At 31.5% G+C, this 72,089-nt stretch overlaps 1 protein-coding gene across 1 annotated transcript; it reads left to right on the top strand.

Annotated features, from left to right (window-relative positions):
* The first annotated feature begins 47,516 nt into the window (after positions 1-47,516).
* LOC134690067 (uncharacterized) lies at positions 47,517-68,477 on the top strand. Its single transcript, XM_063550042.1, has 6 exons — positions 47,517-47,603; positions 58,282-58,476; positions 59,570-59,679; positions 67,013-67,100; positions 67,600-67,722; positions 68,263-68,477. Exons 1-6 carry the CDS (start codon positions 47,549-47,551, stop codon positions 68,475-68,477), a joined length of 786 nt encoding a protein of 261 aa, XP_063406112.1. The 5' UTR covers positions 47,517-47,548.
* The last annotated feature ends 3,612 nt before the right edge of the window (positions 68,478-72,089 follow it).

Genomic DNA, 72,089 nt, shown 5'->3' with positions numbered 1-72,089 from the left:
CAACTCGTCATGACGTAGGAATTATTTCAACAGCACAATTTTGAACTCTTGGTTTAATAGCTTCCTTGTGAGTAACAATCCTTTATCAGGAAAATCATGATAGGAAATACAAGCTTGGTTATATCGTTTCAATTGGGATACACATACTTCATATGCAGACGCTGCTGGAATGTTGCTACATAGAAATGGAAAGTTCACAATTGGGAAGCTGCAATGATCTCTTTTGTCAAAAAGTTTTGTTTTCAACCGACCAAATTGTCAATTTCTAAATGTAAGTCAAGATATGAATCAGACTTAGCTGTATCTATAGTATCCTTTATCTCTAGTTTGATGGGATAGATTCGTTCAACATAGTCACCAAATGTATAAGCTTAGAGAATATCAGGAAACATAACATACTGTTCGTAATTCTGAAAAAATAGAAAATTTACTGTACTTTAGAGTTGAATTAAAGCTGTATTGCTGCCTTAAAATCTTTTAGCTATCTATTATGTATTTCTAATGCCTCGGTATAAAGTGAGAACAGACGAAATATGCGTAGTGTAGCTAAAAAACGGTCGTCTTTCCCGAACTTTGCTATTTACACTCACTATTTATAAACAACAATTGAACATCATCTATAACAGCTAAGAAATATGTACAAAACGACAATGATATATATCTTACAGGTGGTAATATTCATGAAGACGATACCATACTGAATAACGAGAGTAAAGGTCAAAGCGTTGCAGGTACTTTTTATGTCTTTATTTAAATTATATCAGTCCCTTTCAATTATATAAAATGCTTTGTTTAATTAGTTGCATTTATTCAATTTGTTTACAAGAAAAATTCGGTCATTCGTCCAGTATCATTATTTACACTATTTTATTCCAGAAAAAATCTTTAATAATCAAAACGACACCTTAAGAACACTTTCTGTTTTATCGTTAATCCATTTTAGACGGTACTGCTTAGAACTTTATTTCAACAGTTCTACTCAAGAGTTACATGAGTTCAATAGTTCTATATAAAAGAGATAATGTTGACTGTTTTCGACTCAGAAATAAAAAGAGACAGTTGATACGTTTAACAAAATATTGGTTCAACTGCAATGTAATTTAAAACATGACAATCTACGGCTGTATACATATTACTAAACCGAACCCCACACGACACAATTATTTTGTGAACAATTTATCAACATTCATATTTTTTTTTGTTTTTATTCTGTACTGGTTTGTCTTTGCTCTAAACAGATGGGTCTTAATTCGGTGATCTGATTTATTACTAAAAGAAACTTTATTTTATCACGTAACATAATTTACAATGTGTTTGTCTGGTCTGTTTTTAAGGAGAATAATTAAACAAAATATAGTTGAACTTAATTCCAAGTTTAGCATACACGCTGTCGATAATAATTTATGAAGGCATAACTGATAAAAATGACTTTTATGTAACAAAGACATAAACATAATGGATCATCATACAACTTTCAAAGACGAGCATTTATAACACAGTTTAAGTCACAGAATGCCACGGTATTACAAATGGAACTAAATAGAAAAAAAGAACGAAAAGGAAAATATTATTAAGATTAACAGTGTTTTATCAACTTTTGAAATGCAGTTAAGACGGTTCATTACTTAGGTTAGTCATAAAAGGGGGGAAACAGATACCAGAGGGACAGAAAAAACTGTGATTCATAACAGCTCAAGTACAAGTATATCACAAAGGAGTCATAATTGGTGCCAAAGAGAATACAAACAACCTATCGATAAACTTTATTGTCAAAACTTGCATAAATATTATCAAAGAGACAATAAACATCCAAATTGTAAATACTCTCTAGGATGTTTATCTTTCTTGTTAGAGAACGATGCTTTTAAATGAGAAGAAGCTAATATATTGGCATTCATATTTACCAATCGATCCTTTTTTTTAAATTGTTTAAATGGGACACTTTTTGTTTGATAAGGTTTGTGTGAAAATGTAGTTGAATTAGCAGTAAGATCGAAATTGTCAACAGAATAAAAAGACCACCAAAAGAACGTCAATTATATAAAACATCCAAAGATTTGTATTCATTAACAAACATATATATACTTCTATATTTTCTTATGTTTTATTACAAAAATTAATGAACAGTTACTAGATACAAGGTAAAAGCAGTGGTAGATCTTTTTGAGGCCAACATGAAACGGAATTGTTCTGTTTTGTGTGTAGTTTAAAAAAAACGATACAGAGTAAGAATCTCCGCATGTTCAGAGAATGTATAATCTTTTGACATTCTTTTTGTTTATGTTTTATATGCTCTTTTCTTTATTTCTGAATTATTTTAAAATGTGATATTCGAATATTCACAATATTCATGCATTTATGTAAACAAGATCTTAGATATTTTTAACAGTTGTTTCCCGTTTACACATATTAACCATACCATGTAGTGCGTATTTTTATTTAACCAAGTTAACGACACTGTTTCCAGTCTATTTTAGATGGACGACGAATTTTTCTCTTTTATCAAACAGTGTTTAACTTCTCCTTCTTGAACGAAGTTGAGGTCCCCAATAATAACATGACCATAGAGATCATATATGTAATATATAATTCAACGATTCCCAATTTTAAGTTTGCGGAGAATAAGACTTATGTTTGGTTTGTTCTATGCATACGAAATAACAGCAGTTTCCGTTTTATCAAAATACGGAGGTATGACGATTTGATTGGTAAAGTCATTAAACATAATCGATACATTGATTAAATTTTTGCATTTGACAATATTTGTTACTTTTTAAAAAGTCTATCAATGATGTTCAGGTTTATCGATACGCAGGATCATCCTTTGTTGTATAAAGCTGCAATTATTCGCTAAAATTCACAATAAGGACTAAAGAACGATCTGGTGTAATAACAATTGGCTACTATAGTTTTATAGTACATGTATACATTGCTGATCATCAAGTGTATAATTTATATGAGTTATATCTCGATTGATACGTTTGTCATGAGATATATTATTCCGTTGTCTTTTTTTTAAACAATATTAATGATATCAATACAAAAAGTTTCAGACATGATGAACATATATATTATAACTTCCACTGTCCCAGTATATTGCTGCCTGTTCGATGACTTTATGTGAATATTAAAAGTAAGTCCGTGTTGTTTCTGGATCGTATGTGATAGTTGGAATCGTATAATTTAATACTGTGATAGCATTTTTGTGTTTACCTAAATATTGGTAAATTATACTTTAGCAATTCGGAAGCTATGTAGAATGTCATCTGTTCGTGTAAAAAACATATCGTCTGTATGTTAACCACACTAATGAGGATTTTGTAAGGACCATACAAATTAAGCTTTGAATTTTCATACATATTATCATTTATGATTTGGCTGCAAAATTCTTTTGACAAAAGAAAACATTCTGTTAATCGACAGTCTTACACACAGTTCATTCGTGTGTTTGGGATCTATATTGTATTTTTAACTAACATATAATGATAGCAACTAGTTAAGGCTATACATAAAACCTGTTCTACATAAGTTTTCAATTCAATCAAATTGATGAAACATATCTAGTATCTTTGGTATCCCTTGCCTTATCATGGTAAATGAGATAAAAAAAAATATCTGCTAGCATATTCAAGATTCAATTGAAAACAACGTATAAACTTATGATTGCCTTGGATAAAAGCCGCATTTTTTATACGTGTGCATGCAAACCAATTTTCTTTGTAGAAGGGTCTAAATACTGCACAAACAACATTTTCCAAAAGACCAAAAAAAACATAAAAAACATATATTTCAACAAAACGCATTCGACTATCATGGTGAACAATTGATGTTCTAATAATATACATATTTTGTTCTAACATACCCCATCTGTCTATTAAAGTCCGAATATTTCACACCCGTAGACAAGTAAAGGTATTACCAGTTCTTTCCACTTGTATGTAATTAATTATGTTCTAATACAGGTGCAATTGGTGGAACGATATCTGCTGTTGTGATTATTACGATTGTTAGTGTTACTGCTATATTCTTTTTCAAGAGAAGGTAATAATCTTCATTTTATGATATCATAATGTATCTGATTTATGAATTTAAAGACAGTTATGCGTTGTAACACTATAATGGATTATGTGATTCACAATTAGCTTAAAGAATTGGACAACGGTCAACAAGAATAAAGAACAATTTGTGTCCCCTGTTTTTGAAAATCAAGTATTTTTTTGTATACATCCATCCAATTATTTTATTTCGATGTTCACCAATCATACTGTCAATTTTCGGTATTCAATTTTTTTTTTAATAATTTTTCGGAGTTATTGACAAACAAGCCTCGTTCTGATAAAGATGAATATAATACACGCATTGTATCAAAATGTTATTTTGCTGATGATATATTTAAATGTGTGATCCTGTGTAAAAATATATCTCTCAGCATTAGGGTATAGTTCATCCTTTTTTTACTTATCTTTACTCATAGCTACATTGTTACAACAACGTAATTTTATTTTGCAGAAATGACAATACAATGTACTTCGTTTGTCTGTAAATTTATCAAAAACGTAAATAATATTATATTGTTAAAAGCGCAGTTAAAATGAATGGTTGAACAAGATAGTGTGGTATTCATTTTTACCATGTGTTATCTCTTTTCTCAATGTTCTGGATTCTATTATATTGTTTGCATTACTGAAACTGATACGTCTGAAGTTTATCTCTGCCTCAACAATAGAATAGCAAATTTAAATCAAATGCCTATTAAAAACTAAACTCATATCAAGTTTAAATGCTGGTGATATCACTTTTACATGTTTGCGTTATGTTCATTTATAACGTAATATGCCATTAAGTTATCCCACGAGGACGCGGTGTGTCAGTATAATATCACCCCGATGGTCAGAAGCCAGAGGGTGATCTAACACTGACGCATCAAGTCCGAATGGGATGACTAGTTTATATCCCAGCTGCTCTCGATTAGACCAAAAACCATTTACACTTTATAAAATCTAGTTTAGAACGCCACACAACCATTATAAAATACTGTATATATTACTATATAGTGTATACTCTTAAAGACCCCCGAACACGATGAGCAGATATAAAACAATGTTAACTCGTCCAACTGGCCAATCAATCACCACTTTATATAAAAAAAAAAAAGCCCCACTCTTGCTTACTGACTCGTCCCACTATTGCTTACCGACTCGCCCCACTTTTTAAAAAAGTGTAAAAACAAATTGAACAATCAATCTTACATTCATTTATGAGGAAAAGGGTTTAAAAACAACTGAATACAGGTCTGTCAACTCGCCCCACTTATATAAATATCTTGTTTCTTTTAAATATGTTAAATAACTGACAGTTGGTATCCTGTTTTGTATTTGGCACAACTTTTTGGAATTTTGGATCCTCAATGCTCTACAGCTTTGTACATGTTTGGGTTTATAAATATTTTTGATTTGAGCGTCACTGATCAGTCTTATGTAGACGAAACGCGCGTATGGCGTAATAAATTATAATCCTGGTACCTTTGATAACTATTTGTGTAGTGGTATGTCTCATGGGTTGATATGCTAAACGTCTTTAGTTCGAATCCCAGCATATACCCTAGACTTTTTCTTCGTCATTTTTGATAGAAAGTCTTTTCCGAATAATTAATTATAAGTTTCATAGCGGATTTGAGATTCCCGCCAAAATGTTTCAGAACAAGGGGAAGCATGCAAAACAATGAAACTCATGCGGGGGTGATCTGGTAGGGCTGATCCTTCTCCGATCACCCCTGTTTGAACAAAGAAGCTGGGATGTAATTAAAACAAATTTTTATTATTATAAACCCTTTGTTGAAAGGGCATATTATAACATACACATGAACAAGCAAGACAAGACGAAAAAAACAGAAATAAACAAACATACCAAACCTTAGTCGAACATATATGTTAACACAAGACATGTGCAAAGAATATCTCTGTTTAGGAGGTTTGTTTTTTCAATCACGTTTTTTATTGTAGAAAAATATCAAAACAACCACACATGAGACAAATTTTAAATCAAGATTGTTCAAATAAAGTGATGTCGTATACTAAAGAGAACAATTCAGATGGACAGTATCATGACATTGATATAGCAACAGTTGCCTATTCCGTAGCGAAACCGTTTGCAAGCAATCAGAAACCAACCAACCAGACCGAGGGAGACACCAATGAATATACTAAGATCGTGTCGTCCTCGTTTCCTATCCAAAATGAAGCAAGAAAAACGAACAATACAATTTCGAATCCGGAATATAATGATATGAACCCAAAAGATATACACAGTCGAGGGAATAACGCTAGCAATAAACGTACAAATCATGAGGCTGGTAAAATGGCCGATTATGAACTCGCGAAGCCAATCAGTGACACAGAAGAACTAGATCCATATACAGCAAATGCTGACTATGACCATTTGAATAATATTAGGAAGCCTGAAATATGTGACGTGAAAGTTTATGATCATTTGAACAATGCAACAGAAACTGATCCCACGTACGATCATTCTGGTGTTACTGTTCGGGAGGATACTGAGAATTATGAGCATTTTAATATTGAGAAGTAATAACATACATTTGATGTTAAGGTTTTTTTTAATTATCCAACTCGGATCATTTAAGGTTAAAAAGTAATACTTAACAAAACAGTAACATGAATTGTTAACAAACTCATTTCACTCATATTTTTATCCATAATTGGTTATACATTATATTAATCATTGGTTTATCTATCGTCAATGTTTACGATGTTTTGTGCATTTGACTTGCCTGATTTTTTTTAAAATGCTTTACACTAAAAATCGTCACATTGGATTGTAAATCAACCTAAGTTAGCTCTGTCTGTAGAATAATGATCACATGAAAGATTTTATCAATGAGTTGTTCTATGCTTTTTTGTTGTTTGTGTCCTGTTATTGAGAAGATATTTACTTTGAGCACGATTTGACAATGATTAGTTTTATGTTGTAGTTGTTGATTTGGTGTTTTTTTTCTTCATTCTAACACTTCATTCGATAGCTATATAGACACACTGTCTACATGTACATGCTTTTAATGAATAGATGCGATCGTATACAATGGTCAAGTACATCACATAGCAATATTAATAGTCTGTCTTTGGTCAAAGAGTATTTGCGGAATATAATTGTATTTTTACTTCATTTTAATAAAATGATTTTCTCTTTTGGTTTTGTCTATTTCTTAGTCTGTCTTTGGTCAAAGAGTATTTCCGGAATAGAATTGTATTTTTACTTCATTTTAATAAAATGATTTTCTCTTTTGGTTGTGTCTATTTCTTGCATGAGTACACAGTTATTGTATCACACTGCACAGAGTGTGATACATGTACGAAAAAGTAATATATATATTAATCCTGCAATTGCGTGTCCTTCTATACAGATACAGCCCTACAGATAGAGCTATGCTGTATCTGTATACTATACAGATATCGCTTTAAAGCACCACACACTGCCGGACTGAGTACTGTTTGAACCTGTGGGACCAAAGAAATTTGTATTCAAGTTGCATTCCAATTACAATGGCAATTGTCGATTTCAAATGATTGTGTTACAAAATCAACTATGTCAATTTCAGCATGCATTTTCAGTGAATGTCAAGTTTGAAGCGTAGGACAACTCGTACACTTTTGTTTCAAATTTGACCATGTTTTGCTATTTGTTTTTACTATTGAAATTAGTTGTTATGTTAAAAAAGATAATTATTCACCTTGAGCGATGTATTATTGTTGACCATTCGAAATTCATTTTTTGCGAACCCGTCTTCAGCGTAATGTGTGATTTTGATATTACTACGCGGGCCTCAAGAGATTACAAATCGAAAACAAATGCTAAATATGTTAGTTTTTGTGTCTTCAAAAACACAAACAATATACAGAATTAATTGCAGAATAAAGACAATAACTGTTTGGTGTCTTTAAATATCAGCTGTATTTGTACTCGGCTCGAAACAGGTGTCGGAGCTCGCTAAAAGCTCGCATACACCTTGTTTCCTAGACTCGTACAAATACAGCTGATATTTAAAGACTCTAAACAGTTATTGTCTATATATCTGTGTTAATGTTTTGGCTTGTTTAGTATCACAAGACGATAATACTGCATTTCAATTGGCTCTTCGTTGTGTCATTGGTGGCTTTCAATGGTTGAGACGATGTAAATTTCGTCCATAGCAACGGACATGTGTGATTTCTTCAATAATAGACACTAACATCATTTAAATGACAATCTTCTTATGCGGAATGTTTAATGTAAAACTTGTATCTCTCATGGCCGACCATGTCAGCACTGAATACATGGTAAATCTGTAAATGGAAAAAAAAACGCAAAATGTTGATCTAATTTACACATTTTTGAATCACAACACATATGTTCTTTTCTGCGGTAAAACCACAATATCAGGTACATGTATTTTGAAAACTTTTTGTACCCTTCAAAATGTAATAAAATTTGATAAATGAAGACGATACTAAATGTATTTAGATTATTGGTACTCTATCAGATGTATTAAATATTACTTCAGGATATACAAGAATATTTAGAGTATTTTTCGGGGAAGGACTTACATTTTGACAGCTGGCATTTGTTTCAGATTAATAATTATATATAATTGGTAATGCAGATAAACATGTTTGTTGTGCATAGTGATATACTATTTTAGTAATAATAAGATAAGATTAAAAAAAAACAGAAAAGATAACACTAGTGCATTATATTTTTCTTCCCCTAAGTCTTAGTTTTCTGTGATTTTTTTTTATTGTCTACAATGTATCATAATGTCTACCCTTTTGTATTATCCCCCGCGTTATTTGTGTGTTGTTCTATAAGTTTACTCCCAAATTCACTTCTTTTTTTTTTTTTTATCTCAATCAAAAGTTTCAACTGAATATGAATTCGTTTCACAAAAACACTGTGTGTCATTCACATTTGTACTAAATTATACTGTTCATGTGTAAAATTACTAAAGCTAGAAACAGGAAGAACGAATTAATAAGTATATATGGGCATTTATCCAAGGATAAATTAATGGACTGCGTTGTGGTTTCTAATTTTAATAAGAAGTGGGACGTTCTTCCGTGTGTTGTTAATTTAATTTCCCACGTTTTTTTTCTCACTTTAACAATCGACACTTATCAACGTCTATAAATTTTTATACAGTCAAGGGGTACATGTCTTCTAATTTATTATTGTTTATGACTGCTTTAAACTTTCAAATATGTTTAGTATTAATAAATTTGGTCGTGTTATATGCTACTCCAATTCTTGCAGCAAAAAGAGAATTTAAATACATTTAATGAAAAATTGTAACAGTCACGCTATGTTTGATGTATATGTTGACATAGCATGCTACAAAAAAAGAGTTATCCAATTGGATAATCCAAGTTGGACAATCATGATCAATCAGTGTATTTTTTGCATTACATTAGAACAATGGCAATAGCTGGACAACATTTGATTCATTGATCAATGTACATGTTAAAATTCAGAAAGGAAATGGGGAATGTGTCAAAGCGACAACAACCCGACCATAGAGCTGACAACAGCCGAAGGCCACAAATGGGTCTTCAATATAGCGAGATAATTTCGCGCCTGTAGGCGTCCTGCAGCTGGCCCCTTAAAAATATGTATACTAGTACAGTTATAATGGACGTCATTCTAAACTCCAAATTATACACAAGAAACTAAAATTAAAAAGCAAACAAGACTAACAAAGACCAGAGGCTCCTGAATTTGGACAGGCGCAAAATTGCGGCGGGGTTACACATGTTTATGAGATCTCAAGCCTCCTCTGTACCTCTAGTTAATGTAGAAAAGTAAACGAATAACAATACGCACATCAAAACCCAGCTCAAGAGAAGTCCCAGTTCAATGTCAGAAGATGTAACAAAAGAAAATAAATAAAATGACAATAATACATGAATAACAATAGGCTACTATCAACTAACTGATATTGCCAGCTCCAGACCTTAATTAAACTGATTGAAAGATTATGTCATCATCATATGAATATCAGTCCCTCCCGTAAGGGGTTTAGTATCATACTTTCATAAAATATATGAGAAGAGCATAACTAGTGTAACAACAACTGTTTTTTGTTAAATAAATATGTTTAGTTCCGATGCAAAGACCATATAAGTGAATCAATATTAAAAAAAAATATGCAATCTTTAATGACCTGACAACAGTATCGTTACTATATCCATTCTTAGTTTAAAACATATTTATTTACAGTGGATTTGGAAACACGTTTCAACTTATATTAATCCCTTTTCACTTTGAGAATGCGAGTGCTGCTTTGTAGCGGCATAAGCCTTCTCTTTTTTTTCGAAATCTACAAGGGTTTCTTTAACTTGCAAGAGACATGGCTCTCTCTTAACACGGGTCAGCCATTTATCGTCCCCTTCCGACGGACTATCATCGTTTCCTCAAGACCATACTCCCAAATGGTGTCTAGGGATAGCCAAAAGTTGAGTTCCTGAAATTTTCATCCCAAATGGGAATCGAACCAGGAACCTTTGTGTAAGTAGTCCGATGCACTAACCACTACATCACGGCTCTCTTAAATCCATTCTTAAGTCTGTTTAAAGGTTTTTTGAGCTTTTGAGGAGAATACTGACATTTTTTAAGCTTTATAAAGAATATTACCATAAAAGATTGGATGTGAAATATCTGAACGTATAAGATGTTTGCATGTTGAGCTATATTTACGAATTATTTCCTTATACCGATGATAAAATTTAGTAAATGTTTTGACTAGTTGGTGATATCGAAAACCCTGGTGTAATGATTTTTCAGCATTACATAAATTTCTTTCGTTAAAATCTAATACGTTGTTACATACACGAGCGGATCGTAGTTGAGATATATAAACACCATAAGATGGTGACAGGGGAATGTCACCATCTAAAAATGGATAATTAACGATAGGAAATAAAAAACCATTTCTTTTATGATAATGTATTGTATTAAGCTTCCCATTAATGATATAGACATCAAGATCGAGGAAAGGGCACTTATCATTGTTAGTATTAGCTTTATTTAAAGTAAGTTCAACAGGATACATTTCTTTAGTATACATACTGAAGTCCTCAATATTAAAAGCCAATATATCATCCAAATATTTAAAAGTATTGTTAAATTTTTGTATCCAATGATGTTTCGATGGGTCTTTGCTAATATTAATCATAAATTGTAACACATAAAAATACAAAAACACGTCCGCAATAATGTTAACATACCAAAATGAAAATAATATTGCATAGTTCGAAAGGAACGATTGTACAGTTGAAATTTAGAGACTGGAGAACTTTAAAATAGTTTAAAATGCAATATAAGAATGAACAGTGATGCAACGATGCCTCAATTGGACGACTATTTAGTTTTAGTTTAATTTTCAAGTGCAACACGTACTAGCATAGTAGCTCCTTAATTTTGAATATACATTATATATTTTCTTTACTTTTGATATTTATTTTCCAGTAAAAGATGAATGTTTCAACTTGGTAGTTTATTCTCGAAAAAAAAAGTATTAACCAAAAAAATATTAACTGATGGCAAACCAGTCTATAGGTATCTAGCGACTATCACTATGTATTTATGTTGCCTTATGCAACTAGATCATTGCGATCTAGCAAATTCTTAATAAAACATATATTTTCCTCTAGAAAATTTCGGAATAGTTTTGGACTTATTTTATAATTATTTTTTTTTGTTTATTTCATAATCTCCTCAATTCAGATTCTTTAATATTTTGTTCTCGCGCAATGTCAAAATGCGCTCTGTTTGTAGTTAATTTACTATATATGTTCATTGTCAGAAAATATGAAAGCTAGGCTCGAGAAGATTTTCTCCTATTTCGGAGCGAATACAAAAACAATTTATGTTTTCATGATTTTCTAGGTACTAAATGAATTTTCAAAATTGTTTAAAATTATTCAATATGCTTATCAAGTTACGTTTATGTTGTAACTAATGGGTTGAAATACACTATTTTTTTTAAATTTTTGGTATACAAAGTGTTTTTTGAAATCTCAAAAACAACTCACTGTAAATTTGGAAGCTTTCGGATGAGTTTTAAGATTGAAATTTTTTTTAAAATTCACCCTGAGGAAATTATTTGTTTACTGGTAACAACCTTAGAAACATGCTACAATCTTTCATTTTAATATCGGTTCAAAACAACAATCACCTGAAAAAAAATTCAAAACTATATTAGAGGCCGTCTTAAACACGCAATGAGTTTAGACTTGTGTGATCCGTGTTAAAGGCCCCATTGTGACTTTAAGATGAAAACAGCAAAATAATCGCTGTAAGTTTCTTTTCTTTGTGCGTGTTTTTGATGGTTGTTGCTGTGTATGAATTGATTTCCGGTCATAAATGGATACCCAATATTTTTTTTTATTTTTTAATGTTTTGTTTATATCAATAAACATTATTAATCATTAGCATACTTTGATATGTTTATATTTGATGTTGCGTTACAATTTTTGCATAAAACAAACTAAATTTTATGTAATATGTTGTAGTTAAAGAATATCTAGTGAGGTCAAGTTTGCAGTATTTTTCTCATTTGACCTTGATCCCAAAACCTCAAAATGAAATATTGCTTAAGGTTATATTTTAATCATGTGCTTCTATCTGCTAGTAAATAATTCAGGTTAAGTACATTGTTGTACACACGTCTTTTTTTCTATATTTGTACTATCTTGTCATAAATAGTTATTGTTTCAATTTAATGGTACTTGACATTTTATCAGTGTGGGACGTTTGGAAAATAAAACGTTCTTTCCAGAAGGAAGTCTATAAGGACTTTTGTCATATTGGAATATGGAGAAACTTCAGTTCTTGATTCACGTTTTTCTAATTTTATTGAAATTTAAAGGTATGGCATGTTACTCTTAGACTATATGTGTTTTGTTGTATAGCTCTGTATTTATGATTTATAATGTAAGGCTGATATAATATGTTGTCTCTTTGATACATTCCCCATTTCCATTCTCAATTTTATTAAAGCTATTTAAACACTGTACCTTGAAAGTTAAAAAACAAAACTAAACACATATCTTTATTAGTGTGAAAAATTCAGCTCTGAGAATCGGTCTAATACAATTCAGGCAGACCGCCACTATTAAGTCATTAAAACGGATATGCAACGTTCAAACCAAAATGTTTACCATCCACCAAAATATTATTGAAAAAACAACATGTTTGTGAACAATGTGAGATTGAACGATAGCCAAAATTCTGTCAAACAGTACTTTCTTAAGTTCTATGTACCTTTTTATACAACGTAGCAGATGTATGTGGTTTGATTTTCCAATACAATAACTGTATACTACAGACAAGAGACTACCAGAAAGAAAATGTCTCGTCTGCTTTACTTATGATTTATTAAACGTCTGTAATATTAAGGGTTTTACAAGAAGTGTCAATTACGCTTAAGATTGTAAATGGTTCAAAAAAGAGTGTCAAAGTTGGATGAACCATGTCATACAGATCTCAACAAACATCCAGTACACCAAATATACGTGTTCTGTTCTTTACAGTACCTTAGAAACTGACATATGTAAAAGTTATTTCTGGCCAATTAGTTCGGAACATAATACCTAAAGTATATGAACAAAATTCGTTGGACTGTCGAACGACGATCACAAATGTCACGGAATTTGACCAAATTTCATGTCGCGGCGCTACATACAGGTGTCGTGGGTTCGTTGTGACCAGGGCTTTACGATCCATTACCAGAGCTTTCACGATGGTCTCACAATACTTGAGCCCCGTTAGATGTTCTTTCATGATCATTTCCCTCTTTAAACCAAATGACACCTGAACATGCTGAAATGAATTTGGATATATTTGTTTTGCCAATTTCATGTCGTCGCGGAAATGAATTTCTACACAAGCTTACATTCCAGGGCACAAGTAATACTAATTGTGTAAATTCGGGGTTTAATCATCGTAAGTTTAATTTACAAAATCGCTTCTGGCGTATGAGATTCATTTAGTGCTATTTCATGTACACTTCTGGTTAAATATGTAGAATTAAAACAAGCAATATCTTTCTTTAAACAGTTCTTGTTATTTTAGTTAATTCTTTTAATCTTTTAGGATTGATAATGCAAAATGTAACCTTTTACAATGAAGAAAAATCCTGGATAGATGCTGCTAGTTTCTGTTCACAAAATGGTGGAGTACTGGAAAGTAACGTCACATTATTACTACAACACTTAGATGTTATTACACAAAGTGGAGAACATGAGGACATTTGGCTGGGCAAAAGCAAAATATTAACCAAGTGGACATATGTTCGAGGTTTGTAAATTTAACCCTTTCTTCAAAATGATGAAAAGTAAAACAAATATTGATACAGTGCTATTTATCAATAAATAGAGCTGACAGTTGAGGCTTTGGTAGTTTTAATTAATTTCTAAAGAAATGTGCTGCAACCTTTAAATGTTCTCGCAAGTATTAAACAATGATGAATTTTCATAAAACCTCAAATCTGTTATTTTTCAATCGAACAAATGTTGATGAGAAAATTATCTATACTAATATCCTTTGTCAGCTAAAATCTTTATAGTTCTACTTAATGCGTTTAACAGTCCCAATTCAAGGATGTTTTTAATCTAACTACATGTAGCTAATCAAAAGATAGCTATGAATTAAAATAAAATTGAGAATGGAAATGGGGAATGTGTCAAAGAAACAACAACCCTACCACAGCAAAAACAACAGCAGAAGGTCACCAACAGGTATTCAATGTAACCACAAATTACCGCACCCAGAGGCGTCCTTTAGCTGGCCCCTAAACAAATATATACTAGTTCAGTGATAATGAACGCCATACTGATTTCCTAATTGTACACAAGAAACTAAAATTGAAATAATACAAGACTAACAAAGGCCACAGGCTCCTGACTTGGGACAGGCGCAGAAATGCGGCGTGGTTAAACATGTTCATGAGATCTCAACCCTCCCCCTGTACCTCTAGCCCATGTAGAAAAGTAAACGCATAACAATACGCACATTTAAAATTCAATTCAAGCGAAGTCCGAGTCTGATGTCAGAAGATGAAAAGAAAATAAACAAAATGACGATTATACATAAATAACAACAGACTACTAGCAGTTAATTGACATGCCATCTCCAGACTTCAATTAAACTGATTGAAATATTATGATTTCGTCATATAAATATCAGGCACAATCCTTTCCGTTAAGGGTTAAGTATCATACCATCATAACCTATATGAGAAGAACATAACCCGTGTCATGCCAACAACTGTTTTTTGAATAAATGTGTTTAGTTCCGATGCAAAGACCCTATAAGTGAATCAATATTAACGCCAAAACATGCATTCTTTAATGACCTGACAACAGTATTGTAACTATATCCTTTCTTAATAAGTCTATTTAAAGGTTTTGTTAGTTTCTGCGGTGAATACCTACATTTTTTTGCTTTGTAAAAATATTTCCATAAAAAATTGTATGTGAAATACCTGAACGTATAAGAAGTCTGCATGTAGAGCTATATTTACGAATGATGTCCTTATACCGATGATAAAATTTAGAAAATGTTTTGACTAGTTTGTGATATCGAAAACCCTGGTGTAATATTTTTTCAGTAATACATAAATTTCTCTCGTTAAAATCTAAAACATTGTTACATACGCGAGCGAATCGTACAAGGTGAGATATATAAACACCGTAAGATGGAAACAAGGGAACGCCACCATCTAAGAATGGATAATTAACGATAGGAAATGAATAATCATCTCTTTTATCATAAATTTTAGTATTGAGCTTTCTGTTAGTGATATAAATATCTTGATCGAGGAAAGGACAGTGGTCATTTTAGTATTAGCTTTATTTAAAGTAAGTTCAACAGGATAAATTTATTTATTGTACATACTGAAGTCGTCATTATTGAGAGCCAAAATATCATCCAGATATCTAAAAGTAGTATTAAACTTGTTTATCAGATGTTGTTTCGATGGGTCTTTGCTTATTTTTGTCATAAATTGTAACTCATAGCAATACAAAAACAGGTCCGCAATAAGTGGTGCACAGTAAGTGCCCATTTGAATTCCGATAACCTGACGATTTACGGAATTTCTAATGCGAACAAAAATGTTATCTACTTAAAACTCAAGGGCATATATAGTATCAAAGCATGTCCAATTGACATCGTTTTTTTTTATTGCTACTAAAAAATGACCTAAAAGAGTTTGAACATGTATAGTCACATTCTGACTTTTTAAATGCCCATTTGATTAGGTGGGTGAATTTTTTCTTAAGATAATGTGAGGCAATGTGGTTCTTGACACTCCAAAAGTAATTAATTCCACTATTTTCGAAGATCTTATTTGAACAATTTATTATTAGGGTTATTATTGTACCAATTGTACTGGTAAGAAGAATAGACAATTTAGTTGTAGAACAATGGGTTGAAGACGAAATAAACCTATATTTGTAAGGTGTGTTGTGGAGCTCCGGAAGCCAATACATAGTTGGGACTTTCATTGTATTTGGTTCTGCTTGTAAAGCGGTAGCTAAAAGTTTATGTTTATTACAGATGTCGTTTTCTGAAAATGGAGTCAGTTGGAATGTTGGTGAATAGGTTATTTTTTTTTCAGAACCTCAATATAAAATTTACGTCAAACAATAATAATATTATTAGCAGCGTTATCGACCGGGACAAAAACAAATTCCTTGGTAGTTTATGTTTGATACGAGAAAACATTGTGGTTATTGTGAATAATAAAATGTTCTTTAAAAGTATATAAATAAAAGAACGAAAAAAGCAAAAAAATGAAAGTTATAATCGTGCTTGTTTTCGATCGATAGAAAAAATGGGATAAGCGGACAAACTTTGGCACTACTATAATAACACACAGAGGATTCAGAATATCTGGTAAAATTCAGAAACAAACAAAGCGCACTTTTTAAATCTTTATTGTATTGTATCCCTTATAGATTCATTTCATATATTGAAAGGTCAACTTTTGTACATAGTGAACATAGTGAAGTGAATGTATAACTTAAACTTTTATATCTTAACACTTTATGTTCTAGTTTTTTTTATTGTATACAGGGTGCTTTTACATTTATGGAGACTTCAGACACTTTGTGATTAAAACTACGGAGCTAGAATGCCAAATGTTGTGTAATGGTTACAAATTTTATAGTATAAAAGTAAGTTTGGCAAAGTCATATTGTCATTATTTTCGGTGATTCCTGTATATTTAATCTCGATGTGAGTGTTTACCATTTTGTCATTTCTTGCTTTTTAATAACTTACATGACAGCACCAGTTTGCTCATTGAATTACGTACAGGAACTTAAGTTGCGTTCATCCTTATCGTGATTGTTCATGCTTAATTGTTGAATCAACCACTTGTTTTTATTTCATCATTCTATTAGACATAGGTAATCCAATGATTAGAAAAACAAATTACTTTTTGTAGGGTTTATTTGATATTTGTTAGTTATTAATGTTGTTTTTTGGTAAATTTTTATAGCAAATTTCTTCGTCAAATATAGTCTATCAGTTTGTGAATCTAATGTTTTTTTTATTAATTATAAATAAGCACGTAATTTCATCGTAATGCCATCTTGTAAGGAAATCAGCGAAACCGACGGAAAAGGCAATGCATATCCAGTTCTTACGTTTTATAGTTCACTGTGACTTTTAGATGACAAAAGGTTTTGGTTATCACATATGATATATTGTATATAAAAAAAGAAGATGTAGTAAGATTGCTAATGAAACAACTCTTCACAAGAGACAAAAATGACACAGATGTATGTATATTTTAACTTCTCTGTAAACTTTGTTTGTGTGTGCAAATTAACTATATTTATATCGACATATAAATCTTTATCATTTGTGTTTGGTTATATAAAAAAGAAATTGAAATATCTATGTTAGCTAATACTACCTTGAATTATGTCTTCCAAAGTATAAAGAATGTTACTGTATTAAAGAAATACAGTCATTCCACAGTACTAAGAACTGTAATTGTATCGGCTGCTACAAAGTGTGGGAACGTGAGTACATGTTAACATTTAATAAACTCATCAAAGATACCAGGATTAAAAGTTATATTTACGCCAGTCGCGAGATTCTTCTACAAAAGACTCATCAGTGAAGCTCGACTGTGCCCATTTTGGTTTAATGTATCCTTGACCTTTTACAGTACGCAGCACGTAATACACACACATGATATAACGGTTCCGATATACTCTAATTGATGGCCATTCAAAATTTTACAATGAAGTAGATCATTAGTTAACTGTGAATAGTATTTATTTGGAAAGGAACAATTAATGTAAAAAAGATATGGTATGAATGCCATTGTGAAAACTCTCCACAAGACACCAAATGTTACGATAAATCAATAAACTGTACGGCATCCAACAATAAGGAAAAATACATAACGCAGTGTCAGCTATAAAATGACACTAAAAGACAATGTAAAACAATTCATTTGAGAAAAAAAAAGGTTAACCGTGCAAATAATTACCGAAAAACATCAATAACGACAACGAATGAATCAAAGTCTCTTGACTTGGGTCAAATAGAGAGATTATGGCGGAGGTAAATACTTTTTCCCAACCTTCTACTCTGAACTAGGACAGTAGTGTAACAGTACACCATAAGTAAGGGGATATCAACAACATAATATGTCATACATTTCTTTTATATAATGTCACTAACTAAATGAGTCATTATAATATTTTTTTCAGATGAGTTTTCCGTCTTTGACAGTGAGAATAAACAGGAACTTTGCATTGCTGTTAACTGTGAACGTGGAAACCTTGAACGTAGTTCTGAAAGATGTGAAAATAAACACTATATTTCCTGTGGTAAATAATATTGAGCATTTGTCTTTTTCTAATTTAAAGTGGATCTGAGGCAACAATGAGTCTTTGTAGACGTCTGGGATATATTAATCCAATTCTTGTATATATAATGAATTTGTATATATAATGTAAACATGATTTGCACATGATCTATTTACAACAAAAATTCGTACCATAAGTTTTGAAAAGTCTGCGTCTAGCAATATATTTCTGTTCATGGTTAAAACCATATTTCTACATTATCTTGTTCTCGAGACAAAAAAACTGAAAAAATGTATGTGAAACAATCACAACGAAAGGTCTTAACTCGGGTGTTGAATTTTGACTTGTCTTCTTGTCTTTTGTGAAAGAATATTATTTAATATTGAATAGTCAAGTAATTGCCTGTTGGAATTTTCCTTGTCATTGCATTATGGTTTCTAATGCACATGCCCCATGTAACCTGTCATAAACGTGAGGATAATTTTTAGATTCAATTAAACTTTTTCGTACGTTATTATCTACCTTTTTTAACTGTATTCCTTTTACGTTATATTGTCATTATTAATAGCGGTATTTAGATAAAATCTGTGTTTTTGTTGTTCCGTTGGTTTCCTCTTATTGACGTGTTTCCCATGGTTTTGAAAGGTAACCCGGATTTGTCTTCCCCTAATCAATTGATGACTATTTACCAGCGGTAGTCTTATGTTGCTATTATCTTGCAGATAATGGTTTAGAACTAACAGATAACTATACAGACTACCAGGTAGCAGCAGATGAATGTTCAAGACATGGTTCTTTTATTAAATGGTTTCCGAACAATTTTTGTGAAACACATGATTTACAACATGCATATTGGACAAGTGGAACACGTCACATTAAAACATTTAGTCTTCGAAAATCATGTAAGAATTAAAGTCATTCTAATTCACCTTGAATAGTATAATTACCTTACATGTATGTGCATGTATGAAAGAATGGTTTGGTTTTTGGTTTTGTTTCTTTATTCTTCTAAATATAAAAAACAATATTAGGTAGACAGTATATGCTGCACATTTTAACAACCACAGTAATTTCGAAATTTCTCGATATTTTTTTTACGTGCAAGTGAAATAGGCTAACAAGAAAGATATCACGAAAAATAAACTGAAAGCATCATACAATATGTTGTTTTGCATTGTTCATTTAATTACCTTGAAATCTTTGGGCAGTTCTTCAAAAGTCATAAACATATTTATAATTAATAAACAAGACAATTTTCAGTATGTCATTAAACAAAACTATTACTACGTTTTTGTTAATTAATTGAAAAATCTGGGTTTCTTTATTGCACTCTCTTCTATTGTGTATATTTTGAAATGTCATCATGCGAGGTCAATTTAACAATGGTTTAATGAGTTAATACAAAAATATTTTAAAGACATCACCGAAGACTTTACACTTGAAAAATGTTTCATGTTAGAGAATAATGGCGAGGAAGACGACGAACCATGTGGCGAAACATTGCCGTATTTCTGTACATTCAGTAAGTATAAAGTGCCGTATTTCTGTACATTCAGTAGGTATAAAGTCTACAAGAATTCAATTTTCTTGATGATGATGATGATGATGATGATGATGATGATGATGATGATGATGATGATGATGATGATGATGATGATGATGATGATGATGATGATGATGATGATGATGATGATGATGATGATGATGATGATGATGATGATGATGATGATGATGATGATGATGATGATGATGATGATGATGATGATGACTATTTTGAATATACTTACAGGAGGTAATGAGGACAAAGGAGACATAATTTCAATTCCAACTGTCGTGATGCCTCAACAAAAAAGTGTCAAATCAGAAAAAATTGGAAGTAAGTGTCACAGTTTTAACGATAAAACAGTTGATATATAAAGGCAACATCAGTATACTGCTGTTCAAAACTCACAAATCCGAGTTACAAACTAGTATCCGTACAGTGATTAATTAACTGTTATACGTACAGTAATTAATCATCTATTATACGTACCATAATTAATTTCAAAATACCGTGCTAAAGTATCAACTCCGTTTCTTCCAATACAATACAAAACTATACCGTATACAACTGCATATTATATATTATGAGTTTAAGTGTATTCCGATTTCATGTTAAAAAATTAGACAGATTTGGATTGCTTTTTTTCTTGTTTTATATCATGTATATCTTGACCTGTTACTCTTTACTGACATGGTTAATTTCTGACAATAACTATATGACACATGTTGTGGTTTTAATTTCAAAATAGTTTATTTAACATTGCTTAGCAGGAACACATTCTCTGTCCCGTCGTATAGATTTTCCTTAGTTAATACGATACGTATACGCTCATGCAATAATTTAACACTTGTTTCCATCCCAAACGTTGGCGAGCTCTCTTTATTGTGGTTTCGCTGACAGGTATGTGGAAATGTTCAGTGAGTAATTTAGCAACCTCTCATGCGGATATTTCTCGGACATTACGAATCGTTTCGTCAATAATTTCTAGATGTACTTCTTGTACCGTTTTCTGTCTAGTGTTTACTTTAAAGTCAGTAACAGATCCACTCTGACGGAAACGTCTTAGAAATGCACTTACCCCTGTCTAGAAACTTGAACATTATCTGATCGTATCAACCCATCTCTTACTTCAGTAATTTTTTGCCAGATCTTCTTAAACGTAATATCCTCTCACGAATGTAAACTGAAAGTCTTGTAGGTTTTTTCAGTTCCAGAACGAATTTCCATTTTGGTCTTATATGCAATGATTATTTTTCAATAAATTAATTACAGAGGAATCATTTCATTAAATGCAATCGTCAATATGTTGATCGAAAATGAACAAATTGATATTTTGATTTACCTTATCATGTGATATTATAGGTCAGTGTATCCAGGATACGATGACAACCTGCGTTAACGCGCGTTTACTACAAACAGTAAACTTTTTCCTACAAAAATAAAAAAACGCATTTTTTGCGGTATCGCGAATTAAACGCGAAAGTGAATGCCCGTTTACTCTTTACAAAATTAGAAGACGCGCAGTTTTCGTGTTAACGCGGAAGTCAACGCAAACGTAAACGCCCGTTGTCTACTGACATTTCGAAGTTAACGCAGAGTTATGCTTGGTCTGCACCCAAATGTACTTTATTATATATTTTATAAGAGGTGTAATTTCAACCTGGTGCAAGTAAAAGAAAATATGCAGAAGATTAACATCAATCTTTGTAGAGTTGTCTGATCTGCAATTTTACCGCATTTACGAGGAAGGCTTTTTCTCTGAGTGTTAATTCGAACAGCCGTTGCATTAACTTATGCTTAAATCGACAAAAGAAGATGTGGTATGAATGTAAATGAGAAAAATTTATTGGACGAAGTAAACCATTATAGATCACAGTAAAGCCTTCAACACAGGGCTTGAGTCACACCGAACTGCAAGCAGCTTTTAAGGGTCCAACAATATATATATATAATTTATATACAAAAAACAAAGACGAGAAACACGTATGAACTATATGTAAACCACATCAGTAAACGACATCAACTGAACAATTGGTTCCTGTTTTCGGATAGGTTCTAATAAATGCAGTAGCATTTTAGAGATACGGAACGATATTTCAACGATACTTGTATATCGATACGTGTATTTAACTCTGGTTGAGTTATATTTTAAATTGATGCTATATGTAATTATATCTATTTGACAGGCATAGCAGCAGGAACCGTTACTTCAATTGTTGCCGTAATTGCCGTGATGTTAGCTATCATTTTAATTCATCGAAAAAGGTACGTCATTGAGTTTGCCGATTAGTTTTAATGAAAGTCTAAGAACAAAGATAATAACATATTCAAATATTGGTTGTTACTGCTTTGTAAATAAATAGGAAAAGGAACAATTAATGTTAATGACATAACTCTCCACAATAGACCAAAATGTCAAACAATTAAAGGTCAGCGTATGGCATTCAACAATAATCATAGGCTAACCGTATAGTCACATATAAAAGACCCCAAAATGACAACTGCAAAACAATTCAAACAAGAAAACTAACGGCGTATGTATGTACACAAAATGCACCAAAAAAAATTTGTAACACATCAACAAATGACAACTGATAAATAACAGGCTCCTTGAAGGCATATGCATACATAATGAGCCGGGTTTAGTATGTTAACGGGATCCTCCTACACCGTTAACCTAGGAAAGTGGTATAACAGTAAAATATACATGATATAAGAACGAACAATAAAAATCAGTTACAAAAGGCTTCACTCATCAGATGGATACAAATATAAATATTACACAGAGAGGACGTGGTCGAGAACTTGTTTATTCCAACATCAAAACGACAGGTCTGGGAGTAATCACAGTTACTGATAGCTACATGTAGTTCAAAGCTACTAACAACTTATAAAAATTCATTCCTCTAAGACTCAGTTTACGTTTTATTATAATTCGTAATTTTAAATGGCTGGCAACAATTGCGAAGTACTCCAAAATGAAATATGATGCCAGAACTGCTCTTGCTATCAGTACTAGTCGGAAAATCTAGAACACTACATTTAAACAAATTTAAAGTGTGGTTTAACTCGTAAAAACTTGGTAATAGTATAATAGATTGTTTACTAAATCAAAATAATAGTTATCAAAGTAACCAGGATTAGATTATAATTTAGTACGCCAGACGCTCTTTTCGTCTACAAAAGACTCATCAGTGACGCTCATATCAAAATATATATTAAGCCAAACAATTACAACATTAAAGAGCATTAAGGATCCAAAATTCCCAAAAGGTCGCACCAAATACGGCTTAGGTAATTTATGCCTGGGATAAAAAATTCCTTTGTTTTATGAAAAAATGAAAAGTTTTGTAAACAGGAAATATATAACAATGACCACATTATTGATATTAATGTCAACACAGAGGTGTTGACTACGGACCTGGTGATACCCTCGGGGACAAAACGTCCACCGGCTGTGACAGTGTAAATAGTTGTCAAAGGTACAAGGATTATAATTTAGTACACCAGACGCGCGTTTCGTTTACATCAGACTCATCAGTGACGTTCATATCAAATGACACGCTATTTTGAAATAAGCAACACACATTTCAAGAGAAAACAATTTGTTTTTTTTAATTGTCTTGAGTAATCATTGTTTTGCAGGCTATCTAATAAGAAAATCAAATGTCAAGAGACGCCGGGTTCGGGAAGCGAGACAGTAGATAGACATATAAACTGCAGAACATCACAATCTGTGGTGTACAATGAAATTGAAGTCCAAAACCTCAGTCCGCATAATGGGAAGTTTAAATATCCTCAAACTGTTAACAATATTACATACGATTATCCACAGTCTAGCTCTACTCCGAAATGGCAGAATGTTAACCAAGTGGCAATCAACTCAATCCAATCACGCGTTCAATCCAATTTGTTAAACGATAAAGCTGGTCAAAAAGGATATACAATTGCGAAAATACAAAATGAAAGGGACTGTTCTGAAAGTGTACTGTCCAGTGATTATTGTTTGGCTAAACCAATTTCAAGTAACACAGAAGAAGAAGCCGATCAGTATGTCATTAATAGAGACTATGATCATCTAGATAACATTAAAAAGATAGAGCACCCAGTTACAAAAGTATACGACCACCTACCTACGATAATAACCGAGGACCCTACTTACGATCACTCTAATCTTAAGATTGTTTTAGACAATTAGGACTATTATGATCATTTTAAGATTGACGGAGCAAACGTGTTATTACAACGTTCATGAAGGAGGTCACGTTCTGAAACTACAAATTGCTTACACTTTAAATTTTGCATTTGAAATGATTGATCAACATAAACATGATAAACTATTTATTAATATTTTTGTTAATTATTTTAACTGTATAACGAAACAATATGTTATTTAAAAAAAAATTGACACGATAGCGAGGGGACTATAAAAAGTAAAACCACAAAAATACTGAACTCCGAGGAAATTCAAAACGGAATGTTCTTAATCATGACAAACTGCAGTAGGTTAAAAAAACTTAGGCTTGCTAGACAAAACGACAAATAATAATGAGACACTAAAAGTGAAGATAAAAAACCACGATCGTAAACTATAACTATAACCAGTGTGCCTGTTCTGAGAAACACACTTACAGTGTGTTTACTGCTAAGTGTTACCATGACAGGTCTTTTTTTTTAACCGGAGTGCACAAAAGACAAATTATATAAGACTTTGCTTAATGATTTTTTTACAGACCGAAAAAACCATTTGCAAAAATATTTTGATCTGTTTCTAAATTAAGGTTGTCAATAATGATCTAAACAATGAGAACAGAGAATGTGTGGCTATAGTGTTACCTTATAAAGTAAACTGTAAGCTCGAATTGCTGCTTTCTTCACAAGTTGTATTATAGAATTCCTGCTAGAATAAAATTTTGGCCCGATTAGGTGATGTTACATCTTACAAAGTCTTTCTAAATTATTTTTACAATGAATTTCGTTCAAGCCGATACAAGGGTCGTCTTAAACTTGCAGTGAAGTAAGATTTGTTTTGCTCCGTGTTGAATGCTTCATTTTGACTTTGAGAAGAAGAACAGTGCTGTTGCTGTGCTTTTGCGTAGTTTTATTTTTCTGTTGCTCTGCGTGTACTTATTTCATGTCATTGATTGATACGCCATATCCTTTGTATTAATGTAGTTTGTTTATCGTCTTGTGTGAGTGCCGTAGATACATCACCCTTGTTTTGATATGTACTCTATTCTGAATATAGTGGTGTATTTTTCCCTAAGGTATTTCTTTTACGTCGACCACATCATTCTCTCAATGTTTGCCGAGTTTATATGCTAAACTGAGACGAACACCAACTATTATTGGTCCGGAATCCTATATACGTTATCTAGTTTTCTTTACAAATGTTTTATGGAAGCAGGATCAATAAATCTGAATTTGTACACCAGACTGCACTGGTTACCAGAATTTGAATTTACCAAACCATGCACGTTATATTTTAGAAACAAGCTATGTGTGCCCTTAAAAGTTTAGAATTCATTCATATATTTTTTTATTATTCCAAACTATCAGTAAATTGATTGTTTCACAAGGATCGCTAGTTATTAAACTTTCATCTGATACGGTAAACATAATTGCTCAAATATGTGCTGCATAAGAATGACCCTTATGCGTAGGAACTATTTTATTTAAAATATGTACTACTTCCCAGTATATTTTTTATACGGGACCGATTATGTAGTATTATATCTAACAATAAAAGTATATCTAAATTATTTTTGCAAGAAGTACTCAAGCCGGTGCTAGGGGCCGTTTTCTAACTTGCAGTGAGGTGATTGTTTTGCTCTATGCTGAACAAAAATGGTTGAAGAACTCACTGTGACTTTGAGATGAAAACATAAAAAAAGCCTTTCCTTGGCTTTTTGTGTTTTTTAATTTCTGTGTTTCCCCGGATGAATTGTTTTATACTAGTAATGTGTTGAGTCCTGTATAGCTTGCTGTTCGGTGTGATCCAAGGCTCCGTATTGAAGACCACATTGACCTATACATAAATATTATACCGATATTCGAAACTCATAAATCGATAGAGAAAAACACAAATCATGGTAACAAACTAAAAATGAGGGAAATGCATCAAATATAAGAGGAAAACAACGACACAACAGAAACACAACATTAAAATGTAATACATACAGAAACGGTCTCTTAAAATGTCATGTACAAAGTCAGGAAAATGACCATTCTTATATTAGAGATCGTTTCTGTTAGTGCTACATTTTAATGTTGTGTTTCTGGTGTGCCTGCCATGTAAAATGGTGGGTTGAACCTGATTTTGTGGCATGTCAAATCTCCCGTATAATGGTTTACTTTTATGAATTGTGACTTATATGCAGAGTTATCTCATTGGCACTCATACCACATCTTCCTATATATATGTACTGAGTGTGTTTCATGGATGGATACCCTACATGTATATCATTTTTTTTTCTATTTTAAGTATAAAAAAAATGAAAGGTGTCTTATATTTATCAATCACAGTATCACGAATCAATTTCACTAATTTGATTTGTTCAAAACGAATAATAATTTCAACTTTTTCTTAATATCTGTTTTATGGTGTTTGTACGCCCCTGCTATAAATAACTTTTATTTATCATCAGTGAGAGTTGTTTTGGGCCAAATGCTTCATTCTTGCTGTGCAGTCATCCTGTATTGTTGAAGAATGCAAATATGAAGCAAATAAAAGTCATCGTTTCATTTTTTCTAGCTTTATGGCAATCTGAAGGTAAGAAATGATATGTATTTTTATAACATTTTGTTAAAATATTATCATAATTATTATTATAATCATAATTTGCCTCTCATTCAATTCATAAAATGTCAACGTACCATGTTTGATAAAACTCTACACAAGAGACCAAAATGACATAAAAATTAACAACATAGGTCACCGTACGTCCTTCAACAATGAGCAAAGCCCATACCGTATAGTTAGAAACAAAGGGCCCCGAAATAACCATGTGAAATAATCAAACGAGAAAACTACATTGTAACGGCCTAATTTCTAAACAAAAAAAGAACGAAATACAAATATGTATCACGTAAACAAATGACAGTTACTGACTTGGGACAGACACTTATATACAAACATAATAAGGAGGGGTTTAACTTTTCAGCGGGATCCAGACCTTCTCCTAAACTGGGACAGTAGTGTAACAGTACAACATCAGACGAAGTATGTTAAAATCAGTTGAACAAGGCTTAATGTTTAATAGTTACCGTCTGTTTAGGTATTTCATAAGTGTTTCTCGTTTTCCCGTTTGAATTTGGTTCCTTCATAGCTTGTTGTTCGATGTAAGCCACGGCTCCGTGTTGAAGGCCGTACCTTGATCTTTAACGATTTAACATCGTCCGGTCCTATATCTATTAAATCACCAGATGGATAAACACACAAATACTACAAATACAAGTGGGCGTAGTCTGGTGCTTGTACACGTACATGTCAACAACAAAAATACTATAATACAGATGACTGTTATATAATAGCAATAATGGAAGATCCTCGCCTGTTTTAAGATTGCTTGGCCTTTCTATTGATTCACTTTTTTTTTCACTAAAAGATGGTGAGAGATAAAAAGAAAAAAGTGAAACAAAAACTAAAAAAACACTTTTTGTCAGACAATAAAAAAAATTCTTCTTTATATTTCATGTATTTAGTTGAGTTTTTATTGTCTTTTATTCTAAGGGTCATGGTACTTTCATTCAAATTTGTTTTGAGGTTTTTTTAACAAAGGGAGGGGGTTGTTGTTTTTTTGTCTTTATTTTGTTATTACTATTTTTTTCTGGTGGTTGATTTTTTTTGGGGGATAGTTACGTTTGCGTAATTAAGGGACACTTCTTTACAATCTTACTACACATATTAGGAAACATCTTATTTATGTTTACGCATGTAAAAGGCTCGGGAAGAACCAATGAACATAGTGCTACACTTAATTGGTGGTATTATTATTGAATCAATTTTCGAAGCTTAGGTCTTCGTTCCAAATCTTTGCAAAACGTTTCAAAGACTAATAAGTGGGCACCATCTACGGAGTTGATGACATATTTTTAATGTAAGTTCCGTTGTTATTGCGCTCTCAACGGAGTTGGGGTTACATAATGTTACTCTACGTTTGTCTATTTACCTTTTTATCATATTTTCACAATTTTTTGTTCGCGCTAGTTCTCGTAATTTAAAAAACCAATGTTGATGGAACTCTACTACTACTTAGGAATAGTTCAAATCTGAGGGTTTAGTGAATTATTTTGGTTTACATGAACTTCAAAGCATCAATTTCCATACCATGTAGCTAGATATAGGAAGATGTGGTGTGAGTGCCAATGAGACAACTCTCCACCCAAATAACAATTTAAAAATTAAACCATTATATGTTAAAGTACGGCCTTCAACACGGAGCCTTGGCTCACACCGAACAACAAGCTATAAAGGGCCCCAAAATTACTAGTGTAAAACCATTCAAACGGGAAAACCAACGGTCTAATCTATATAAACAAAACGAGAAACGAGAAACACGTATATATTACATAAACAAACGACAACTACTGTACATCAGATTCCTGACTTAGGACAGGTGCAAACATTTGCAGCGGGATTAAACGTTTTAATGGGCCCAAACCTTCTCCCTTTTTCTGAAACAATAGCATAACATCACAACATATTAAAACATACGATAAAATATCAATTAGCAGACTTAACTCAATCAAAAAACGTATGAGTCCATTATACAGGTTTTGAATGAGTTTCACAATCAAATATTTGTTTAAACGTTATTGTTTATTGTGGATGGGGAAAAAAGTTTCGCAACTAATATTCATCCCGTTTTACTTTGCGGGTGCGAGTGCTGCCTTGTAGTGGCAGTACCCTGCTCTTTCTCGAAATCTACAAGGATGCCCTTCCGATGGACTATCTTCATTTTCCCAAAGACCATACTCGCAAATGGTGTGCAGAGAGAGCCGAAATTGCAGTCCAAGACATTTTCAAACCAGAGCAGGACTCGAATCAGAAACCTTTGTGTTAGTAGTCCGATGCACTAACCAATACACATTGGCTCTTGTTGCAATGGAAACTGCAGCAAAAATATAAAAAAAAATCTAGATGAAATTTCACAGTAATGATAAGCAACATGTGTAGATGTAGCATTTGAAGTTTGAATTTCCAAAAAAAAAACTACATGGAAACAATGCGAAAATGGTCAAAATTCTTCAAAACCTTAAAATAGCTCTTACTTTCTTAAAATGTTAGGTCGAATTCATTGAATTTGTGATGATTTGTTCTCTGTCATGTACCATTGTGGGATCTGTCATTAAATTTTGTGAATGGTCTGGATCCTGCAAAAATAAAAAAAAAATAAAAAATAAAAATGTTCCAAACTTACAAAATGTAATAAAATTGGAAATTGGCAAGTGTTGCTGAGATTTTTAACTTTTGAATTCCCGAAAAGGCCATCGTTGCCATGGAAACTGCTAAAATGTCAAAAAGTAGTCAACTTGCTCTCAATGTTCTGAAAATTTACAGAATGATTTAAAGCCATGCATTTATGTGAATTTATTACCAGCAAGTGCAGTATTGCATTCGGTGTATGGCATAAACAAGATGGCTGACGTTGCCATGGAAACAGCTTTAATTTGAAAAAAAAAAATCCAAATTTTTCATTATAAGACAATACTGTATGCACTTTATGGGAACATTGATATGGTTATATTTATGAACTATCTGTTAATCTTTAATTTGAATTTTCAAAAACTTAGTTTGTCTACCTCAGGAATATATAAGCTTAGCTGCATTTTGCAAAACGTTATGTTATTTTGGTCCTCTAAGCTCTTTAACTCCGTTTTTTTTTTTGGTCTTTTTAACTTTCTTGGATTCGAGTGTCACTGATGAGTCTTTTGTAGACATATATACAAAATGAAATCCTGTTAACTATGATTAATTTATTTGATATACAGTATTTAGAAATTCCAAAATGACCATCATTGTCATGGAAACTAGGAGAAAATTTAACATTGTCATTATACATGTAGTAACACACCTACCTTTAAACTGCATTTTTCTTCTTTCCTTATAAGGAATATAAGATTAAACCTAATAAAGCTTCATTGGTATAAAACATCGCATGTCTCAAGGTTGCATCAGTCTTTGGAATTTTGGAAATGGTCTCTTTAATCATGGGAAAAAAAGGCTCCAAACTACAAAATCTTCGGAAATAAGTATGTTTAATGTAATGTTTGAATGCGTCGTTTGATTTTCGAATTTTCAATTAGCTGTTATTCTGGCAATGGGGGAATGAAGGTGCCATCAGTGTGTGCTAGCAATTACAAATATAATTCATTTTTCATTTCGATTATTAACCGATTATTTATCAATCACAACATTCAAAAGACATGGAAATATGCTGGATGTTATACAGTCCTTCTTCGTTCAATCGGATATTCTTCCTTTTTACTGTAGTACGAAGTATATTTGTATATTATATTTTTCATATTTAACAGAATTGACCACACAAAATGTTACTTTTTATAACATAAAAAAATCATGGAAAGATGCTGTTTATCACTGTGCTCTTCAAGGTGGAGTACTGGAAAGTAACGTTACTTTACTGAGGGAACAAACTGAAATCCAAAACTCAGGCGAAGGCATATGGATTGGCAAATTCACGACATTAACAAACTGGACATATATTCGAGGTTTGTTTTTCTTTTCAATATAACTAAATCGAGATATGAGGTTAACTTCAACGCGACAGCAACGTATTCATACACCTATCAAGAAAATTCCATATAGAACCTTATTCAAATACAACAGAAGTAACTATCAAACAACTGCAAACAACGCCATTTTTATAACAACAATGTTTGAAATATATATGATGTATAAGGCAACCACTGATGGGGATATTATGGGGTTCAAAACAGTTTTTGTTTTAAGATATTACCTAAGACTTTTAATTAAAATGAGTGGACTATCAGATGTATACGTAAAAGTATATACACAGACGTACATATAAGGTTCTCAAAACAAAGGTATTTAATTTATATTATGTTAAAAGTTATTACCTTACCAAAGCTAACCTAAGGTATTATGAAGTCTCAACTAACAACGTTAAAACGAGCAACATAATGACAAGGGAGGCGAATTTTGAAATCGATTGATATCCTAAATAAAAAAAATGACACCATTGGAGAAATTACTATTATGTAAAAGATCTTGTTACAGATCTGATTTAGAATTTTATAAATCGAAAGTTTACTGCTACTTGATTCATCTTTGACGAAATAATGTTGTAAATGATTGGCAGAGATTGGTAAATAGAGACTACTTTATGGCTTTTAGAATGTAATTATAAGAATAAACACTTAATAATAGTATGAACAGTAGCAGTGTTTGGTAAAAATTGTGAAGTCAGATTGCTTGTTTTTAATTTCTATCAACTAATACAGATATTGTTCAAAACAATTGCAATAAATTAAACGATATTAAGGAAATGATAAATATACCCTCGATTATGTCTTTTAATGAATAAGATGTATTATGTTTATATTCTAGTATGGCCTATAAGGAGAAATAACGACAAGGGTAGTGTCGTTAAGTCGATTACTCTATTCAAGTTCACGTAGTTACAATTAGTTTGAGCAAAGCAACCGGCTACCAATAATGCATATATATTTAATCGTATCCTTAAAGACAGAAAACAAATATAATGTGTTTTGTCCATAGCAGACTGAAAAAAGAGAAGATACAAAAGTAAAACGAGTAAACAAAAAATGTAAACTTAACTTAAAAGTTGAAAATAAACTGACAATGCCGTGAATACAATTGAAAAACAACAACAATTGTACACGAAATTAAACCTAGAAAACTAAAGACTTAGCAACATGAACCTTGGCAATGATGTCAAGTTATCATGAAGGGCAAGAAGATCAAACGCCATATGTTGCAACCGTTGTCTTGCTAATGAATGTACAAACCCTGTAATTAGTTCTAACACGTAGGCCGTTTTGATGGAAAGAAATTGTAGGTACGACATTATGAATATATCCGTCTTCGGCTGTGAATCGTTTTTACTCGTAGAATTTATGAATGAATGATGTAAACGTAACATCTTGGAATTCTTGGTTTAATATATACCCTGTGATCAGCAAGTCCCTAAAATTTCATCCATCGTAGTACATGCATTCTCTTGAATATAGTATCAGCAGGGATATTAATATATCGTATGCAGGCGCTGCTTAGAAATTGCTTCAAAGCCCTGGAAAATCAACAATTTTGAGGCCTAAATCATCGTTTTTTGTCGTTAAGTTCAATGAAATAATTATGTGTAAGAACCATCATGACCAAACGACTAGTGTTTTTCAAAATTTTGTTTTAGTTACTTAATAACAAAAATAAGTTTACAAGTATAATCTATAGATTATCGAAGCAAAATCTTCTTCTTTTTCTTTATTAATGAGCTTTCAAAATTGATTTAAAAGGCTTGTATTCGTATACATATGCATGAAAGAAAGTGGTGATTTATTGCCAGGATGTGGTTTGTACAATGGTCTCAACTGAAGATCAGTGAAGCAGTTCAACTGTTATAAAAAAAATATATATCGAGTTTTGATTTCGACAGGTAACCTTATTGGGGGATGACAGTGTGTTTCTCGATCCACATTTAAAACATAAATCACTGCATGTGCATTTCTAAAACATATCAAGGATTGTTTTAGTTAAAAATAAAGAAGATGTGGTATGATAGCCAATGAGACAATTGTCCACAAGAGAGAAAAATGACACAGACATTAACAACAATAGTTCACCGTACGGCTTTCAACAATGAGAAAAGCCCATTTTAAGTTTGTATACACGAAACAATCATCGTAAAACGTAAAATTCCCGTCGTTATAATTAAAGTTTTGGCGACATACATTAATTTTATTGTCGTTATTTTTTTCGTGTTTTACTGCTATATTTTTTACAGGTTTCATATTCATTTTTTTTTCATTTTTTTTTTAAGTTCAAACATTACAATGTATCATGTTCGAATATACTTCTGACTTCCCTTTTCTGTACTGTTATCAACTTTCATCGAACGATATATAAATGGATAATGTTTTAAAGGGACAAACATGATAACCTACTTACATGTAACTTTATAAAGGGACATAATTAAACAACTATCAAAGTAAAACCACCAAATTTGAAATTCTTCGGTTTTTAAAATAAATATTGTGTATTGCTTTAAAATAAAACCGTTGAACGAATGTATAGGCATACAGACGTAAAAACTGTCAAAGGTAGCAGTTAATGCGATCTCCGCCTGGCGATGTGGCTTAACAACGTAAATTTTCTAATTGTATATTTTGAAATATCAACATTTTTATGATACATACATCGTGCATATTATATATGATAAAACTAAGATTCATCAAAACATTTTATGGAATGCTGTATCATATAGCCTCAACTTATACATATGTGTTTTTGCTAATTTAATAAAAGTATTACAGACACAATTTGAACAAATATATTAACAACCATATATTAATATGATTAAGGTACGTTTTCATTTTTCTAACAGGATGTTATTTGATTAATGGAATCTTCCAACATTTTAAACTTGAACTTTCAAATTCGGTGGAGCTGCAATGTCAAATGTTATGCATTGAATTTACATTCTATAGTATCAAGGTAACGTATATATTGTGTATGCGTGCAGCAAAGTTTGTTTAACATATAGCGCTGTCCATTTTATTATGTTGATGGGTAACGTCTATGTCATAGATTAACGAAACCTGCACATGTTTATATTCTTTTTTCTGTATAGTTTGTGTAAAGTAAAATGAATATCTTAACTAATTAAAATCAGCAGCTGCCAAGCAGATACGATATATGATGATACAAAAAACAAAGGAGCCTTTGAATATCTTGAGCTATTACTATAAAACTCTTAGTTCATTACTTTTTTTTTATCAGTTGACATTTAGTTTATTCGTTATTTTGGTGAAAACAGGTTTATGCAGAATTATTGAGTTGTTGAAAAGCAATAACACTTGCAGCAACATACATTTTTTTAGGGTATTTAAACAAACGAATTTATTTTTGTTATTATGTAAATGTCAATACGATTGATTGGCTTAACAATACGCGATCTACGTGTCTCAAACTAGTCTCAATATTACAAACTGTAACACAAGCTTTTTAACAATATTCCAAAAACAAATGCACTTTTTCCTTTTTTTATATCAATATCTAGAAAAAAACAAAACTGGTCTTATATTTCGGAAAAATGTGAAAATGACAGTTGGCAGATGGTTCAGACGATTGAGTTATTTTGATAACTTTAAAAATATCCCAACTCTACTTGCATGTCTTCATGAATTTTCATTACAACGGTGCAACAGTGTACAGCTAACAAACAAATCACTACAGTTTTAATAACCCCGTCTTTTCATGTTTTAGCACAATATCTTATTATAAGACCTGAATAATATGAGTTTGCTATATGTAATCTTGTTTAAAGGTTTAACGTGCGCAAAACTTCAAAATGAAGCGCTGTGTCTTATAACCATTGTGTCTTTTGTCTACGATACAAGTCACTTCGATTTTACTCAAGGCCAGAATATGGTAGTTGAAAACAGTATGTCGTAATATTAATTGGCAAGACCTTTCATATACCTTCAACAAAATATCCGTTTTATATGATTATTTCGAAAACAAAACACAGCTTGTTCGATTCATCTATTTAATCGCAGTTATAAGCGTGATGTTTTGATGCAATGTATCAATGGTTCCTCATCATATTTTGCAAGTTTTAAAGTAGTGCTTTGCATATATATCAAGCAAAACTGTTACGGTCATAGCGAGACTAGGAATTGTCATGATCTGTTATTATGTTTTCTTTGTCTTAGACCTCCCCTAGTGAAGTGAATGAAGTGAATAGCTTACTATTTTCTCCTTTTTCAATATAAACTCATAACAATTTGATTTTTGTCTTTTTAAGGGAGAACATTGTTTTTGTATTGGTGATATAAATTCATTCGTTAGAAGCAAGAATTGTAATTGTGTCGGCTGTTACAAAGTTTGGGAACGTGAGTATATTCAATAAGCTTTTTTTTACTTTCGACATTATACAACACATTTGTCATTTGAGACGAAAATTATATCATATGCAATAAAGTTATAGTATATTATGTCAAGCCGAGGAGACAAACATTTGAAATATAGCAGTGTATTTATTGTTCAATGTCTTCCAAACGAAGCAAATACAATAGTTATTTGTTTTCAGCCACAAAGTCTAGACATGGTTAAATTATAATTTAATTATGAATGTTACACGTCTTCTGATTGGCTGACAGTGTTTTTTTTTTCTATCAGCGCATTTACATAACTTGTCATGTGACCGTGACAATATTTATGTATTAATTTGAACCAATATAGCAAGTTATACGCGTGCCTATTCAAGTAAATTTTACGAATAGGTGAATAAAGCCATTCGATTAACACATATGAAAACTTTGAAAAAAAAATCTTCATGATTCACAAAGAGCTTCGAAAGATGCCAGAGGGACAGTCAAACTCATAGATTGAAAATAAAATGACAACGCAATGGCTTAAGAAAAAGAAAAACAGACAAATACTAGAACAGAATATAAAAAATAGAAAACTAAGTTTAGTTGAAACATATTTTATTTACTCAAAGTAAAATGTGGATTGGACACAAGTAAGCCATACTTATTAAGTCCGCTCTGAATAATAATAATTTGAAATACAATATCTATATGAGCATGCAATATCAAAATTAACAATAATGTACGAGTCTATCAATTGAGAAAATAATGAAACATAAATAAGTGTATACATTGAAAATGATGATGATGAAAATGTTGATGATGAAGTGGATATACCGTAAATACACTTTTTCTACATAACAACATGTAACATGCAAGAAATCTCTCAGATTTTTTTAAGAAAATCGATTACATGTCTGAATATATTCACGTTTTGTTTATACGAGAGATCGGATTACCAGATGTAAGTTATATAACATTTAGTATAAGGTCATCAGGAAACCATCTAAGATTGTTCAGCAGAATTTCTCTCTGGTATGTATATAAAATGCAGTCGAAAAAGAAATGGTGAACAGTCTCAATGTTGCATCCACAAAAGCATAATGGATCAGCAATTATATTAACTCTAAACACGTCGTAGTTCAAGAGGGATGAGTAGCATCTGAACTTTGTTAGAATCATATTTAGTTTCATCCGCCCATATAGATAATGCTTAGGTGCATCTTTATTTGTGGTATTTAACCTTTCTAATTGGATTTTAAACTTTGAGAAACAGTCTGATTTTCGAAGGGACAAATCGGTATGATTCCATAGGTTAATAGTTGATGATATAAAAGATTCTTTAGTAAGAGATCATCTACAAAAAGGAACAGTGATGTCGTTGCCATTTCTCAAGAGATATACAGTTGGGCTCTACACTAGGGGGAACAAGTTTGCATAATTAATCCGGAGCTTGGTTATGTTGAATGTTATAAAACATTTGTAATTTAAGTCTTTCCCTCCTGTCAGCTTAAGTTTCCCACCCAATTTCCTCATACAGATTTTCAGATTAAGTAGATATAAGTAAACCAATAAATATTCTAGCTGCAAACTAACTATTTTTTTAGCATATCCTATACCACAATTATCCTAAACTTCTGTTGCATATTCAAAAATTGTTTTTCCTACAACGATGATACTTTTGTTTTCTCAAGATATTCAAATGTTTCATAATTCTAATAATTATATAATAAGATTGTCTATATGGTTATTCCTCCGAGCATCATAGCAAAACGTTAACATGGTTAACCCAAGGTGTTTGTGACATTTTGTTATCGGGATGTCTATCATTTTAGTAGAATTTTAGAACTAAGACTAAGCAACACAAACCCAACCAAACCTGGGAGTGATATCAGGTGCTCCGTAAAGGTGAGTATATCCTGCTCAATGTGGCACCTGTTGTGTTGTTATGTTATTACACATCAGGTAAAATTCGAATTCGGTAGGTCACAATTCGTGAAAAGGGAATGGTATTGTAGTTACGACATAAAGAAAATATCCGATATCATATGTGAAACGGAAAAACAATATTGGTCCATCAACTCGTAATGGCGTCCGTATATTTTACAAAGGGATGATTGCAACTTCACCATTTGGAATTCTTGGTTTTATAGCTTCCATGGGAGCAGGTATCCTCAAAAACAGGTTGGAACATGCATTTAAGAAAGAAGAGGTCGCGAAATTGGCGAAGTGCTAGATGCATACCCTTATGTATTGATTAACATGTTAAAAGAAGTCATGTTACTTTATATTTCTTCTTGCAGATAGACTTCCCGACTTTGGGACGCCAGACAGAAAGGATAGATGCATTACCGAAAATGGTTGTGACAGTGGAAACCTAAGACGTAGTTATGAAAACTGCAATTCCATTTTTTATGCTACCTGTGGTAATAAAAATTAAGGTGTTTTGGTTATTTCAACGACATTCAAGGAAATAAAATAATATATTGCATCTCATGCTTTTTTAAACTAAAAGTTTTGAACTGGGACGCATTGTAAAATTTTTATGATGGAACAGTTTTCATATATGTATAGATCTTGTGTCCTTTTAATTTGTTCATATGAAGAAAAAAAACTTAAGTTCATGAGAGGAAAAAGTCTTTTCTGTTGTTCCTAAAGATGCTTCAGTGAAAATGAATAAGGTAAAAGTGTGTTATCAAAACTGCTATATTGTGTATAAATGATAGTTGGTTGACAAAGTTTGTTAATAACACACTTGTGATAGTTACTTATATATATATGTATTATAATCAATTGGGAAGCTTAATAGGTAGTATATTAATGAAGATCATATGATGATTTGTACACGTTTTTTCTCTTTTTTTTATATATTTCATTGTTTCCCTTGTAACTGATACAATTGTTTTGAAGTAATCTTACATTTTCTCGTATTATAATTAATTAGCAGGTTTTTTTTAATCTTTCTTGTAATAGTTTATGTAAATGTTACAGATAACGATGCAGAACTTGAATATAACTGTATTAACTATTATCATTATATTTAGTACAAACCTTTGTTTTTTACAACTTTTGAATATATCATATAGATTTGATGTCTTTAAAAACCCTACTTCCTACTACCACATTAGATCGCCATTTAACTTTGTTTATTGACTCGCCCCACTTTTGAAAAAGGGTAAAATCAAATTCTACAATCAGTCTGACAACTCAGTTATTAACGAAAAGGGTTTGAACACCAATGAATAAAGGTCTGCAAAATCGTCGACATATGGTTTTCCACTTGTCTTGTAACGACACAAAGTGTGGTGCAATGAGACTCCAAACCGACTTTAGACATGGTGTTGTCAGTTTATTTTAGATTTATGAGTTTGACTGTCCCTTTGGAAAATTTCGTCTCTCTTATACATTTGACTTAATTAGGGGAAAAAACTCGGATTGATATCGATTGAGAGAGATTCCGTATAGTTTATATAAATATTGCGATATTGTGTAATTTTTGCCTTTGAAATCACGCATTCGTTTTCGTTAAATTAAAACCAGAGCAATTGAAAATCCGCCTTATTATCAGCGCATCTACAAAAACGAGTATGATTGTAAATCAAAATTGAGAAACTACATTTTTCTTCAACCTGGGAGGATTAATCTCGTGAATATCAGATTGTTGTAGTATACAATAAATAGATAATGATTTTGACAGGAATAGTAGTAAACCATGAGTGTATTTTCTTTAAAGTAGTGTGGTAATTGAGCGTTTATTATTTTGATGAACAATCTGATCAGTTAAAATACATGTAACTTGTGTTGTTGTAAAATGTGAAGTCATTTTATTAATCATGTTTCTGTTACAGACGTTACAGAAATCTTAAAACCCGATTCATGTTTTGTTTTGATTGATACCGGGAAAGAAGACGAGAATAACTGTAGAAAAGAAAAGATTTTTTTTCTGTAGATTCGGTATGATATAAAGATAATAAACATGGAATCGTTGAAAGTTCCGATTGTTTATCATATAGTTAGTACAGTTCTTTTGTATATATAATATCGAGTCTTTTCTCCAGTCTGCATTTTTCACCTTGTATCGCGTAGTTTAAACTATATTGCACACCGGAAGTGACGTCATATGTCAAATGACGTCAATGTTAGACATTTGCCGGTTTTCTGGTTTGATGCGAAATATAATGACATAAAATTAGAATTGCAGAAAATACTTGCAAGAGAAAGTCGGTCATTAATGACATTCGTTTTGGAAATTGGCCAATTAAGACAGTTCTCTATTCACTAGTATTGCATTTAATAATAAAATTGAGAAAGGAAATAGGGAATTTGTCAAAGCAAGCACAACCCGAGAATAGAGCAGACAACAGCTGAAGGCCACCAATGGGTCTTCAATGTAGCGAGAAACTCACACACCCGTAGGCGTCCTACAGCTGGCCCCTTTAAAACTATGCATTCTAGTACAGTGATAATGGACGTCATACTAAACTGCAAAATGAACACAAGAAACTAAAAACAAAATTAATACAAGACTAAAAAGGTTAGAGGCTCCTGACTTTGGACAGGCGCAAAATTGCCGCGGGGTAATACATGTTTATAAGATCTCAAACCTCCCCTATACCTCTAGCCAATGAAGAAAAGTAAGCGCATAATAATACGCACATTAAAATTCAGTTCAAGAGAAGTCAGAGTCTGATGTCAGAAGATGAAGCAAAAGAAAATAAATAAAATGACAATTATACATAAATAACAACAGACTACAAGCAGTTAACTGACATGCCAGCTCCAGACCTCAATTAAACTGATTTAAACATTATGTCTTCATCATATGAATATCAGGCACAATTCCCCCCCCCCCTGTAATGGGTTTAGTATCATGCTATATGTTGCCTATATGTTGATGTTTGTATATTAACTTTTGTGGGAAAACAACGCATGCTTATAAAATAAGAACGTCAAGAATTCATGAAAAGTTTAAGTTTATGCTCCCTAGTTACATCCATTGTGTTAGTCTTGGTCAATAAAATATAGTTAAATAGTAACATTCAACGTTATGGAATAGTGAGGTCTGGATTCTGGCTTTGTATGACACTTATCTAATACAAGTGGCCAATATCGGATATGTTTAAGAGTAACTGATTATTAGTATATTAACATGCTATTCCAAATAATTGAAAAAGAACATAACAAACAAAACAAACAAAACATTAGATTAGTATTACTCACTTAATATATATGTTTTTGGCAATACAAATGTACGCCCTATCAATATTATATATTATTTAATCTATTATAGGGACAGATGAGGATAAAGGGGATTTGATTTCGATTCCAAACCTTTCGATTGTGCCACAAAATAATGCTGAATCTAATAATTGGGGAAGTAAGTTAAGTTACTCCAATTATCGAAAAATGGTATCTTCAAATGTATAATGATAACCTTCAAATATCAATGTAATAGTGAAACTATGTAACAGCTATTCATTTTCTGTAGTTCAAAGGGACAAGTTTCTGTCTCGTTTATGTTGTAAAACGCTTATTGTCAATCCTGGAAAGTGGATAGTTCGATGGTATAGTTTTGTACACTGTCAAATAGCAATGATCTTGTTATGTATTGGAAAAGGCATTGATGAGACTATGTTTTTATTAAAAAAAACTACGAAAACACCATGTATACTAAAAGCGTTGTGGTTGCTTTTCGTTTTAATATAGTACAAAATATAGGATTTTTAACTTAAATATTTCAAAACACGGTACTTTGAATTTTTATAGTTGGTTTCTTATTTTAAAAGTTTATTTTGCAGGCATAGCAGCAGGAACTATAACATCAACTTTTGTTCTTATTGTGGCGATTCTATGTTTTTGTCTTCTTCGTTGAAGGTAAACCCATATTTTAATAAAAGCAAATCCATTGAAAACGTAACGTGAAGGTGTCTTTTAACTGTTTGCCTCTATGCATTCTGCAATAACAATAATGTGGCCGTCAAACGAAAATTTAATAAATTAATCTCACACATTTGTTTGAAGGTACTATGAATTGAATGCTATTTTGAGTTTCTCGTCAATATGATAACCCTTACAAAGGCATTATACGCACAGTATCTATATATGTTGGAGTTTGTTTTTGTTCAGTATTTCTGTTGTTGATAGTGTACTGTTTTTATTTTTATCTTAAGTTTAAATCATTACACCTTTCTGATTGATTAGCTAATATTTGTCAAATTAAGATGTTTGTTTGTCTTTGCATAACGTATTTGCCACTGAGCAATTGCCACCACCTAATAATCAATCATATTCGGCATTATTTCATCTCTATTATTCATTTACGAGGTTATTTTAGACGCGTCTGACGTAAATATAAATATCAATCCAGGTAAATATGATGAGTGTGCATCCAAACGAAACTTAAATTACATAACAATATTTTGTTTATATTAAGCTAATCAATTAAAAATTCGTTTCAGACTATCAAAGAAGAAACCAACCATCCACAAATCACAAAATGTTTGTCCTGTTCAAGAATTAGACGAATTACATAATATTAACAATGAAACATCGCAGACTGCAGTAGATCATAAGATTGGTGGTGGCAATAACAGTCCACCATATGAAATATTGAACAGATACCAAGCATTCAATTCTTCAGCATACGACTGTTTAAATGTAACCTCTACTCCGGAGTCAGAAAATGTGTACATTAACACAAACAACTCCGCAACTTCACTGTCAGATTTCAGCGGAAGTAATAGCAAATTTCAAGAACAAAACGAACGAGTAAAGCAGAAAAAGCAAAATGCTTCTATAGCGGAATTCAATATTGACCACGAATCTTCTGAGGCTGCAGCATACCATAAAATTGACAACGGAGATTTAAGTCCACCATATGAAAAATTGAATAATGTTCCCGCTGTCAATGTTACAACCTACGATTGTTTAAATTTAAAACCTCATCCGGAATAGGCAAATTGTGTACTTCAACTGGAATACAATTTTAGATTCCAACGAAATTTGCATATGAAATGAGAAAAGGATTAAAGAATCAAAAAAAATCTGAACTCTTAATCATTTTATATATAATTGTATATATTGGATATGACATTAGTAAACTCAGGAAACATCGTGCAACCAATGTCTTTCCACGGGCGTACCAGCTAAACAAATTGCAGACAAAAACTACAAGAAGAAAGATGCGACTGCTTATATTACGTTTCTGGACAAAACTAACTTATGAACTCTATGGTAATAAACTAATTTACTTTGTAATTTGAGAGACGCCATCACGAGTAATTTGAAGAAACCGGATATCCGTTTCACATATGATAACAGATATGTTTCTCATGTCGTGACTACAATCCTATCCCCGTTCCCGAATTGACCTACCGAATTAACTTTTCTTAAGGTGTGTACTAACGTGAACAATACGATTTACCTCTCCTGTACAAAAATACTTTGATAATTTTGCTTAAGTAAGCATACATTTATTACTGAAAACAAATCAATAACTTATCATACACTACAATATATCTGTCAGGAATTAGTCACTAATTTATAACAAAACACATATACGCTACATAACATTCCACAAAATCAGTATATATCAACTCTAGGTTTCAAATATAGATAGGTACACTATCATATATTTTAATATCAAAATACAATTTTAATTCAAAGGAGGAGTTTCATGTATGATTCACGGATTCAAGTAATTGCAAATGTGACTCATATGTTCTAGATGTTATATTCCTGAAAATTGTATCTCTTATTAAATACAAAGATTTGATTTTGATAATGTTAAGCTTCAGGTCTCAAATGGGGAGATATGTAATAGTCATAGATAATAAATTTTGTTAACTTACTGGTTACAGGTTATGATATTTTTTGTGAATATTACCAGTAAATATGGTAATGCATATGAGTAAAATTGAAATCTGTGAAAATCTGTAAGTCAAAAGAGGGGAAGTACAAAAGTTTAATGTCAGTTTAAAATATTTGATCGTTGCTCAAAATAGTAGTGCGTATGAACTTTCCAAGCTTAGATACCTTTTTGTTTCAAAACTTCATAGTAAAAGTGGTACAGTTTTAGCCTTAAAACGGATTCCTATGGGAATTCCATCGTGTATATTTACCGAAATACCACCATAAACATCTGGTACATGAGCTTATATAAATGACAGTCAGCAAATATGTATGCATAATGATTTGAACTATATAGATCAATTTCAAAATTGTTTTAAATGTCTCTTCGCACGTGGAAAACTGTGAATGCCTGACGAGACTTTCATCAGTGATGCTCTGGTAAAAAAAGAAAGGAAGGCCAAATTAGATACATTGTGAAAGGGCGTTGACAATCTAAATATTTCGAGAGTTTTGACAAATACATTTGCTGTAGTAGTTTTTAACTTGGGGATAAACATCCATGATATTTTGGAACCAATTTCAAGGAGCAAAACCCAACTATAGACGTATTGTTATCTGTGTGTCGATATAAATGGTGCATTTGCACATGTACATATACAACATCGTTTAAAGTAGGACTTTGTTCGTTGGAAGGTTTTTACAATTGTATATTGATAAATGTATTACATCCAAACATTATATAGTGTTATTTAACATATTACAATCCTATTAATAAAATTGCAAATATTTTCAGTTGTTTTTGTTTTAACGCGTTATATCACCTGTTTCATGTGTTTGTATTGGTCATAAGTATATAAACTATAAATTCACTTTCAGAACCAAGTGTTAAAAAGATATTATCTTTCTGTTGTGAACCAGTCCTTAGAAATCAAATTGGAAGCATATATATATTCTTTGGAAGTTTGATCTGTACCGTAAAATGACAAACACAATGCATAAGAACAAAAGTTTAAACTCTTAGAAGTTAGGGGTATATAAACGTAGAAACTATGCTGTAGAGCCCTATATTTCTAACTTAAAGAAAAACAGAAGTGCATATGAACTTTCCATGCTGGAATAAATGTTTTTCTTCAGAGGAGTTCTTTTGGAAAATTGCATCGGGGATATTAACCGAAATGGAACCTCATACCTCTAGTTTTGAGGTTGGACAAAAGGTTGTCATTAATAATGTATGCATAATCAGTTGAACCATGTAGATCAACTTCAGAAATCTTTTGCATGTGAGCCCTCTTCATACGTGTAAAACTGTGTACGACACGTGACTTTCGTCAGTGACGCTTTGGTAAAAAGTAAAGAAGACCAAATTAAATGCATTGCTTCATATCTTGACTTAACTCTAGAAATTGACAATGAGGGTCAGTTGAAAACAAAACTTATGACAAAAGAGATGATTTCAGTTTTCAAATTGTGAACTTTCCATTTCTAAGTAGCAACATTACAGCAGCACCTCAGTGTCCTGCATACGGGGTATATATCTCCCGATCGATACGATAATCCCGTGCTTACAAGGAAGCTATTAAACCAATAGTTCAAAATGGTGAAGTTGAAATCATCCCTTCGTAAATTTTATGGACGCCATCACGAGTTGGTTGACTGTTATGGAATAACCGTTTCACAAATGATATCGGATATTTTCCTTACGTCGTAACTACAATCCCCTTCCCTTTCATGAACCTGGCCTACCGAATTAGACTTTTTCACCGGATTTGTTATCACATAAGCAACACGACGGGTGTCACATGTGGAGCAGGATCTGCTAACCCTTCCGGAGCACCTGAGATCACCACTAGTTTTTGGTGGGGTTCGTGTTGTTTATTCTTTAGTTTTCTATGTTGTGCCATGTGCACTGTTGTTTGTCTGTTTGTCTTTTTTTTATTTTTAGCCATGACGGTGTCAGTTTGTTTTAGATTTATGAGTTTGACTGTCCCTTTGGTATCTTTCGTCCCCCTTTTTTAAAGACCGTTGACAATCTAAAAATTTCGCAAGTTTTGACAAAAACAGCTGCTGTTGTAGTTTTCAACTTGGGGCTTATATTCAATGATATTTTGAAACCTATTATATGTGTCGATATAAATTGAGCATTTGCACACGTACAAATACAGCATCGTTCAATGTACGACTGTGTTCGTTGGAAGGATTTCACCTTTGTATTTTGATAAATGTACTGCATCCGAGCATTACACAGTGCTTTTTTGTAAAATATTACAATCCCATGTTGCAATTTTCTGATATTCATTTTTTCAGATGCCTTTGGTTTAACGAGTTATATCACTTGTTGCATGTGTCTGTATTGGTCGTAAGTATGTAAACGGGAAATTCACCTTAAAAACCAAATGTTAAGAAGACAGTATCTGTCTTTTTGAACCAGTCCTTAGAATTCAAATTGCAAACATATATATATTCTTTGAAAGTTTAATCTGTTCCTTAAAATATCAGATAAAATGCATTAGAACAAATATAGGTAGCTAAAGTTCTATTTATAAAGAATAGTTTTGTTCATAACAATATGTTTTTTTATATAAATGTCATGCTTTGTTTAAAAGTGCACTTACAGTCAAATTCTGTTCTCCAATTTGACTCAAATTATAAGCATGTCAAACATTTTCTCAAATTTTAAAAAGGCATTAATAAGCTATCTGCATGGATTGGGCTCGATAATATGTGGTTGTGTTTCGTGTGTATTTAGGATTTGATGCCATCTCTAATTTACTATCAGGTAGACCTACGAAGAACAAAGGACAGACATACATACAGACAGATAGACATTTTATTCTCCAAATGTAAATAGTTTACAGAGAAACATTCAATGTAAATGAAAATACAATAGTTATTAACATGAATACTAAAAGGTTAGAACAAATAGAAAGAAATATGTACGATTTGTGAATGTTCAAATTTACATTTTGGGACCAACTTCTTTTTGTTAATACACTGAATAACAAAACATAATTGTCTTAAAACTAAGATTATTTTTTTTTGGATCGAATCATTCAATCAAATGGTTAACCTATGTTTCGTTTTCAATGTTGACATTTTTTTCCTTTTAATAATTGAACAAGCATACCTTATCCATCACTAGCTAAAAGGTTTAAAAACAGATTCAATAATATCGAACTATATCATTGCTAGTGAATTATTCATCAACAATATTTCTTAGCTTAATTTGACAAAATTGAACCATACGGGCTGATAAAAGAGGATCATTACTTCATAAATTTCATTTTTAACAATTATAAAACAAAAAAGAATTCATACTTTAGCTTTGTTTATATATATCGTAGCTAGTGCCCCTTTAATAAATCTATATAATATAGTGCATGTTTAACATATATCATTACATAACATAGTATAGTATTGTCATCAAGGGATATTTTATACAATTCTCTTTCTAAAGAATAGAGCTATGGTAAAATTGAATATATTACCCATTGATATTTGTTTTTAGTATTATTTATCTTTCATATGAAAAGAAGAAAATATAAACTCGGAATACGCAGTAAAAACCCTAGAAGTATGCCTTAACATAATTTAAGATGAGCAAATTAAAAAGAATTATGCAAAACACAATACCGCTTATTGAATAATTAGCAAACAGCGATGCATGCTTATATTATTCGCATTTTAAACAAAACAATAAAATCTGCTCGAGGATTTCTTGATTGTTATCTTTACTTGTTTATATATTAAAAAAAAATAACATGCTGGAAGCAACACATATGTCTCTTAAATGTTTCATCCGGATGAAAACCTTGCCAAACAATCGTTCAAATCCTGTCTTGTGCAGACCATTCAAGCAATTAGTATGGTAAACTCCATTATTTATAAACACGTTTCAAATGTTTGACCTGGTCCAAACGTTAGAGTCTAATAAATTGTTGGTGTGAAAGCAATCTTACAATGTACATGTGTGTTCATAAACTCCGACACTTTTTCATTTTTTATACGACTGCGTAGTATTTAAATTCACCTATGCTATAAATAACTTACTGTGTTCACCCCTGTTATAAAAAGAAAAACCCAGTGTTGTAACTGATACTTTTAATTCACATAGGTGAATAGTCTAATGACAAACACTTCCTCATTGTTGTGGAGTCATCCGTTAAACGTCTAGCATGTGAAAATGGATAAATTTCAATTTCTGATTTCAGTTTTTCTTATTTCATTAAACTGTGAAGGTAAGAAAAGTTAAAAATGTTGGTATAATTTTGTAAGCATTGTGTCACCTTTTTTTAATGATACAAGGGTGATGTATTGTTATTCCTTTACTTTATTTTCTACATGTTTTGCCAAGCAGTTTGAGCTGACTTGACAGATATTGATGAAACTGCACCGTGCGCAGAAGTTTATTATGCTTACCTAGGGATACGAATTTTCATAATCGCCGTCGCTATCATGGAAACTGCAAAAACTTTAACTAGAGGATTTGTCGCTTACCTTGGTCTATGTGCATTTTAAACAATTGACACAGATAAATTCATGACAAAATTGTCTTTTTGGCTATGGTGATGTATGTGTAGATCTTACTTAACTGATCTTTTTTGTTGCTACAATTATTTCTATCTATAATGAACTTGGCCCAGTAGTAACAGTTGAAAATATCTTTTAAAATCTTATACAAAACTTTACAAAAGTTTATGAAAATATTTAAAATTTGAATATAAAGGACAACAACTACTTAAGGAGTCAATTGATCATTTCAGTCGTGTTATTTCATTTATAGATCTTACTTTGCTGAACAGTATTGCTGTTAACAGTTTATCTCTATCTATAATAATATTCAAGATTATTACCGAAATCTGCAAATTTCCATCAAATTACTTATCAGGGGGTAGCAACCCAACAAGAAGGTTGTCAAATGTGTCTGCAAATTTCAGGGCAGATAGATCTTAACCTGATAAACAATTTCATCCCATTTTAGATTTGATCTAAACGTTTTGCAATGGTTTCAAGATATAATCCAAAATCTTCATTTTACCCCTATGTTCTATTTTTAGCCATTGCAGTCATCTTTGTTTGTTGGCTAAATAATCGGACACATTTTTTTTAACTTAAAACTCAATGATGATTGTTGCCAAGTTTGGATAAATTTGGCCCAGTTGTTTCAGAGGAGAAGATTTTTTTGAAAGATTACATAAATTTTAGAAAAATGGTTTAACATAGACTATCAAGGGGGAAACATGTAACTAGTTTAGGGGTCAATTGACAGTTTGGTCATGTTGACTTCTTTGTTGATCTGCCTTTGCTGAATGTTATTGCTGTTTACAGTTTATCTCTATTTATAATAATATTCAAGATAATAACCAAAATCGGCAAAAGGAGTAGATGCATTAAAGCCTGGATTTTGCCCAAACAAATTCAATGTTTGATATCTTTTTGGTACATAATGTTAAGAAATGCATTGGTTCAAGAAATGTTAAAGAAAAACATAAAGATGTTTACCTGATGACGTCACAACTACATCATAACATGTACTATTTAAAAAAAAATTAACAGAAACTGTATTATTACAATTAACATGATCCTATCCAATTTAAATTTGTTTCTTGTGTGCGCACATTCTTTTCAATCTAAATATACATAAAATTTGAAAAAAACAAGGAAAATCAAGACATTTTACCAAATATGCATAACAAATCATGATTTGTAGCCATGTTAACTTGTTCAATGATGAATTTGTTTTGTTTCTCTGAGTACCTTGTACTGTAGTACGATTTTCAGTTATTTAAGAATATATATGATAACTTTTAAATTTGCAGTATTTTTTGGGCCCAATAACGGCCTGATGACCCCAACTCCTTTCCTTAAATTATTAATTCGGGGGCAGCAACCCAACAACAGGTAATCCGAGTTGTCTGAAATTTCAGAGCAGATAGATCTTGACCTAGAAAATAATTGTAATCCATGTCAGATTTGCTCTAAATGCTTTGGTTTCAGTGATATAACCAAAAAATACAGTTTACCCGTATGTTCTATTTTCAGCCATGAAGGCCATCTTTGTTTGTTTTTTGGGTCATCGGACACGTTTTTAACTAGATATTCCATTGATGATTGTGACCAAGTTTTTTTTAAATCTGGCCCAGTCGTTTCAGAGAAAAAGATTGCTGTAAAAGTTAACGCGGACGGACGACGGACGCCAAGTGACGAGATTGGCTCACTTAGCCTATCGGCCCAGGAAGGCTAAAACACCAAAAAAATCTAAATTCAATAAACTTCAAGGAAATATAAATTGTCAATCGAAGGTGGACTACGCATTTTCCAAACAACCGAACACGCGAATGTTGCAATAGTCAAATGTGAAAAGTCTGAATAATTAACATTCTTTAATTCATAACTAAATAATAATAACCTTTGAAACAATAGTTCAATGTTTGTGTACACAGCAGAGTAATATTTTATGTCTAAAATTGATTCGAGGTTGTATTTTTTTTATTGCTACTGTAAACGTTGGAAAGGGTATTTATATACATACCCAGTGGTGCTGTTTATTGCTATTTACCACCTGGACAATACTTCTCTGGAAATGAGAAATACTGCTGGATTTGTGGGTTAAATACCAAGCAATTAGTCAAGCAATCGACTATGTACATGTAAATCATTACTTTCTTAGGAAAGAAATATTTACTCGTTATTCTAACCTCAGAACTCATACTTGATATCATACGTTTGCTATTCCATACTGTAGATATTCTGACTTCGTTGACATTTTTTGAAATGTGACTAAGTGTTAGTACTTCTAAAAATTGTTGTTTTTTTGAATACAGATAACAATTGTAATCGCTGTGCAAAAATCAAAAATCGATTTGGAAAAAACAAAATAAAGGAAGGGATCGTTTCAGTTAATCCATTTAAGTGTTGAATCATATATCAGTGGATGCACGTTCTAAAAATAAAACGAACACTAAATTGAATACGCGAATAACAGTGTTGTTATACTTTGTCCATAAGGTAAATATCATATCCAAATGGTTATTTGAGGAGGTCAGGGTTATGGTCCAAATATTCCTGAAAAAAACTTTATAATTATAAAATAAAATTGAGAGAGGAAAAGGTGAATGTATAGCTTTTTTGCAAAGGTCATGGTATTTAGAGTAAGAAAAGACTGGTTGACAGTCATTTAAGATAATATGTCTGGATGTATGAACACACGTAATTTGTTTTTTGTTACGCTATGTTGCAGGATTCTCGTGAGTCTCATTATGATACAAAGCCGGGTAACTGGAAAATCAAGTGAAAGAGATCAACATGAGGTGGCCTCTGTTTTTAATAAATAGAGTCGAAAAAAATGAATAATAAAACAATACAGCTCACAAATTAATCAACAGTTATCTATAAAAAGAAAATAAATGTATAAAACTGTGTTATTAGAAATATACAGTCAGGCAGATACGCGACGTTTTATGTTTAGTATTTATCGAGTCAATTTCATAAGAATCTTGTGAAACATAAATCTAAACAAATTTTAATCTTTAATGCAAATTGATACAAAAAACAAGATATAAATAAAATTTAGAATGGAAATGAGGAATATGTCAAAGAAACAACAACCCGACCAAATAAAAAAACCAACAGCAGAAGGTAACCAACAGGTCTTCAATGTAGCGAGAAATTCCCGCACCCGGAGGCGTCCTTCAGCTGGCCCCTAAACAAATATATACTAGTTCAGTGATAATGAACGCCATACTAATTTCCAAATTGTACACAAGAAACTAAAATTAAAAAAATACAAGACTAACAAAGGCCAGAGGCTCCTGACTTCGAACAGGCGCAAAATGCGGCGGGGTTAAACATATTTATGAGATCTCAACCCTTCCCCTAAACCTCTAGCCTATATAGAAAAGTAAACGCATAACAATACGCACATTAAAATTCAGTTCAAGAGAAGTCCGAGTCTGATGTCAGAAGATGTAACCAAAGAAAATAAACAAAATGACAAGGAAACATAAATAACAACAGACTACTAGCAGTTTACTGACATGCCAGCTCCAGACTTCAATTAAACTGAGTGAAAGATTATGATTTCGCGGGTAGGTTAATGCAGTTTCAAATAATTTTTTACAATTTTTGGTGATTGCATCGAAATCTCATCTATTACGTCATTTTCGAAACTATACGAATTTTGATTGGCTACATCGGACGTTGGGAGAATTTGCTATAGAGTGGTGATGTTTTGGCTTCACCGAGGTCAAAGATTTGTCAACTTGTTGTTTTTCGACATCGGCATTGCGACATTAACAATATCTTCATACATGACCATTGTTCCCTTGAACACTTACAGTTTTAAGTAAGAAAATCGCCAAAAACCAAGATTCATCAACGTCAATGTTTAGCTTGTCACGTCACAGTATTTATTATCAGCTGTTGAGCACCTTGTCACAGAAGTCGGCACATGGAAATCACAATGGAAAGGTGGATTTTGCATACATTTTGAGGTAAATACGTTGTAAATTGTAACTCTTTATCACCGGTACCCATTTCTTGTTATTGAATTTGTTGAAGTGAATCAAAACATTTATAATTCGTCATTTATTTGGATAACCGACGACGAAAACCGTTGACCTATGAATCAATCAACGAATCAATAAAGTTAGCTAAATGGAAACAATGCTCGGAGAAAGATTGTTTTAATATTAGTTATATTAGACTTGATTTTTCCCAAGCTAACTGTTACATAATAATTACAACCCCCCCCCCCCCCCTTAATTCCCTCTTGGTTTAGTGCATGCAATAAATTAAAACTATTCATTTTTACTTTGGTAGTAAGGGGTGCACCCCCTATTAATATCATACCCAGTCTACCTATCCTTAAGCTTAGTCATTTTTTGTTTATACTTTTATACACCACCCACGCAAATGAAGTGTTGGTGTTTTTACATTTTAAACAGAGAATGACATTGTTTCAATTCAGAATTATTTTTTTTCATTGTGATTTAAGCATAAATTTTATTAAAATAAAACATGGATTTGTTTCACAAATAGTATTTATATATCCATTGTCATTTCTAAGTTTATAAAAAATACCAGAATTTATAAATGCATGTTCAAACAAATAAAATGTACTATTATTAAAGTTATATTTCAGTTATCAGGCTACTGAGATTTTACAAAATGAGAGAATTTGCTCATCTCAGTTGATATATTATCCAATTTAATTTTTAGTAATAGACATGAAAATTTTAAATTGATCACCACTTTCATTCAATTGACATAAAGACTATTGATTACTTGTAGGATTTGGTAATCCAAATAAGTGACTTTAAAAGGTGTCAATCTACTTTGATGTAAATATTTCAATATCATACAGATTAAGTACCTATCAGTTTTGTTTAAGTATCTCCTTTATTGCCTATTTCCTACATGTTTAACAAAAAACTTTTGGTGTGTTTATTGCTTTTAAAGTTTTTATTATGCAATTTTATATTTGTCTTTTGCAGAATTTGTATTCACTGGTTTTTTTACTGCTTCCAAGTGAGTTGACATGTAGGGAGTCTGCATTATGATGTAAGCATTCAAATATTATATTATTGTTACTGACACTTTAATATTTTTTAGTCACATGAAGTGATATGAAAGCTATTTAAAGATTAATTGCTTATGAGTTTAGATTACTCTGTCTATTATATTTATGTGTTAAGAAAGTAAACAAGCAAGGCAATTATTTTATTACAAACATGTAAGTTTACTATTAGTTTAACCAACCACTGCTGATACTAAGGGCTATAGCTATAAAGCTTACTAAAATTTGATTATATTGAAGTTCTCTTTTTGTATCAGAATAAGAATATAAATAAGATAATTGTTATGTTCAAAATATTAATAGCAGGGCACATTAAGAGCATATTATTATATAAATCAAGTACAATGATTGAAGTAATAGATATTATGCATATATATAGCAATGGGGCTTATAAATTAATTATATTGTGTATAATAATATCATTTTTTTGCAGGATTTTAAGATGAATGAGAAACAATGGCTACTTCCAATTCAATAGCACAATTGATAAAATGAATAAGACACAAGGACTGCACTTTTCATTCTAAGGAAGATCAACAAATGATACCCAAACAAGGATATTATTTTCATATCAGATTCCTGTACATGAGATATAAAGAGAAAATTCATTTTCCTGAAAAGACAACTCTTTACTTATACATATGTGTGAGAAAATTAATGGAATCAAGACTGTTTTAACTGTGCTAAAAGTAATACAAATTAGAAGTTAATTGACTGTATTAAAAAAAAGTGAGAAAAAAATTTACTGTATGAAAAAGCAGGTTCAGCAAAAGGAAATATGTTGAAATGAATGAATAACTAACTGCAATGATTCTGGAACATGTGTTAGTTCATGATCAAAGAAAGGAAAAATTTATAAGAAAGTGGATATAGTATGTGATATTGTGTCCTAATTATGATCACTGAGGAGAGGATGTTTCACAGAACTTTTACTTCATAAATATGTCACTGTGTACACATTGTGATTTCATTCAGTGGATAAATTATATTTAGCTGTGCTCCATGGAATATTAAAATCAAAATCCTTAATAGTGTTTATTAATAATAATGTGAAACAAAAGCAAAAGTGTTAGGAATGATGAAATGTTTTCACATACAAATTAGCATATATATTCATCAATAGGAACACTCATTCCCTAATTTCAATGATTGTGAAACATGTTTTATAACAAAAACAAAAAAAATCTATGTTATTTGGTTATGATGGTAAGTTGTGACACATTGAAAAACATACCACATGAAGTAAAATAAGTCATGTTAGCTGCATTTAATACACAATTTCAAATCAATCAATCAGTGAATGTATATTTTAAATTACTTGGGTTAAATGAAAAACTTTAAGGTTTTCTGTCAGACACTGATCATATATTCCCTTACAAAAACATTCACACCCCCTTTTCAGAAAGTACCAAATAATGCTTATTGAGGAGCAATTATCAATATTAATTCAATTATCTAATTACATGAAGCTTTAAAAGATGATAAATATTATAATAACTTTTCTTATTCAGTTCAACATGATTTAAACTGATGTCTGCTAGTTTTATGCTGCTTTATCCTTAAAAATAAACACCTCATTGATGGTTAGCATTGCAATTATAAAAGATAATATTTTATATTGGTATTAATAAAATATAGATAATCAAAACAGTTGTCCAAGTTCATGATTTTTCTAATTTATAGAGATTTAGGCCACAGATTCATTAATTGGGGTCTGAACTGGGGGGTGAGGGGGGTTGTCAATTAGTTGCTATGATAATTTTTCTCTATTATTTTTTATTCAAATAGCATCTTTTCTTTACCCTGCAAAATTATTATTATATATTCTTTAAATAAAGTTTACACCCTATATATACCTATATTACTGTTTCCTGTACCTTAAAAAGAGATTACAGCTAATTTCCTAAAGCATGTAGAGCAAGACTTAGGTTACCTTGCTTGCTTTGTTTGTATATTGTACAATAATAATTTAGATAACATCCAATTGAATATCACTATAATATTTACAGGTTTAAGTTTGCCTATATTTATTGTTTGAAGATGACAATCTAAAGTGCTTTAAGCTTTAAGCTTGGGTAAATATTTATACAAACAAGACAAGCAAGTCAACCAAAGTGTTACTCTCCAAGCTTTAGGAAATTAGCTGTAAAAGAAAATATTCTGCAAATTTATAAGTTACAGAGATAATGGTACATATATACATACATAGAATAAATACATATTTTGGAGTTTTAAGGTTGTTTGAATGAGACACATAATATTCATTGAATGTGTACATAGTGTATAAAGGGTATGTGTGAAAAAAATGTTGCAGGATTTGAAATATAATAAAATTTCCATTAGCTCTTGCACTATCATATTTGGTATAAATTGATTTAATAGTCCCATACTTACTGACCATGGCACCATAAGTTTTTTTGTTTTGAAATCATCATCTATTTTTCTTAAAGTATGTTTTCTATCAGCATGTGGTAATTAAATTTATTGAGAGAGAGAAAAAGCAGGACATTGATTATATATTTCAAGCTGTCATTATAATATATATGGTGTGATTGCCACTGTGACCAACGACTGAATGATGTACAGTGTATGGGTCTGTATGATTTATAAAGAATGACCAAGAATCATGATTTTATTGTACACTCTAAAAGTTTACACTGTTACAAGTGGCAAAACCCAAACATGAGAGGCACCTCACCTGACAAAATAGAATTCAAAGAGCTATCTGATTGATTGAATTGTGCTTAACGACACTTCTCACACTGTTGTGCGAATACACGGAGGTCATGTTTTATTGGTAGATAAAGCTACAGTGTCCGCAGAAAAATTCAATACATAATTTTTTGGCCAAAAAATACCAAACAGAAAGAAAAGGGGCTTCATACCCCAAGCCGATGTGTAATTATAATCATTCTGATCTATTCTCCGAGTAAAATATATATATTTAAATAGTTTGTTTCTTTTATTAAATATTTGGTTATGGAGAAGATGCAACAAAAAGTACATTTAAATAAAGATCAGCAATAATTTCCCGATGACTGAAATTTTTATTTCTGTTTACAGAATTACTTCCCTTTGAAAGTCACTTGTGCGTTTGTAAACAATGTCGGACACAAAAAATTGTGAAACACGTTTACTTTGACTCAAAAGTGCTAGCGTGTAGAAATGATGAATTTTTGAGTCAAGTTAACGTACAGAAAGCTGAATATTAATATTTTTCGAAAAATGCTACTCGGTTCATGTTGTTAATACCGTTTAAGTGTTAGACGTTGTAATATCTGAAGGTCAAAGTATTTTTGGCACAATTCAGTCAAAAATCTCCATTTATGTATTTAATCTTTTTATTTCAAGGAGGCGAGTAGCACTTTTCTAATACTTTGGTATTTAAGCTATCCACAGATAACAATATTTAGAAAAACAAGACTGTCTACACGCTAGCACTTTTGAGTTTACTGTTTTCACGTTTATAAATAGATTTTGAGTGTCACGTGATAACCACGTGATAATTTGAGAATGTTATTTTTGAAAACGAAAATTTATATTGTCAACTTACTAGCAAAACTAAAAAATATAACAAATTACACTTTAAATGAGTCAAAAAGTCTTTTTATTAAAAGTCGAAATTTAAGTATCATTTTTTCATTTTTTGAAAATACAGCATTAACATACCCGCGTTCATAATATGCACATCAGGCACAATCCTTCCCGTTAGGGAATTAGTATCATACCATCATAACACAATGAGAAGAACATAACCCGTGTCATGCCAACAAATGGTTTTGAATAAATGTGTTTAGTACCGATGCAAAGACCCTATAAGTGAGTCAATATTAACGCCAAAATATGCAATGTTTAATGACCTGACAACAATATCGTAACTATATCCTTTCTTATTAAGTATATTCAAAGGTTTTGTTAGTTTCTGAGGTGAACATGGTGAATACACCTTTGTGCTTTATAACGAATATTTTAATAAAAAATCGATGTAAAATACCTGAACGCATAAGAAGTCGGTATGTTGAGCTATCTTTACGAATGATGTCCTGATACCGATGATAAAATTTAGTAAATGTTTTGACTAGTTTGTTGTATCGAAAACCCTGGTGTAATAATTTTTCAGTAATACATAAATTTCTCTCGTTAAAATCTAAAACATTGTTACATACACGAGCAAATCGTACAAGTTGATATATATAAACACCGTAAGATGGTGACAAGGAGCGTCACCATCTAAAAATGAAAAATTAACGATATAAAATGAGAAATCATCTCTTTTATCATACATTTTAGTATTCAGCTTTCAAAATACACTATTTAAAGATACTTCGGATCATCAATTTTTCACATTTTTTTTTATTTCGAGTACACCGTTCTTTTTCTGTCACATGAATTTCAATAACAAAAATGGTATCGTTCAATTGATTTTCAAATGCAAAAGTAAGTCTGCGTTTGTTAAAAATTAAAGATAAACAGATAAATAAAAAGAATAGTTTCAGTATTTTGATACATTTTTTAAGAAAATGTTGTCTTGATTTTCTTTACTTTTAATATAAACATCAGAATAAGGTTCGCACGTGCCTACTAACTAAAATTAAAATTAGACAACTTTTGCTGTATATGAATATATGTCAAAAGTATAATTTAATACAGCAGACGCGCGTTTCGTCTAAATAAGACCCATCAATGTCGCTGAACCGATTCCTTTTGCATTTATTTGCTGTATTTTTTCTAAATTATCTGCATAAACATGTTAACGCATAAAAAGCACGTTGCATAGCGTCAGCGATCATGTAAAACAAATGAATTTGGTACTCGTAGAATATATTCGCATATCCACATGTTAAACCAACTTAGCGCCAATCACCTTAAGGCTGCTTTATAATTTTATGTAAGGAAGGAATAATAGTAAAAGTTGTTATTTTTATTTTTATTCAAACTATTTCTTATATTACTTTTTTCCAGTTATTTTACCCGTGAATTTATAATTAATATCCTCCTTGCTTAAACAAACATCAAAAACATTGAAAAGGGGCATTACTATTTTGTCAATAGTTTTTGCACTGATGGTGTATTCATATTTCTTTAAATTTTTTTTTGAAAATTATACTGTCTCAATCATATAAATATCGTATCACAATCGATGCAATGGTGGAATCTATATTAAACTCACTTGTTATACTGGAGATTGAACAGTCTAACAGGAATCTATCAATTTTTATTTTTTAATGCGAATATTCGCTATTCGTTCAATATTCTTTCAATACAGAATAACTCTATTGGAAATTTTGAAGAAAGTCGGGTTTGTTGCGAATATTCATCTTTTATTAAATTTTCAACAGAAATGACCATGCAAAATGTAACTTTTTACAACACACCACAAACATGGAAACATGCTGCTAATTTCTGTTCAAAAAAAGGAGGAGTACTGGAAAGTAATGTAACTTCATTAATGGAACTAGAAGAATTCAAAAGTGCAGACAAAGATGTGTGGATTGGAAAATTTAGAATATCAACTAATTGGACATATATACAAGGTTTGTTTATCTTTCTAGTATTATTAAATGGAGAACCAGATTCAATCTTGCAGCAACTTTAAGCAGCCAATCACACAGTCTAGAAGATTTTTGTTATCAAGCATCAAATTTCTATGATAGTTAAAAAGAATACGATATACGATACAAATATCTTTATCAACATAATTCGATATTTTCAGGGCTTTTCATGATTCCCATTGACAGTGTGCTGTATCTGCCAATGATGGCATACATCTCTTTTTGTAAGGCCACAGTTTATAGTGTTTTTAAAAAAAACACAATTTATAACCTTGTTGTCGTGTTATTTCTTTATTTCGATTTATGTTATTTCACAAGATTAGAATTCAAAAACAGAAACAATTTTAACACATGAAATTGAATAATCTAATAACAGTAACATTGTTGTTTATTGACCTAAGCAAGCTCGTCCCATTTTTCTGTGCCCGTTCCAAATCAGGAGCTTCTGGCCTTTGTTAGTTTTGTATGATATTTTAATTCTTGTTTCCCTAGTTTTTGTGTTATTTTCTCATTTCCTGACCGGTGTGAGAAAAAATATTTTTCCTCACTAATGGAAAATCTGTTTTTGGCAAATAATTGGTTGAAATTTAAATGTGACATTAAATGTTCTTGTTTTCTTCTGAATTGTCTTATTGTGACGTCTTTAAAAAGGCGACCATGTATGTTGACGTCACAATAAAAGTATACACCTTTCTTCAAATCTTTGAAAAGAAAGGATTAAAATCAATAGAGAGACAGATTGCACCACTATAACTCGTGTATTACGATATTCATGAGATTCTCTACACTCAACAGTTAAATTTTAATTATTCAAAAAGCTCGTCAAGCTTGGCGCTTTAAATATTGAAATGTAACTGTCTCGATTGGAGAAATTCCGTAATACACTTGTTGCAGTTATGGAATCTATATTTCTTTTGTATATTTCAGAGTTAAGTATGACATAGGGGCCAATTTGATTTGATTGAATGTTGTGATATATAGTCTAAACTAGTACATATTTTTTTATCAGGTGTTGAAATACATAATTAACATTAGAAATGAGATATTTATAGTGCATTTTTTTTCTTTCTTGCAGGATGTTATTTAATAAATGGAAAGTTTCAACACTTTAAACTTAAACGTTATAAAACTTTGGAGCTGGAATGTCAAATGTTATGCGAGAAGTACCAATTTTATAGTATAAAGGTAACGTATAAAGTTGTCAATAATTTGGTATATGCTCATATCCATGTATAACAATGAATCGCAAGGGGTACAATCAAAATCACGTGATGAATATACACACACCGGAAGTAACAGTCGAGCAGACCGCTTGAAAGGTAAGTAGTCGTATTTACTTGTTTATATCAATAAAATTTAATTAATAAGGTAGTGCACCGAATGTCGGATACTATCTAGTTTTGAAATACACAATTATCCTTGCTGGAAAGCTTGCAGTTAATGCTAACACTTCGACACAGTTATCCGTCGAAAATTTGGAACTGTGTCGAAGTGTTTGCAATAACTGCACGCTTTCTAGCAAAAACAATTTTGTATTTTATAACTACATACTATCCGACATTCGGTGTGCATACTTATTAATCAAAATTTAATTGATATAAACAAGAAAATGCAACAACTAACCTTTCAAGCGGCGATTTCGACTCTTACTTCCGGTGTGTGTATATCCATCACGTGATTTTGATTGTACCCCTTGAATCGGTCACATAACACTATAAACTACCCAGAGTCTAAAAAGACCAGTTTTTGTGCTCGACCATAAAAGTATTTTATTTAATAGTCTAGACATTGTCTCAACAGTACTTACATTTACTTAAAGGTGAGAGGTACGTAAATGAACGCCTCTACCGCAAAACGGGGAACTTAACCTTTGTTGCTATGGGAGTTATCTCCCGTACACCAGGTAAAATATTTTCATGATGTCGGAATAATGGTCAATTTAGTGGAAAACCATTGAAAGCTTGTCATCAAAATGTAGCACAAAATGAAGAATGTAAAATCAAATATCTTGTAATAGTTAAATAGTGCCTTCCTCCAATGAAAATTAACTTGGCATGTCGCGATGGCCGGAGAGTGATTTAGTTGGTTTTACTTGTTTCCTACTAGTTTACAACTTAAAGCCTGCAAGAACTTCTACTCACCATAATGTTTCTACAAAACTGTTTAAAGTACAAATAATTGGTCTCAGAAGTTTTGGTTTATACTTTGGGGTAACTGTCCATATATCAACTTACTATACGCTGGTATAAATCGGCACAGATCAGAAACTTAACTTGAAAATTGGGAATGTTGATATGGGACGTGAAAACGGGATGAAGTATTGATAAGAATATCATAAACGCGTACATAAACTCCCACAATAACACATTGTGGCTGACACAATATATTGCCATAGCAAATATAGTCACAGACTAACATCCTTATCATTTGCATTCAAGATTCATTCTAACTGACGGGTCTCAGTGAAAACGAATAGGGCGTCGTATTCAATAATCGACACACAACAAGAGATTAATATAAATATTTTTGATTTTACATTGCTGTTATGTTTGTAATATGACCCTTATTTGTCCTCATTAAAATATAAACATAACCCTTTATTTACAGTGCTTTCTTTCACGTCCGCGATCTGGTCTATAAATATAATTTGAAAATGAAAGTGCTAGTACTATTCTGAAACAAATAACTTATAGTAAAAAAATATTGAAAAGCAAAAGAGTTTGCTGCCTGTGTTACATGAAATTTGTGAAATACTAGTATAATGTCAGAAATTACATCAGATGGGTAAGCAAGAGAAAGGGACAATAAACATGAACGAGAATCGAAATAAGGAAAGGACCTTATGCACGGACATAAGGTAAGTAAACTGTTTTTCAAAATGAACGAAAATTTAAAATAAATTTTACACGTTGCTTTTTCACTCATTTTGAATTGAATGGAACATTGTGAACATTGTGAATAACAAGCTTTCCAGCATGAAAAAGCGACGAGGCAAATGCAGATATCCGCCGAAAATTTCTCTTAACCGTCACTTCAAAAATAAAGTAATTAGCAAAATATATATATTATACTGAAGATTCAGACAAGTATGCGTGCATCAATCAATTCATTTTAAAATGCGCAAAATTTCGGAACTACAGGTCAATGTTTCAGTTTTAGTTGATACTGTTTGTATACATGTGCAAATGCTGCTATAAAAAAAATTGAATAATTATTATAGTTTTTATTTTTGTTATACGTATTTCTTCTCAATTTTCGCAAAACTTAGAAAAAAAATCTAATGTACGAACAGGAATATTGTTGGCATACATTATGAGGAATATAACGCTGCTGGCGATTTCCAATCGCTTCAACATCTAATTGATAAATTAAAACTTGCTCGAAGACGGTTCTTTAAAATCACATGTAGCTGTTCTATTCAGTGCATTGTTAGCTTGACCATTACAGTTCACGAAATCTAGATTGGGTACATTAATCTCAACGTCATACAATGTGAGTTTCAAGTCCATAGTTTCAATTTACCGCTGCACGGTATATTTTGCCTCCTTCTTGTGAAGCAGCAAAATTGTGTTCGAAAATCTGAACATTGAATGTATATCGTCATTCGGGGAAGCTATTTTAATGACAGATCTTTTGTCGTTTCTGTTTTTAAAGATGTCCTTTGACATTGTGTTTAATAATTCCAGAAATACTTTATAAATACTTAGGATCTCGTATAATCACTGAAATAAACAATAATAGGTAACCAATCCTTTTTTCAGACAGAATGGTTTGCTCTATAGCGCATTTGAATAGCAAAACAAATTATAATGAAGCAGTCGTTGTCTTTACACATATGTTGATATAGCCTTGACTTTGCGTAATCCTTTCGGCGACGTCGTGTTTTTTCTCTCTTTTCCCGTCAGCAACACCCATTTTAACGGCTGATAAATAAAAAGGGAGTTCGGTAAACCCAATAGAAAAACATATAATAATAAAGGAAAATAATACCTTAAAAACATTTTTATAATGTGTTATATAAAAATCGTAGAATTGGTTTTAACTGCAGATTAACTAAAGCTTGAAATTTCTTTTTTTTTTGGTTTAAATTTGACGTTATGCCTATATGTACTTTATGTTGTTTCCTTACGATTTTCAGATGTCTGGAACTCGGAAATTTAATCGGTGACCAACTTATTTTTTTCATTTTTTATTTTCTTTTAATAAGTTCCACGTGCATAAAATTTCTTCTAAAAATCGCAGAACAAATCATTTACGTACCTGTTACCTTAACTAATTGTCTTGTCGCGACTCCCTCTTAACCAGTCTCGATCTATCTCGACTAGTTTGGACCCTCAAATTTAGTCTTGACTGGTGTTAATAAGCCCAAGTAACTAAATTATATATAACTCGAACAAAATACCAGTCTGTTTGGTATTTTCGATTCATTGCTGTCAAATGAAATAATTCAATTGCTTATAATAGGTAAAACAAAGGATTAAATTCAGACAGGCATCTTTATATTTTTTATAACTTTTTCAAATCAACTTGGATTTTCATCAATCTATGCAGCTATCTTAGTCATATATTTATCTTACTGAATCTCAGTTCATAATGTAGTTCGGTGTTTTGCTGTCAAATTTAAGTTTCAAATAAATTAAGTAAAACAGCTAAGATTTGCAGTTCGGACAAATACACTTTAATTAACTTTTTCAAATTAACTTGGATTTTTATCAAACTATACAGCTATCTTTGATGTATATTGATCTTACTGAATCACAGGTCATTATGTAACTTGGTGTATAGCTGTAAACATTCAGAATTGAATTAATTGTAGGCAAAAAAGCTAGAATTTGCAGTTTGGACCATATTCAGATAGTACACTTTTATTCTTTTAATAACTTTTTTAAAAATCAACTTGGATTTTCATCAAAATACTCTATAGGGAAATATTTTATTCTAATGGAAAAATACACTTCACATTGCGAGAACAGTCATGAGAGGATAACACACGTTAGAACATACTCACCCCTTCTCGTCCAATGAAAAGTCAGTTTTTTGCCATCTAATTTTCGTAGTACATGGTTTTCCATGCACTATGAAATGCTATACATGAACGACTTTTCATTTTCAGTTAATTCTGAAAGTGAACTCTTAATAACTGCACTAACGAAGTGAACAATACCCTGAGGCATTTTCAATAGGAAAAGAGCCTACTGATTAAGGACGAAAGAGCAAAGATTAAATCAAAACATTTTGAAATTAGCAAATTTCCATACATTTTTTAACAGTGTACATATATAGAATAAACAAAACAATAAGGGTTAGAATGGAGGTAAAATAATACTTATTTGATTTATATACCCTACATTTGAGGGAGTTTTTTTTTCTTTCAAGAAAACAATGCCAGACTGCTGATATATATATAATGCAAAAAAATGTTCGAAGAGAAACACACTAAATGTAAATTTATCAATAAAAAATAAGCATTTAATATTGAATGGTCTGAATTTAACTATTTATACACAGAGTTTAATGTTTATAGAAACTTTTTAAAACGTCAATTTTCAAAAAAAAAGAATCTCAAGATATATAAAATCAAATTTTACCTGAAGCAGAAGTAAAACAATTTCTCCACAATGCGGTCCTCACAAACTATGTCCGAGCTTTTTCATTCAATCCATTGAAATGATTATTTAAACCTAAGTTTTACATTTAGTTCATTATAAAAAGTGAACTCTAATTAAGGTTTGACTGTTACAATGGGAAAGGATAATTTTGTAAGGTCACTCGAATGTGTGAAAAGGTTCTAAATTGGTCAGACAATACTTGGTCATGTTTTATGAAGATTTAAGCCCTCGGCTTCGCCTTGGGCTTAAATCTTCATAAAACATGACCAAGTATTGTCTAACCTATAAGTAATGATCAGATAAGGAGTGACTACAACTTATATGTCATTTTCGATTATGGTATTGTTAAGTTAATATCAATGGACACCTCATTGTCTAACAACTGCTAAAAGAGATTATATCTTTTAATACGAAAACATGAACCCATTGAATATCTTGAGCAAATCAAATAAAAATGACGAAGGGAGATGATATACAATGTACCTAATATGAAATAAAGGACTAAACAATATGTTTAGCAAATCCTAACAAAATACCGATGGGTAGAAAATATTCGCTTAATTTTGAAATCAGATAATAGTTGGTCTGTTAGTTATCTTGGTATAAACACGGTGTACAGGGTTGTTTAAAGGAGATGTTTGGATACTCTGCAGCACGATGCGTTTTGAGGATTCTTGACAAAACAATAGTCTTATGAAATTTGACAACGGCATGACACATTGTAAAAGTCGGATTATTGCCGAATACAACGCTTTACTAATGTGGGCAATCTTTCATAGCGGTATTTTACTTAAGTCAAAATCAGGAACTTAAATATCAATTAGAAAAATCAAATTTTTGATTTGTATATTTTTTTTCAAATAAGTAAACTATGAAATATCATTAGTGTCAAAAAATTCCGTTACTTTGTCTCTCAGATCTGATACAATCATGCGAAATTTCAGAGTTAAAATTTCGTCATCAATTATTAAAGTTTTCTTGCATGTCTGCAAAAAAAAATGTCACAAAAAGTCTTGCCGGTCCTACTCAGTTCACCTATAAGGAGAAGATGTTCTTGAAAAGGTTATCGACGTAATGCTATGCAAAATCTCTTTTTGCCCTGTTGGCAACGTGAGTTAAAATTATCAATTTTGCAAAATAAATACATGAATACGCAATGTATCTTTTTTTTTAAAAAGAGTTAAGGGTTCTTCTTCAAGTCAGGAAGGATCATTTTAATATTTTGTGATACGGGATGCTTAAAAAAAATTTCGTGATGGTGACGAGAACTGAAGATCAATAGTATTGCCCAAGACAAAGAAACTTGTTTTATTTTCACTCAAATGCACATTATTCACATGGATTTGAAATAGGAAAAAAATGTGTACACAATGACAAATATTTTTTCGTTTAAAAAGTATTTCATCCTTATGTCGATTGAAACTCATTCATCTGCCAATACTTAACCACCTGCCGAAAAGCCAAAAAAATAAACTTGTCGTCCTCTTAGTGGTTCTGTTCCTTTTCTCTTGTTATTTTAGTTTCGATAGACTTGTCTAAAGCATAGCTTTTGCTCTGTGATGCAGAGTTTTCTCAATTGCAATCGTACACCTTCTATAAATGTTTGTATTGTAATGTGTAATACGTCTGTTGAATTTGAATTTTCCTTATAATTTTTTAGTCTGGATTACAATGTGTTTTTTTTAAACTATATGTTAGTTATTATTTATATCTGATTTGTCCCTAAATGTAAACCGAAAAGCATTGTTGCTTGTCAGCTTTCCAATATGAATAAATGGTTACTATGCACTGCTAGCAACCTTAAATAAATGAATATGATATTTGAGTTATATCATTGTAATAGTGGACATTGTACTTAATCAAATCATGTATTACTAGTCTAGGTACTTCTTTTATCAAATATTTGTTTATGTTATGTATTGTTGTATACTTGATTGTAATGTTCAATGTTTGTTTGTTTGTGTGTTAATGACAATTCAGATTTTCGATTTTATATCAATAACATATTTGACTTTAAATTTGACTTTGAATATAAAGGTAGTTGATAAGCCATGTGGACATTACCCTGACTTATAACTGTTTCTATGTTAATACAATAGTGGCTTTACACGAACTGGACTTATCCCAATGTATCTTACATGTTATGCTACTTCCTCTAATCTATTCCAACAAAAATTCTATTGGTATAAACAAGTTCAAATGTAAGGTAATTAAACAGCTAATTTCTATATTTTGCACATAATATGTATTCAATAGTTTTTACTTTTTGTGAATTATCATAAAAACATTGTCAAATTTCAGGGGCAAGACAAATATTAGCCATCATCCTAGAACCAAATATTCTAAAAATTTGTTAGAATTAATTGACTAGAAACATTGATATTTTTTTATTTTTATCACAGCTCACATGAAAGAAGATTCAAAAATGTTTATTTTGCTCATGAAAAACGTGCATTTTTTTTTATTCTAATAGCAAAATTAGCTCTTTCCATTCCCTTGTTGCAATATTCAGCAAAAACATTTTATTTAAATAATTATGACATTGCTGTTTTCTTTGTTGAGTATCATGTTTCTGAAAATATCATTTGATAAAATCGGGTTTTACATATGAATGCAAAGTTTTTTCGATAATATCTTTCTAAAAATGTACTAGACAACTACTTGGTCGCAATAGAAACCGTGGCTTACCAACATTTTGATCACCAGTATATTACTTTCCAACCTATATCATGTATATTTTTGAATGCCGATATCCTTATATCATGTTTTAAATGAAATGGTTTGTTGAATTGTTTTCAGATAATTCATCATTATTTGCTTAGGTTGGTTTGCTTCTTTGACATAATGTTGGGTGGTATTTTCTTCCTTTATTACATTTATCAATAACATTTTAATTATATCTTTAAAAGGAAGAAGATTGTTATTGTATTGCAAATATAAGTTCCTTCGTTAGAAACACAAACTGCAATTGTGTCGGCTGTTACAACGTCTGGGAACGTAAGTACATTAATACGGCACTTGTTAATTCTATAAAATTATGTTCGGTTATTCACAGCAGAGTTAGATGTATACATATTTCTTCTCATAAAATAAACAAATTAGCAAATCTATAAATCATCGAATACAGAAGAAATTATGTCTTGCTTAGACAACATAAATGTATAACAGCTTTTCATTGGTAGGTGTGTTCCATGCGAAGGATACACATGTAGTCTTATTCTAAAAAAACATTCTCGGATTTATAAATGGTAATAATGCGTTAAACTGAAAGATCTATCCCAATTATCTCACAATATATATGTTACTGTTTGAAAGATTTCTGGTGGACTCTAAGTTAATGTTTTTGCACGACTTTTACTAGGCATGGCTAGGGTTATCTTCAAAATTGAAAGGTAAATCAGAAATAGTGTATAGTGTTAACGCGAAAACTATCGAATGATAATACTTAATAAATAACTTGAATAGGAATTATTCATCTTTATATTTCTCCTTTCAGATCAACTCCCAAAATTTTATTCTGCGCAAAAGGACGAAAAATGCATCGCTGCAAAAGAATGTGTCAACGGGAAACTCGAACGCAGTTATGAGAAGTGCGATTCAAATTATTATGTTACCTGTGGTAATGAAGATTTCTACACTTTCGTTTCATTTACAAAATTAAAGATATAGCGACATTTTTACTAATTCTAAAATTTAAAATTAATAATATATAATATTTCATGATTGTTGCCATACTGAAAACAAATACCGAAATATATGGACATTCGAACTCATGATTCGTGATGAATAAGGAAATGTATGACGTTGATGATGTATCAGTTTTCTTACCTGTAAATATGTGCGCACTTTTTTACTTCAATGAGATAGAGTAATTTATTTTTTAATAATGAACAGAAGACGGGTGAGTGATATCACAAATAATAGTACTAATGATCACATCTGAACGCAAACATTCTTGTCAGGAGCGTCTTGTTTATATCATAGTAGTTGTTCTGTCTTTTTAAAATGCGATGTTGATGGTAACGTATGATTGTCAATTAAAAATGTGATTTAAACTATTCTCTAATCGGAGCCTATATTATTGGGAATTATTTGCTGACCTAAAGACACTTTTAATGTTATCTTAATTATATTGTAAATCACTAGAAACATATTACAGATAATGGTACAGAACTAGGATATAAACATGGTAACGACTATCATGCTGCAGCAGAGGATTGTGAACGACGAGGATCTTTTATTAAATGGTATTCTAACAGTTTGTGTTTAGAAACTCCATTTCCACCATATTGGACAAGTGGGACAAGATATACCGAAACATTTTTACTTAGAAAACCATGTAAGATATTTCCCTCACCATTTAGGTTATATTAAGGTCAACAATTGAAATATGTTTTTCCTTATTTTCTATACATTTAAACTAGATGTCAGTACTTCACATTTTTATATTAGGCAATGGGAAAGCTGTGTCACTTAAGTTATAAACAAAAAAAACATCAGAGATATATAATATTGTATAGCGTGCTGGTGGTTCAATAAACAATTATCATGCAAATTTAAATCGCATTTTTCGTGGTTTAACTGGCAAACTGCATTTCACTTTTAGTGACTTTTTCAACAGACTGTTTATTACTATGGGGAAATAAACTAAGCTTACTTTTCAACCAAATGTTCATCTGTGGAGAACTTGCATAGCTGATTAAGCGGTATGAAATTTGATCATTGTTGAATGTCGTAATGTAACCTATGGCTGTTAAGTTCTGTGTCATTTTGTCTCATGTGAAGAGTGGACGCATTGGCAATCATACGATATCTTCTTGTTATGCCCAATTTATTATGCCTCATGGACATTGTGTTTTCTTCTATGTGCGTCCGTTCCTTCGTCCATCCGTTTGTCCGGTCGGTCGTCCGTTCGTCCGTCTAACCGTTTTTGGTCGAGGTAGATTTTGATGAAGTTGAAATCCAATTAACTTGACGATTAGTTCACATGATCCTTATAATATGATCTTTCTAATTGTAATGCCAAATTGAAGATTCACGCCCATTTTCACGGTCCACTGAACAAGAAACATGGTAGTGCTGATGGAGCACATGTTTACTGTGGAAACATTCTTATTATTTTTATATTTATACAAGGCAATTACGGTCTATAAATGGAGTTTTCAAATATACACAGTTACAAAACATCAAAATGTAGGGGATTTTTGTCTGCACTACCAAGAAAACTGTTTTAGAGATGATCATGAAACTGACGGTTGCATTTCTGCAAATATAGCTGATTCAATTTTACATAGGAACTGCCTGTGCAGCTTAAACTGTGTAACTTTTACTATAAAGATTCATAATAAACCTTTAACACAAATTCTCATACGTTTCGGCCATTACGGCCTACTTCATTGGACTAAATTTCAACATTAAAACCACAATTACATCGCTTCGATACATTACGTTATAATAACTTCTATGACGTTCATTTGCCGTGTTTATCGCTTTTTTAATATAAATAAATTCATTATCGTTCATACATTGTGTTGAGTCCTTCAGGTTCTAAAGTTTTTAATTTTTTCATCCAAAAGGCTTCTTTAGTTTTTCTGTAAGTTTCTGTCACAAATACTCTCTCTATGGCGGTAACTTTCAAATTTGTTATTGAATGATTGTTCTGAATGAAATGGTTGGCTACCGGATTTTCTGTTTTCTTTGTTCGTATTCTTGAAAAGTTCAATAGCATTCGTTGACATAGTGTATCACCCGTTTGTCCTACGTATATAACTGTTTCACATTGTGTACAATTAATCGCATATATCACTCATACGGTTTTATTCGGAGTGATATATGCGATTAATTGTAATCATATACAGTTATAAATGATGGAATATTTGCAAGACATGTCAGCGGTATATTATAGTTAGTCTCATACATTTGCAAGGGCCTTCAAGTAAACATTAAGTGTAACCAACGGTTGGTCTTAAGCAATAAAGACTATCAGGGTCTTAGTTTTTCATTTTTAGTATCAATATTTATAGTTCGTGATATAAAGCATTCGTTCCATGCTCAGATTAACAAACATATGTTTCTATGCGAAGAAACAAGCGTTTGAAATATCAAATATACAGCCATTATCATGGTTGACGATCACACGGAAATTTCGGGTAATCGTCCATCAGACAGCAACGGAACAACAGTGAAACACAAAATTTCCACCAGACAAACTTACTAGTGTAATGTTAGCTGTCGATTACAGCCGGAGATAATATTCATGAGTGCAGCAACTTGTGTATACTAGTAGAAAAAATGTATGATCCTTGAGTTTTGTTTTCGTAAAAAGGCGAAGATTTAGAGTTTGTCAAATATCTGATGAGTTCACTAAACTTTCTAAGTTTTCACTTAAAAAGTAACTTAAATCGAGGAAAAGAACGTGTTTATTTTTTTATGATTCAAAAGTAACTTAAATCGAAGAAAAGAACGTGTTTATTCTTCTGTCTTTAAGAAACTACAACGAATATTCATCTATTGTGGCCAATTATAACCGATTGTCCGGTATGGTAGTTTCATTGTTGACGGCATTACAGAAGCCTATCACTACTTGCATCCACTTCATTTGATTTTAATGGGTAGTTGTGCCATTGGCAATCGTACCACATCTCCTTATTTTTGCATACAAACATATTACAGACAGCACGGTTTTCGATTATAAAATATTAACTGACGTGTGTAATATTTTCATATTGAGAATTTAAAAAGTACAGAACATGCACAAAACCTTTATTGTCCATCATATTTCATCAAAATTGAACAAAACCTTTTTAAATCATTGTCTGACAGTGTTTACAAAATCTATAGGTATAATTGTTTTTTTTCTCAATATTTGTGACTTTCAAATTTGTTCCATTTTTAGTTAGTCAAGCAGCAACTATAGTTTCATTTTTTTTCGTCTTTGCCAAGTTTGATATTTTTCTAATGGAGGTATTGTTGAATTTTTTTAACGGACACGGACATTTGCCAACCTTATTACAACCATAAATAAGGATTTCCATGTTTATGTGCGACAAGGTAGGATTTTGATTTGTTTTTTGAAATCGTTGGAAATAAACCTGTTATATTTCATTTATTATTGGATGAATTTGTTCTTTTGTATATTGAATAAGGCCGGGTTTATTTTTGTGTTTTTGTAGTTGTTTGGATTGCTTTACACGAGTTATTTTTTGTCCCTTTTTAGTTTACTTTTCAGCATTGAACCTATAATTGCTTACTTTACTAGATTTGGTCTTGGATTCAAAGATGTCTCATTTGGCGCTCATGCCTCGTCTTCCTTATTTCTATATACAACACACGTTTTAGAAAAAAAAACACCTTCATAGTTATTATGGAGGTATATTTTGAGAAAGAAAATAGCAACAAACGGGTTTTATCGATGGATGAAACTATACCAGGTTTCTTAAACTGTTCATCGTCCCCCGCTTTTACAACGCTTATTAATTTTAGAATACTGAATATTATGGTGCTCTTACTTATAGTACAGATCCTGAACAAAATTACCTATCCAGTACAGACAGAAGCTATAAGGAAAGTCAAATTGTGAAGCCCGTAAACAATACTTTTTTTAATCTGAGCATGCAAATTGAAGATTGTATTATATATTTTGCAATAAACATATTCAAGATCAAAAACATTTATTCTTAGAGTCCCAGACACTACTGTGGATTCATTATTATTCGTTGGATACCATTTTTTGTGGATTTCGTGGGTACAGGTGAACCACGAAATTAAATGTTCAACGAATAACATATTTTCCATCAGTTTGTATGCAGACTTTGCCAAAACCACGAAATTAAATACCAACAAACATGTAATGTTTCCTCTATCCACGTGAATTGGTACCCACGAAAATAAATGAATCCACCGTATCTTAGTTGACAGTTTTTCAATAATTCAACGTGTTTGCAAACAATAGTAAATTCGTAGTAGCCATCAATGCATTGTAGTTCA

Source organism: Mytilus trossulus, chromosome 11, assembly GCF_036588685.1.
Source record: "Mytilus trossulus isolate FHL-02 chromosome 11, PNRI_Mtr1.1.1.hap1, whole genome shotgun sequence".
Taxonomy (NCBI): Eukaryota; Metazoa; Mollusca; class Bivalvia; order Mytilida; family Mytilidae; genus Mytilus; species Mytilus trossulus.
This window is presented reverse-complemented; position numbering and strand designations above follow the sequence as displayed.

Excerpts from the sequence above, each read along its gene's own strand:
- LOC134690067 (XM_063550042.1), top strand. The coding sequence starts at position 47,549 with ATGGATAAATTTCAATTTCTGATTTCAGTTTTTCTTATTTCATTAAAC. Across the intron at positions 59,680-67,012 it reads ACCAATTTTATAGTATAAAG|GAAGAAGATTGTTATTGTAT; the intron begins GTAACGTATAAA and ends TATCTTTAAAAG. Across the intron at positions 67,101-67,599 it reads CTGTTACAACGTCTGGGAAC|ATCAACTCCCAAAATTTTAT; the intron begins GTAAGTACATTA and ends TTCTCCTTTCAG.